The sequence below is a fragment of the Diabrotica virgifera genome, chromosome 4 (genome assembly GCF_917563875.1).
Source record: "Diabrotica virgifera virgifera chromosome 4, PGI_DIABVI_V3a".
NCBI lineage: Eukaryota > Metazoa > Arthropoda > Insecta > Coleoptera > Chrysomelidae > Diabrotica > Diabrotica virgifera.
Window position 1 is genome coordinate 10,149,402 of NC_065446.1, and position 72,089 is coordinate 10,221,490.

Genomic DNA, 72,089 nt, shown 5'->3' on the forward strand with positions numbered 1-72,089 from the left:
TTAAATAGTAGGAAAGTCCTCAAGTCTGTGTAAGTATCCTTTGCTTATTTGGTTATGTAGTTTAGTCTTCTTTAAACCCTCCTACCCCTCCCAACGAATCTACGACCTGCCACCGCACAAAAAATGAGCTGCCGTTCGCATGAAGGTTTGCGTGTCTGTTCCTTCTGCTAGCCCCATTTCGACTCCCCAGTATCTCTATAGATAGTCTTTCCTTGATCCCATTAGAGCAGACAGGTAAAACGCTTCAATATACTACACATATAAAGGTTCAAAATTAGATACGAGGCCATCTCAGCTTTTGTTCCTTTTACAAAAATGGCGGGCATTCAAAATGGCGACTATACAAGTGTGACTAATAGCACGATAACTTTTGATCGAGACGTCAGATTTCAACCAGATTTGGTATATAGGTTCTTTTTTTGATGAATAATATCGAGGTCTTGAAATGGAAGAATCGGTTTACCAGAATTTGTGTTTTTACTGTTTTTTATGTAAAAATATGTTGTTTTTTTTTCAATCCTTTCACCCTGTATATATAAATTTTTCAAAACGGTAATACCGCCATTGAAAAAAGTGTAAATAGTTATTTTCCTAACAAGTGCAGAAAGTCATTATTTTCCGCACGCGACTGCAGTTTGCAGAACGACGCGAAGCGGGAGTTCGGCAAGCAGTCGAGTGCGGAAAAGAGACTTTCTGCAAGAGTTAGGAACATTATCTTTTCTAAGAGTCTTTAAAAAATTACCAAATCTTAATCAATTAATTTAATTAATATGAAAATACATACACAAATTAATTCTTTGACAAGGTTGTCAAAACCAAACTTTCAATATAATTAGTTAGCATGACGACGATCTTGGTTTCCATGACGATGATTCAAAACGACTGTTATTGTCTACCGATTTGACTTTCGAATATTATGTCAAAATAATTTTATTTCATCGAATTGTCGCGTTAATTTCATTAAAACAGGAACACAATAAGATATATTTGAAATAAATTAGTAAATAATATCTAAATATTAGTTTATTGCATGTATTATAATTACTTTAAGGCCATATTAACATATCTAAATTAACACGCATGCGGAAAAGTAAAAACCGCGTGCGGAAAAGTAACACTCGTGCGGAAAAGTAACACGCGTGCGGGAAAGTGAAACTTTCTAAACTAAAATGCGTGCGCGAAAGTAGACATTTTTGCACGCTCGTAGAAAAAATATTTTTTAGGAAATATTTTGAACTTTTCAGTTGTGTTAATTACCATTTAATAAACGCATAACGTATGTTCACATGTACCTATGGGCGACAGATTCATTTTGAATGCCCGCCATTTTTGTAAAAGACTAAATCTGGGATGGCCTCATATTCAAATTTGAATCTTTGTATGTGTAGTATGTGTGGTCCAAATTATATGCTTCTACCATTAAATGCAGCATTATTTTTCCATCAATTTCGTAGTGGGTATTTAGATGTTGTCATACATTTTTGTTATTTTCTGCTGATATTATCATATTGTATTTCTTGGCTGTTGTATTGAAGATGTGTGTAAATATTTGGAGTTTGTCTTCTGTCTCGGTGATCAATGCGGCGTCGTCTGTATAACATAATATTTGGATTTCTTTTTTTCCAATTCTGCAACCATGACCTTTGCGTACTGCTTCTATTATTTCGTCCATTATTATATTCAAGAGCAGTGGGCTTAAGGAGTCACCTTGTCTGACTCCGCTTTGTACTAGTATAAACTGTGTTAGTTTTCCATTTATCTTTGCCTGTATTCGAATATGGAAGTAGATGTTTCCGATGGTTTGTATAATATTGATTGGTATGCTACTTCTATACAGTAGGTGTAAGACGTCTTCGACTTGGATGCGATCGAAAGCCTTTGTCAGGTCTATAAAACATAGATATTTTTGCTGGTTTATTGTACTCTATGGTCTTTTCTGTGATTTGTCTTAGTACAAATACGGCGTCTACGCAGGATTTTCCGGATCTGAATCCTTGTTGCTCATCTGATAAAGTTGTTAGTTTATTGATTTTGTTGGTTAGGACTTTTGTGGTTAGCTTAAGTACGGTGTTCAGTAGATTTATACCTCTATAATTGATATACACTGCCTGGGGGTTATGAGCGCGAAGACTGGATGGATTGAGAATCTCAGAAGCCGCGTTCACGCTCACAGTCGGTCCCAAGCTCGGATAAAAGAGGAGCGTTCATGGGCCAGGTTAGCGTCCTACCCATCGTAAAATAAAACAAGGCTCAAAGAACCGATATAATGCCTCGGAACCCGACGGAACCTAAGATACATTATAGTGTTCTCTATAAAGTGAATAATTATTTAGTATCCGTCGAAAACATCTACTAAATGCGCGTATAGTTACCTCAAGTAGCACCGAACGGGTTTATTAAGTCTTTTAATGATGCGTTAAAACCGTAGAATAAAACTAAAATTAAAACCCTCTGGTTTTTAAGTAAACCTTAAGGTTGCAATAAAACCGCTTTCAGCATAAAAGGGCCCACTCTGCAAGAGGTCAATAAAACCAAAAATAAAAGCTTTTTTAAAACTTTGTTTTCTTAAGCAACTGGTTTTAAAGCTGCTGTGAAGGTGCTTTTAAAACCATGTTAAAAGACACTTTAAGTGCAGGCAGTTTTATAGCAAACTTAAAAAGGTTTCTTAAATGGAGACTTTTAAAGACAATTTACCATATTAAATGATTCTTTAAACCCATATACTCCATATAGGCCAACAAATTTTTACATGTTTTATTATAGGTAGATACGTATTTGTAACCATAAAATAATAAAAAGTACTTGGTTATTTCGGACTGTCAAGGTAGAAAAACACTTGCGCATCCAACTTTATTGATAATGGGTCTAAATAATGGGATACTGGGATAATGACAAAAATAGGTCTAAATATCTCACGCGCCCTAAAATTTCTGACTTTTGGCGATTAAAAAATAATAATAAAACAATTTAAATCCGAAAAATATTAATTTGAAAGAAAAATAATTTTTCTACAATTTTAATGTTTTAATGTTAAAATAAATCGAATTTGTGTCTTTACCACGCTTATTTATAATTTTTATATAAGCCTTATGCATCTTCAGAAAGCAATAGGGCCGAAATCCAAATAAAACTATTTTTTCTATCGACAGAGAATTGTTAATATCAAGAGCATATTTATATATCCTACATAAAAGCAAGGTTGCCTTGGAATTAAAACCGTTTAGTTTTAATGCTGCTGTCAATAATGCCACTCGGTTTTAATGTGAATCTAATTTAAAATCGAGGCGTCGTAGTGCTGTGTGTGTTGTGTTTTTCTTTTAAAATGACCAGTTCGTTTATATTTTAAGTACTTGCGACTTATTTCTTCCATACTAACTGTACGTCCATTTCTTACAACACACTTCACCATTGTTTCGCTGGCCGACCATTTTGGACATGAAAGAAGAGAGGATGAATTTAGTTTTATTGTTTCTAACAAGAAGCATAGTTTAGTCTTTACGATAACCAAGTTGGTTCAGTTAAGAGCGTTTGGTTTTAATATAGCCTACTAATTTCTTTTAAGAAAGCAACTTTAAAGAAAACTAAAAAAATAGTTTTAAGACATACCTATGTTTTACTGACATAATAGTCTTGATATCAAGTAGTTTTAATAATAGGTTTTATTAGCCATATTAGGAGAATCTTTAAAACTGCAATAAAACTAAAAGGTGACAAACTAAAATCTAATAAAACCAACAGTCCCGAAGTTCTTCATAAAACTGATTAGATTTAGAGTGAACTGAGAATAAACCATTTTAAAACTACAACAAGACAAATTATCTATTAAGCTTATTTGATATTCTTAATAGATACTTTATAACTAGTGAAAAATTCTTAACAGTTTTAAAGTTCTGGCAGTATATCTACAAGGTAACTTTAAAACCATTATCTTCTTATTTACCACAATAAAACCTTTATAAACCTTAAATAAAACTAAAATGTTTTTATTGTGCTACTTGGGACTACCTTATATTCTTGGAAAATTGACCGTACTATCCAGCTCGTATCGCTAACAAAAACAAATTTAATTTAAATTTAGAACGACCGTCAGAGCCCATTTGGAAGTGTTTTAGGTGTCAGTCATTAGGACATTTCAGAGTTTCTCACCTAAATCAGGTGTCATGTTTTATTGCGGAGGAAGTTTCGCTCGCTCGGGGTTTAAATTCGGATTTTGTACATATTCAATTTGGATAAGAGTTTGTGATGCCAATATAGAGTACGGCGAATGAATCTTTAATAGATGCATATAAAATGATGTAAATTGTGACCTTCATTTCAATAAACTCTGGTTTAAAAAGAAAGGTTAATTTTTTTATTTAATTAACGTCAATAATACCCTTAAAGGTAAATATACACTGTACACTCGAAACAGAAACCATAGAAATCAAAAGAGGAGTTAGACAGGGTTGCTTGTTGTCTCCATTGTCCATTGTTATTCAATATGTACAGAGCGAAGCTATTTTTAAGGAGGCAATATCAGAGGAAGAACAGGGTATATCAATAAACGGAAAAATCTTGAACATAAGATTCGCAGACGACAACGCTATTTTTGCAGACAGTCTAGAAGCACTGCAACGATTAGTAAATAGATTACATCAAGTCATATTCTCTATGATATATTACTCAACCTAGGTTGGCATTTAAAAAAAGTTTGTTTTTTCTGTTTTCAGCAATACCAAAAATGTACCATAGGAAGGGAAGGAAAGGTATATTGGTGATAAAAATGAAAAATACTATACTAAATTTACATTCAAGATGCAGTAGAAATAAACAAACCAAGACACGTTGATAATGCTACTAGGAGCACTCCCGAATCATAATTGACAATGTATTGTTGTGGATCAATCTATCAGTCAAAGATAGAATAAAAATTTTAATTTTTTTTAATATAACGCGGGCACATAAATTTGATCCAGCCTGTACATTGATTTGTAACTATTTATTATAAGTAGTTTTTAAGAAGTGATTTATCGTTAGTAAGTTTTTTCCCTGAAAAATAAAACATTAGGAAAGAAAGTGATATGAATAGACCATAATTGTTCAGGGTATTTGGAGATTATAACGGTGTTTTGTTATGCATGCCACAGTAATTAGTTCTTAGGAAATTGAGGTAAAGAAAGTTTGGAATTTTAAATATGTTTGTTTAATGATAGGAATATTTAGATAATTATAATTTCCGAAAAGTCGTAAGTTTGGGTAGGAATATTTTTGAGAGAATGCCTGTTTGTTTTCAAATAGAAAAAAGAAAGTGGGGAGATAAATGTTTCTGATTGGCTAAGCACTTTGGAATGGGGAAAGTTTTGTTTTGAATGTTGAGATAGTTTTGGAAAGAGGAACTCATTATGTGATTGGCATCGCTGAAGAGCAGTCAACGTTTTCGTGGATAGTTAGATAGCAAGTACCAGTGGGTATTTTGATAGTGGAGAATAGAGCTGAAAAGTGGAACGAGAGACAGATCAAATTGAGACGAAATACCTCTTTGATTCTGTATTATTGTGAGAAGGAGAGGAGAGAATTTTTGGAGTTTGTGTTTTGTTAGAGAATTGGTGCTGGTATGATGATAGATTTGAAGCTTGAGAACGGAGAGGGCTTTGATGGGTAGCCTAACATAGTCAACGAGCTGTTTTGGGTCAAGAGGAGACATCAGAGTGAGTGAAGCAAGAGGTCAGTCAATTTATGTGAAAGATATTTTTATGTTCGGAAACAAAAATTTTGAGTTCAAGCATATGAATTAAGATTCCAATATTTCAAAAAGTAAATAGGAAGTATAGGTAATTTGCGAATACCTAAATTTGTTTGTTTAGCTTGTTTTGTCAAAGTCATCGGGAACAAACCGATAAATTGTTTTTTTAACTAGACTAAATTTAAATTGGAAAGAAATCCTTTGTAAAAGGTATAAATTTTTTTTATTAAAAATCCCTTAAAAGGGCTACATCACAACAAAACGATTTCGATTTTTATAAAAAATCATCATCAGTGTTCAATAAACTGGATGCTAGCTGAGCCACAAAAGAAAAATATCTGGGTAAAAACCCTTTACATAAAATATAGATGCCTTAAAAGTGCATACTTCAATAAAAAGACCTGTGATGGTCACATCGCAAACTGGATAATGCCCTAAGGTAAGGTATACAGGTTTCCCAACACGTGGGATCCAAATTGAGTTGATCACATTTCAATGACTTAATGGCAACTCCATGTCCAATTAACTCCAATGGCAGTTGCCATTAAGTCATTGAAATGTGATCAACTCAATTTGGATCCCACGTGTTGGGAAACCTGTATACCTTACCTTAGGGCATTATCCAGTTTGCCATGTGACCATCACAGGCCTTTTTATTGAAGTATGCACTTTTAAGGCATCTATATTTTATGTAAAGGGTTTTTACCCAGATATTTTTCTTTTGTGGCTCAGCTAGCATCCAGTTTATCGAACACTGATGATGATTTTTTATAAAAAATCGAAAACGTTTTGTTGTGATGTAGCCCTTTTAAGGGATTTTTAATAAAAAAAATTTTATACCTTTTACAAAGGATTTCTTTCCAATTTTGTGATTGATGGTATACAGCCAACTACAGGAAAACTTTTTCTTTTCCTTGTGGATTTTGTAAATTTAAGTGGTAAAAATTTCATTCGGACAGCTGTGTCCATAGGTCTTAAATTTGATCGATTTTTAGAGTATTGATTTTGATAATAAAATTCTGTATGCTTATTTTATATTTCTCTTTAATTCCTTTTCCTAATATTTTTTCCCGATTAGAACCAACTAAGAGATACTGAAACCACGAGAGAAGATAAGTAGAACATAAGATAATTTAGATATTTTTTTGTATTATAAAAAGGCACCCTGAGATTTTTTATTAATTTTTTGTATGATTTGCGACAATTGGATAAGTGATTAAATAATTAATTGGAGTAATCAAATAAAGATTAATTGATATTAAAGTAATAAAAAGTAGATCATAACAGTATATACTTTGAAAATCATGATTTGGGATTTACAATGTAATATACATTGTATATTATGGTTCGAGAGTGCTCCTAGTAGCATTTAACGTGTATTGGTTTGTTTATTTCTACTGCATCTTGATTTTAAATTTAGTATAATACTATAGGAATTTGACAACTAAGCAAGACACAAGTTTTGCTTTATTACGTTACTTATTATTTGAAGTAAATGTTTAGAAGAGTTAATTTAACAAAAAATAAATAATAATGATAGTAAATGTCAAATTGACATACAAACTTATATTAGGTAAGTTGGTGACACCGTAAGGTATATTGGTGATAGTGGTTAGGAAATTTATAGTCCAAGTAATGAAACTTAAAATAGGACAAAACCTCGCAATTTTTACAGAATGGATCGATTTGCTTGAAAATTTGAGAATAAGTAGTGGATAGTCCAACGATCAAAATCCATATGATGCTAAAAGGCACTTTTACCATGGGGGTGGTTGTCACCCCATCTCAGGGGTGGAAATTTTTTATTATATTTTGACCGCAAAAGTTAGTAAAAACGTTCATTCTAAGCAAAAAACGTTCTATACATTTTTTTGATAAAATTAGTAGTTTTCGATTTATTCGCTATCGAAAGTGTTAGTTTTATATTGAAAAAATCAATGTTGTTAATAAGTTTTCGGCTAATAACTCCAAAAGTTTTCGTTGTATCAAAACAACTTTACTTAACAAAAATGTACCTTTTGAAACAATAAACAAAACTGTTTCTTTTAATTTTTTAAGACCAATAGTAATCGAGCTATACATAATTAAATGTTAGCTCTTCTTCGTCAAATGCTAAATACTGTAGTTTCAAAGTCAAAAGACGGGAAAACTATGCATTTTTCCAGGATAACTTGTTTAAACTAATTTAAAGCGTTTTAAAATATCTATCTCCAGAAATAAAAACAAAGTCTTTAGCTCAAAAATTAAGTGACGTATATTGAAAAGAATGTTAGTCCCAACTTTTTTCAGAGAAAAAGTGATCCGAAGCAACCTCCTAATCACCACCCTAATTAAAATTAGTCATTAACCTTATTTGGCCTTCTTTATTTTTATATTATTAATGGGATCTAGAAGTTTGACCGGCTTAGAATGATCAGTTTTTAAAAAAATGGAGTTATAAGTGAATAACGAATTTTTGTAGTTTGGAAAAAAATAGCATTTTCTTCAGAATAGAAAGATTAGCATCAGAGATACGAAAAAATATTTAAATATGAAATTGTAGCTGATTTAATTCTGAATAAACTGGTTTTCAAAAAAATTTTAACAGCAAAAATTGAGTGAGCTATTGATAATTACAACTTTTAATAACATGCAAAAACCACCTTTACCAACCCTTTCAAAGTCACCTCTTTTTGCGACTGAGGATTTTAAAAATAATTAATATCAATAAGCTTATAGACCTTACAAAATCCTACAAAATTCTTTTTTGCCAAACTTTCTAAGATAAAAAATAGAAAAGTTACGGTTAAAAAATCGATATATTTTTTTGAAAAAAAAAAAAGGAGAAATCCAATTGGAAACATAATAATGTAAGTTAGCGGTGTTTTTAGTCATTGGCCTTATTTATTCTTCTTTATTTATGTAATATTAATAGATTCTAGAAGTTTGACTGGATTAGAAAGATTAGTTTTTAAAGAACTGGAGTTAAAAGCAAATAACGAATTTTTGTAATTTGGTAAAAATGTCGATTTCTTCAGAATAGAAAGGTTAGTTAGCATCAGAGATACGAAAAAATGTTATGAAATTGTAGGTTATTTAATTCTCAAGAAATTGGTTTGAGAAAATTTTTTCTACAGCAAAAATTATGTGAATCGTAAATTAGTACACAGTAGAACGTCGATAATCCGGACGTCAAAAATCCGGACCGTCAATAATCCGGATTTGTATCTAGCAAAAATATCTGAGTCTTTTAAAATAAATTAAGAACTTAGCTGCGAAAAACGAACCTCTACCGCAGTTCAAATATATTTTACACATTTTTTTAAAAATAGTGTCTGATGTTTTACCTGTACACATGCTACTATTATAAATTAATTACAATACAGTGTTTAAACATAAAAACATGTTTTGATTAATTTCACCTCTAGACACTTTACTGTACAAGAGAAAACATAAAATTTTAAAACGTTTGTTGTACTTTAATGTCTATACTGGCCTTTTTTGAGGTAATCTGGATAATCCGGATAATTTGATAATCTGGATGGGGTCCGGTCCCAATTAATCCGGGTCCAATTAATATTAATCCCAATATTATCGAAAAACACTTATTTTTCGATATAAAATGAACACTTTCGATAGCGAATAAATCGAAAAATATTCGTTTTATCAAAAAATTGTATAGAACATTTTTTTCCTTAGAATGAATGTTTTTATCAACTTTTGCGGTCAAAATATAATAAAAAATGTCCACCTCCGAGATGAGGTGACAACCACCCCCATGGTAAAAGCGCCTTTTAGCATCATATAGATTTTGATCCTTTGACTATTCACTACTTGTTCTCAAATTTTCAAGCAAATCGATCCATTCTGTAAAAATTGCGAGGTGAAAAGCTTCAGTTCCTGGACTATTAGTGATACAACCGCAATTTAAGGAATTTAACTTACATTGGTTAAATCATGAATTCAATGCAGCCTTTTTATTGATAATTAGTTTATTGAATGGTTTTATAAAGTTTTATAAAGAAACCAGCAATTATTCCAATAAAGATGTAACGAAATATGTAACCGTCTCTCACATTCAATTAGAAATGACTCCACTGTCGCATAATGGTCAAAACAGTCTGTTTACTAAACGCAGATGCGCGCATTGCTAAATCGTATTATATGTTTGTCCTTCTTTCGGTGCGTTCATATCGGGGACCATCGCATCGTATCCTAGCCTAGAGCATAGTATCGTACTCTTCATTTTCGTGAACGCTCGCATTTAAAATAATGCATTTATTTTACCTGGCGATCGATAATTTGGTACGACCAATACTAGGGAGCGAGGGTCGGCGCCTCGTTGTGAGCGCTCACTTACACTCGTAACAACGTACTAGCGCTGTATTATGAATGTGCTTGCATAGAAAACTGTGTGGTAAGCTAATAAAAAATTATCACCAAATTACTTGTATGTCCAATATACCTTTCCTTACCCTATTACTGATGTAATGCCCCTCATAATTTTGGCATTATTCAAATTACTTATAAACACTGCAGACTGCAGTTATTAAATACAAGACTAATTTAAAACTTGACATTTTATTGTATACAAAATGGTTTTTGACATTTTTTCAGTGTCTATTAAGTACTGGTTTTAGTTTTAGATTATCTATCTATCAGTGGCGTGCCACGAATAGTGAAAAATAAAAATGAATTATATGAATTATATTATATGTTTATTATGGCATCCCTGCCATTTCGTTCGTTGCAATACGTAATTGCACGCCGGGGTTTGTCCTGGTTGGGTCAGAGAGAGCAGCATATGTTCCTCCTGATGAGAGACTAATAAGTTCCGAAACCGGTAGAGGTGCTTGCTGCACTCTCTGATTGAACTAGAATGTAATGCGGCTGTAGTTTCGTGTTGCAAAGAAATTGAAAATGGTTATTTATTTTTGATTTACATGTTTACTCTGATTGGAGTACGGAGGGAACCATTCTCGTTGGAATTTTACCTAGCTGAGCAGATGGGACGTGAATTATAAATTGTAGAATTCCCTCATATTCTTTAGTCTCTTTAGTAACCAGAGAAGGTTCCCATTGTTTTCAATCTGGTGCATGGGATGTAGAGTAATATTTTTAATGTTATTTTATGTACTATTGATTGAGAACTTAGTATTTTGCTAGCAGTTGCCGCTAATGCATCCCTGCCATTTCGTTCATTGCAATCCGTAACTGCACGCCGGAATTTGTCCTGGTTGGGTCAGAGAGAGCAGCTTATGTGCCTCCTGATGAGAGACTAATAAGTTTCGAAGCCGGTAGAGATGCTTGCTGCACTCTCTGATTGAACTAAAATGTAATGCGGCTGTAGTTTCTTGTTGCAACGAAATTGAAAATGGTTATGGGTCATTCCATTTCAAATCACTCAATTTTGGAGCAAAAAAAATTTTGGACCTCCGATTTGTCTGAAAATTGGTATATAGCTTCTGCGGGACGTAAAAATAAGATATTTAAGGTCAAAAAATCTTCTTCTTCTTTTTTTCTCAAAATGTTATTTTATGCGATTTTACAGTGATTTGATGTTTATTTATACAAATTTACATTTTCTATCGTAAAGTATCAATGGAAAACATAATATTTTAATGAAAGGGACTCAAAAATGTCATTACATGGCATTATAACAAGTTACTTTGATTCAAAACAAGCTTTTGATCAAATTTTATAGTGTAGAAAACGTTAAAATACTTTTTACATTTTTCTCCATTCCCAAAATACATCATAATCGATTTGGCTGAAAATTTTCCCACAGATAGACAATACATAGTACTTTAAGTGGTGAGAAGGATTGGAATTATATTACAATACCAAAAAAGTTACATGCAATATTATAGTCAAAAATATAGGCGTCTACTGTAAGTAAAATTAACTCGAAAATATTGACCTCACGACAAAAATTGTTAAAAATAAATTGTAATAATTGTAAATACGATTTATTTGGAACAATTTCAGTTCCTACCATTTTTGTCGAAAAGTTAAAGGTTCTCCTTTAAAATCAAGATGGCGGCTAACGTAACAGAGGAATTCATTCGTGATTTTAAATTTAGGCTACTATTGACTCCCCTAAAGATCAAAAAAATAAAATTTTGGGCAGCTCGGCATTCAATGTCAAATGCTATCCCGACTGGACTAATATATACTTTTGAGTCTGATATTACTGCATGTAACTTTTTTGGTATTGTAATATAATTCAAATCCTTCTAACCACTTAAAGTCCTATCTTTTGGCTATCTGTGGGCAAATTTTCAGCCAAATCGATGATGATGTGTTTTGGGAATGGAGGAAAATGTTAAAAACGGTATTTTATCGTTTTTTACACTATAAAATTTGATCAAAAACTTGTTTTGATTCAAAATAACTTGTTATAATGCCATACAATGACATTTTTGAGTCCTTTCTATTAAAATATTATGTTTTTCATTGATACTTTACGACAGAAAATGCAAATTTGTTTAAATAAACACCAAATCACTGTAAAATCGCATAAAATAACATTTTGAGAAAAAAAGAAAAAGATTTTTTGACCTTAAATATCTTATTTTTACGTCCCGCAGAAGCTATATACCAATTTTCAGACAAATCGGAGATCCAAAATTTTTTTGCCTGAGTGATTTGACATGGAATGTACCTTATTAATTTTTGATAAAAATGAATTAATAAAATTGCAATGTAATAGAGTTTTTCATAAGTAATATGGTACTTTTTTGGTATTGCTGAAAAGAGGAAAAAAGTAAGCTTTTCTATGATAAATCACTTGACCTAGGTTGTTATTTTAAAAAAATCAAGATGGCGGTGATACGCTAAACGCTGACGTCATATAAATTTGAAATGTTCTCTAGAAAATGCAGAACATCATCTCATTCATGATCCTAGAATTTCATAAATATATATTCATCGGTTTCACAAAAATTACCGCGTTTCCATAATTTTTCGCTACACTGTATATCATTATCTGATTCTGCTCTAGTTTATGATTTTTTACTCTGAATTCTTACTAATTTCCCATTTATCCTCCATGATAACACAGAAGCAGTCATGTCATTTGCGGTGTTATATTTCATTTGTGTTTTTTAGTCTTATATTTACTGCACACTTATGCAATCTAAATCTATTATTTAATCTTATTTTTATCAATTTTGTTCAATATATCCATTAAAACATAAAATACGCCCAACCATTCGTTTCCAAAGAAATATAACGAAGGCTGGTTTTTTATATTGTTCAAAGATAAACTCTGTCTGTCACAGAGTATATTTTTATTTGGAGCGCAACTCATACGAACAAGAGTATGGTCTTCATCGATCTGATGAATGAACTAGATGTGCTTCTTGTCAAAATAGGGTAAAATCCGCTTTTTACCAAGAGATATATAGACCGGTCTAGTCGAAATACGATGGTTTTCTATGATGGTCATAGAATTTAAACGTCTTCGAAAATTGAGTTGAAGGTTTTTAGTAGTTTTTGTATTTTAAGGTTTTTATGAATTTCATACAACCCAGTGCGATATTTATATTAGGCCCGTTTTAATATTCACGATATTTATTAATACGTATGTTTAAATATTTTCAATCACACTTAGAATTTTCTTAGTGTAGGCAGTAATCATTCAAGGGAAGAAAAGGCACTTTACTCCCATGTTATACATATTATTTATGTAACTAACTAACACAATTTATTAGAAAATTAAAACTAACAAGTAGGTACAGCAGAACTGTCAACTGTCAAATATAAGTCAAATTATTAATGTAAACATTGTTAAATCAAAATAACAATTTACCGTTTTTTTTTCATTCTGCAAAATACAGGGTGTTCTATAAATAAACGTTAAAATGTATAGATATGTACGTAATAGATAATAGAATATTGTATAGGGCGTCAATAATTTATTTCATCAATGACATACCATGACGTCACTTTTACTTTTCCTCCCTAGGGAGGAAAAGTACGACTTTGCTCCCTACAATCAGGTCTCGACATTTTCGATAGCGGTAGGTAGAAAAATATAATTTCATTACAATACTAAAATGCAGGGTGTTCCATTTAAGAAAACTCAGAAAATACGCATTCCGAGTTTCGACCAACCCTGTATACTAAAATTCAACATTTAGCTATACTAGTAATGTTTAACAATCAGACTATATTAAAAATGGTTTGAACATAAATAGAGTTTTTGATGTCAAACTACTACAATTCTACAGGGTGTGAAAGTTGCTACGAAATTAAGGTGAAACAGTAGCGATCAACAGGTAGCGAAAACGCGTTCCAATATTGCGGCTGTAATTTTGAATATTTTTTCGAGATATTTGGCACAAGTATTAGTAATATAATAAAGAATGGCGGTACAGAGCCCAATTTGAAAAATATATTAATATGTGGAAATTACTCTGTAATTAAATACAACATTAAAAAAACGAGCCTGTACCGCCATTAAGAAGAACAAAAAATACACTTTCTTCAAATAAACTTTTTTATCCGATGCTTAGATTTTGTGTCATTTTGGAACTACTAGTGAAATAAAAAAAATTACTGTTTCCTCTTAATAAAAAAAAACGTAATTATCTTTTAAACTACCCTATATAATATTACAAAACATATTTTAAGAAAGAAGATATCGAGAAGAATCCAAAAATGTAAAAATATACCTATTTAAAAAAAACGAAGTTATAAGCAACTTCCGGTATAACCGGAAGTAACAAATTAATAAAAATATTTTCATTAAATAGATCACTCTTCAAAACCCCTTCGATCCAATTTTCATGATGCTGTTGCCTTTAGTTCTCGGGATATTTCTAATAGACCGTTTATCTGCCTCACCCCATATAATTTAACACCCACGTTGTCCTACAAATTGAATGGTCCGTTATTTCGGTTCTACAATTAAATACATATTTCAAATTGATGAAATTAAAAGTCAATACAAAGAGCTGAGTTACAGTGGTACAAGAGCACATGCGCACAGCGTTGTTTCCAGTGTGTTGGCGACGAATATTCGCGATTGAAACGATAAAGGGCCCCCGTAAGGGCTACTGGCGCCTGTGTGCAAAAAAAATTTTGGCGCCCCTTTAGGCATTTTGGATAATGTTTTTTATGTATTTTTTGACGGTAGGTAGGTAGGTAGGTGCTTGAAATAAAGCAAAAAAGTGAACTTTAGAAGTCATATTCATAGTCCACTCACCCACGGTCAAATATTGAAAAACCTCTGAATTTTAAAGAACCGCTTGGATTGACTTGAAGTTTGGCATATACTCACATGTCAAAGAAAAAAGTGGTATTGTGTCGATATGTGATTTGCCCTGGATATGAGTTTCACCACTTCTCGGAGATGAAAAAACATACGTTAAAAAAATCCGGAATAGGATAAAATATCTAATTTTAAGCCACTATTTTGTTCTATCGAGTTTTTTACCTTTTTGAGTTATTTGCTAGTCAATATGTTCATTTTTTAATAAAAAAACAAGCTTTTAGACAGTATGTCACAAGTAACTCAAAAAGTAAATATTTTATCGAAAAAATATTCTTGACAAAAATATAACTTATAGAAAAGTGAAAAAACGGTGCATATATGAAGTTTCTAGACCCAGCAGAAGCAGAGTTCTAGCTAATGAAAAGTAGGTTCTTATTCGTCAAATTCCAAATTGATTATTTCAACGTGAAATAACTAAAAAAAACAAAGTCCCTGAAACCCTTTCTCTATCGGCTGCTGCGCGAAATAATTTTTCTACTGTGGTTCCACACCATTGTCTAATATTACGCAAACATGAAAGTTTCTTTCGACCAATCCATCTCTTTTCCCCCACCTTTCTTTTCATTAAAGGCGAAGTAGATGGTATTTAGGTCCTCTAATTATATGGTTACTCTGCTACGCAGACGACGCAATATTGATAGCCAAGATGAAGAGAGTCTGCAAAGATTAGTCCACAGATTTAACATAAGAGCAAAAGAAATCAATATGACAATTTCATCTCAGAAAACCAAAACAATAGTAATCAGTATAGAATCAATTAGATGTAAAATAGAAATTGATGGTATCAGTATTGAACAAGTACCTAATCTAAATAAAATACCTTGAAATGACATTGGGAGACCTGGACAAAGAAGTGAGAAATCAAGTACAAAAAGCAAATAGACTGGCAAGATGCCTTAATAACACTATATGGAGAAACCGACAAATTAACACTGAGATGAAGTTAAGAATTTATAAAGCCAGTGTAAGACCAATAATGACTTATGCATCAGAAACAAGACCCGATACAGCCACAACACAAAGACTACTGGAAACGACAGAGATGAGCGTACTGAGAAGAATTACAGGAAATGCACTGAGAGATCGAAAGAGGAGAGAAGATATCAGAAGACAATGTAACGTACAGTGTATAAACGAATGGACACTAAATAGAAAAACACATTGAAAAATGCCACAAAGAAAAAATGATTTCTGAACGATAATAATTGTTGGCAAAAATTTTAAATACGCATTTTCTAAACAAAAAAATATATAACAAATATACTTACAATCATAAAATTCATAAAAAAATAAAAAAATAAACACTTGCATCGGGAATCGAACCCGTGAATTTCGGGGCGCTTTGATTCGTAATCGAAGCCTAGACTCACTCGTCCAATTCCACATTATTTGTCATGTGGAAAAATAGGGTAACTGAACGTTTTACTGTTGGACAGTTGTTTTGAATATAATTAAATTATGTAGTTTAAATTTTGTGGAAGAAAATATAAAAATGTAACAAAACAGTAAGAAAACAATATATTAGATGAAGATTGGTAGAACTTTTGTTGGTAATCAAATTAAGTATGTCAATCAAAGCATTACATACCTACTAGATAAATAAATCTACGCCAAAAAATCATAATTTAAAAATAAAAATCGGACCTACTTTGGGATTTCTCTCTAAAATCCCCATTCTTGAGAAAATAAATGTACAGTAGAGCGTCGATTATCCGAACGTCGATCAACCGAACGACCGCTTATTCGAACTATCGACTCCCGCGTCCCGCACTCGAATACCGAGCAAGCGTTAGTAATTGACGCTTAAAATATCTTCACTTTTCTTCAATATTGTATCCAAAAATAATTATGTTGTTGCAAAGACTGCACTTTTTTGTTTAGTTGCTAGTTGTCATTATCAAGATATAAATAAATATGTAGGTATATAAATATGGCTTTTATTCACTTGTTGATAAATATGTATGACTATAAATATGTATCAATATATTGTAGTTCGATTATCCGAACAAATCGGTTTTCCGAACACCTATGTCCCCCAATTAGTTCGGATAATCGACGCTCTACTGTATTTCAACCTAATCCAAATGTATAATTACAATATGATTATAATACTAAATGAAACTACTTACCACATTAGAAGGAGTTTTCCTTGTCCAACATAGTCCAAAAGTCCAAAAATATAGGTATACGAAAACTATTTAAAAAGGCAGTATAACTATTAACTAACTTTTGTTTGTTATTTCTTTTCACACAAATTTTAAAACGCAACAACCATAAATAATCTAACTACAGCTGTGCCACAGCCGCCATATTGAATAATTTTTGACATGTCATTTGAACATCCAATCAGAGCAAAGTTATAATGCGCATGCGCCGGGATCATAGGTTTTAACATATAAAAATTCACCCTCATATCGCCGGTAAAGAAGTATAACTTCAAAAAGAATGGAACAACCACATAACCAGAATGCGGGAGACACGTGTGGTCAATATAGCAAGAGATAAATCACCAATCGGTAGAAGTCTCGGCCGACCACGCAAAAGATATACATACTTCCATAGAGATATCAATCCGCCAATTAACAAGCAGAATTGCTTATAAAGAGGAAGAAGAAGAAGAAGAATTATATGGCCGAAGTCCAATTTTTTTGCAATTTTAGACCCAGTGTTTTGGCGCCCCTAAAGGATGACGCCCGTGTGCATTGCACACTTTGCACACATGGTAGCGGGGGCCATGAAACGGAATATAGAGGGCAGGTCGAATGCAGGAAAATGGCCGATATAAATGGCATAAACAAACATTCATTTGAGTAACAGAACAATACCGATTTGATTTAAAATATTTTAATGTACTCATAATGCTGAAATTTACTAAAAATTTCTTAATAGTGACCAAATTCTATTCAAATCAACGATTTTCTGGTTTGTTGATACCACTTATAGTGGATAAAATTTATTCCACCAGAGGTCAGATACTTTGTTTTTCATCGCGAATAGACGCATAGGCCTTTTCATCACATTTTTTTTGAGCATGACAATTCTTGTCGGACTTCTTGTAGGGTCTTGTAGGACATTCTTTTATTTGGATGAAAAATACGTGACTTTTTTGTCCTACGGTTACCAATAAAAAAAATTGGTCTTGTGGTATTAACAACTTTTGAACGTAGGACCAGGACAACGTACCACACAATTTGTAGGACAATGTGGGTGTAAATTATTTAAATATTAACTAACCAACAAAAAAAAATCAGGTGGTTATTTTTCATGATCTCGTTAATGATACGTGTTGGAAAGGGGGACACTGTGATAAAACCTTGCATTTTGCAGTTAGTAATAAATTTTGGTCTAAAAATCAATAAAAACAGTAAAGTTGGTCTAAAAATCAATAAAATCAATAAAGCTAAGACAAAAATAATGGTGGTCGACAGATTCGACACTATTCAACTGAGTAACATGTTACAAGAATACCAGATAGTAAACACCTTTGTCTATCTCGGGTCTAGTATAACTAAAGATGGTAACTGTGAAGCAGAAGTTCGGAGAAGTATTGGTATGGCAAAAAATGCGATGAGTCGCCTAAATAAAGTTTGGAAAGACAGATCTATCTCTCAAAATATCAAGATGAGACTGGTGAATGCCTTTGTACTCTCAATATTTCTATACGGCGCAGAGACTTGGACTCTTCGCGCATGCGAGCGCCAAAAAATTGATGCTTTTGAGATGTGGTGCTGGAGAAAATGCTGCGCATACCTTGAACAGCTCATAGGACAAACGTTTCCATTCTAAACCAACTCAAGATTAAAAAAAGGCTGTCCACTATATGGTCACGTGGTTCGCAAAAGTGACGACAGGTTGGAGAGATTAATTGTTTCTGGAAACGTTCCGGGGAGAAGATCAAGAGGACGATCACCAACTAGATGGTCCTGCGAAGCTCTTAGAGCAGCTGAAGATAGAGAACAATGGAGAAACATTGTTAGGAATATTGAAAGAAATCACGATCCTCACAATGGGGAATCGACAAGAGGGAGAATTAATTTTTAAGAATCGTCAAATCAACGTATATTTTATCAATGTTGTCCTTGTTAGCTACCACAAACGGAAATAGACCAGGGCGCATCTGTAAAAATATTAGTACATTTGGACGTTGAGAGGTGACTCAAATTTTTTTGCAGAAATTGCTTGAAAATAGCTCAAATAATAATATTTGAGTTATCCTCCATCTCAAAAAGGTCCGGAACATTGTTTAAATAATCAAAATGTCAAAAAATAAAGGAGAAATTCGATTTTTTTCTTCGTTTCTTGATTATAACTTTAAAAGTATTCATTTTCTAGAAAAGTTGTACTAACATAAAAGTTGCGTAATTAAATTTCCTACAATACAAAATTGGTTAAAAATTCAAAAAATAGTCACCCTTGTAGCAAAATAGCAATAATTGCGAAAAAACATATATAAACAAGTATTCGCATTTTACGTTTTTCAACCATTTATGCTACACTTAGAACCTTCATATTTCATTCAGAAAAACTTTATGATACAGTAAAACCATACTCTAAATTTCATTAAGATCGGTTCAATAGATTTTACAAAATAAATTTTGCAATCCAGCTTTCTCAAAAAAAAAATCGTTTTTTCAAAATGTTACAGGACTGAAAATAAAGCAGATAGCAAGTTGAAACTTTTTTTGCGTATAGAAGTGTAATGTACCTTTTATCTGCAGTTTGCAGAATTAAAATCGATTAACTACTACGGCGTCAGGAATTTTTTTTAAATAAACATTAATTTTTGGTGCAACGCGCAGGACAGCGGATAGTTTGCTTTGATTGGGCATTCCAGTGACCTTTGATAAAGATTGATACATTTTAATTTTTATTACATTTCGATATAAATAAATAAATTTGTTTATTGCAAAATAAAAACACATACTCTATCCTTTAAAATAACACTTTTTTAGCAAAAAGTTTCTTTGTTCATATATTTTAACTTAGAGAATAAAAGTTTATTATTTTTAAACATATGCAATTGTTTAAATAATATTTCACAAACAATAATAAAATTAGTTTGATTGTTGTGGAATTAAAATATTAAAATACAACAAAATATAGAATAAGAAAATAATATATTACATAAAGATTGGAACAAATTTTGGTGGAAATCAACTAGTCTTAATCAAACACCGCTGTCCTGCGCGTAGCACCAAAAATTAATGTTTATTTAAAAAATTTCTTGACGCCGTGATAATTACTCGATTTTAATTTTGCAAATTGCAAATGAAAGGTACAGTACACTTCTATAAGCAAAAGAAAATTCAACTTGTTATCTGCTTTAGTTTCAGTCCTGCAACATTTAAAAAAATGAATTTTTTTTGCGAAACCTAGATTGCAAAATTTATTTTGCAGAATCTATCAAACCGATCTTAATTAAATTTACAGTGTTGTTTTACTATATCATAAAGTTTTTCTAAGTAAAATATGAAGGTCCTATGTGTAGCATAAATGGTTGAAAAACGTAAAATGCGAATACTTGTTTTAGTATGGTTTTTTTCGCAATTATTGCTATTTTGCAACAAGGGTGACTATTTTTTAAATATTTATACAATTTTATGTTGCAGGAAATTTAATTAAGCAACTTTTATATCAGTATAACTTTTCTCAGAATGAATAGTTTTAAAGTTATAATCAAAAAACCAATAAAAAAATCGAATTTATCTTTCATATTTTGACATTTTGATTATTTAGACAATGTTCCGGACCATTTTGAGTGGGAGGATAACTCAAATATTTTTATTTGAGTTATTTTCAAGCAATTTCTGCAAAAAAATTGAGTCACCTCTCAACGTCCATCTCAAAACAGATGCGCCTGGACTAAAATTGTTGTAAGGAAAAAAGTTGGGCCTCTAGTCAAAATGAAGCTACTAACGAAAAATTAGCTTGTTAGTAGTAAATGGTGAAAATGAACCTGAGATCCCGGACTATAATTATTTTGTGACAATTTAGAATTTTTTAGTGTTTTATGTTGTATTTAGGTAATGCGTAAAACATCAAGAATCGAACTGAATCCTGTCATCATTTACGTTCTTTCACATTAATCGCACAAACAGACCTATATAAGCTATAAAAAGATTGGATCATTTTTGTTACGGAAACTGATTGCAACTGTAGTAAGGATTACAAATTGGTACAAGAAAAATGAATTCTAAAGTTATTAGTCTTGCTTGAAGCAATTTAACGATATTGTACGTTTTTGTTTTAATCCCATTACATTGATAAATGGTACAGAAATAAAGATATGAGTTTATCATATTAGGGGAGTCAAGATAGAATGAAAACATGCACTGTTTCGGAATAATTCAAACAAGCTTATATTTTTCTAAAACTTTTTTTGTTAATTTGTATACATGTTAAAGTAAAAAGTTCTACTCACAGATTTTGCCGCTAACTGCTTATTCATTGTTTTGTATAAATAATTTTAAGAATATCGTTGAATTCAGAAAGTTCTTATACAGAAGCTATACAGTATAATATCTGCGTAGATAGGAACCATATGGAAAACTTTTCAATATCAATTTTACGAAAAAAAGTTATTCTTAAAATGTACTGCATAGTCTAAAATGTAAAACTCAACCATCAGATACGTATGTCTTAAATTTTATCAATTTTATACGAGGTATGTCAAAAATATGAATTTCGTTAAAGAGTAAAGTACCTTCATATTCCAGAATATTAAAAATTGTTATTATTAAAAGTAATTTTAAATTAAAAACTGTGTTTAAAAATAAATTTTTTTTTTTCAATTTTTCTTAAATTACGCGATACCCATCATCATTTTATTACAAGTATGATAACTATTTTATTATTACCAGAGAACGGCAGTTCTCGTCAGTGGGGCAAAACCCCAACAACAATACGATTTTCTAAATCTGACTGAATTGAAAATTGGACCAAATCCCATCTTAAAGTTTAGGAAAAGACTCACCCATCGATATGTCAACTCTCCATTTTGATCCAAGGGTGTGGATTTTACGGCCCTTCCATTTAGGTTCTGATTTTCGTTCTCGTCCCCAAAACTCCCAAAAATTTCAAAAATTTCAAAGTCCAACCTTTACGGCTTTTCGTTCAGAAAAATCAGTTAAGCCGTTCAGAAGTTATAGAGCTCCAAAAGTATAATTACTCCAGGAACTGAAACTTTTCACTTCGCAATTTTTAGAGAATGGACCGATTTGCTTGAAAATTTGAGAATAAGTAGTGGATAGTCCAAGGATCAAAATCTATATGATGCCGAAATACGCTTTTACCATGGGGTGGTTGCCACCCCATCTCGGGGTGGAAATTTTTTATTATATTTTGACCGCACATGTTGGTAAAAACATTAATTGTAAGCAAAAAATGTTTTATACTTTTTTTTTGATAAAATTAGTAGTTTTCGATTAATTGGTTATCGAAAGTGTTAGTTTTATATCGAAAAAGTCAATGTTATTAATCAGTTTTCTGCTAATAACTCAAAAAGTTTTTGTTTTATTAAAACAACTTTACTTAACGAAAATATAACCTTTAAAAAAGAAACAAAGTGTTTTTTTAATTTTCTTTAAGACCAATAGTAATCGAGCTGTACTATAATATGTTAGCTTTTCTTCATCAAATACTAAATATTATAGTTTCAAAGTGAAAAGACGGAAAAACTATGCATTTTTAGAGGATAACTTATAGAAACTAATTTTAAATGTTTAAAAATATCTATCTTCAAAAATAAGAAATAAAGTCTGTAGCTTAAAAATTAAGTGACTTATAATGAAAAGAATGTCAGTCCCTATTTTTTCAGTCGAAAAGTTATCCGAAACAACCCCCTAATTACCACCCTAATTAAAATTAGTCATCGACCTTATTCAGTATTTTCTATTTATGTATTTTCAGTAGATTACAGAAGTTTGACCGGCTTAAAACAATTAGTTTTTTAAAAACTGGAGTTAAAAGCGAATAACGAATTTTTGTAGTTTGGTAAAACATGCCTTTTTCTTCAGAATAGAAAGATATGCATCAGAGATGCGAAAAAATGTTTAGATATGAAAAAGTAGCTTGTTTAATTCTTAAGAACTTGGTTTACGAAAATTTTTACTACGACAAAAATTGAGTGAGCTACAGACAATTAGAATTTGTAATAACATGCAAAAACCGCCTTTAAAAACCCTTTCAAAGTCACCTCTTTTTGCGACTAAGGATTATAAAAGAATTTAATATTAATAGTCTTATAGGTCTTGAAAAACTTACAAAAAATTTTTTAACAAACTTTCTAATATAAAAAATAAAAAAATTGAAATAGGTCCAGATGCGGTCGTTGCATATGCGGTCAAGGTAATTTTCGTTGCAAAAGCGGTCAATTCAAAATATTTTGGCAGGTAACGTTGCACTTGCGATCAGACATTTTACTTAAAAGCTAGAAATGTAAGAAGGTCGTAATTTAGTAACCACCCGAGTTATTAGCAAGCCCGGTCGACCCTATTGAAATATTTTAATCCTTTTAATATTTTTATCTATATTTCGAAAAATAGGTAATGAAAACAGTAATGACTAAACCACAATAATCCCCTCATTACGGATTTTTGGAAAGTTTGTATTTGCCTAATTATAAAGGTTGGGGGAGAATTACCAAAATCTAAATATAAAAACAAATGCATATTATTTGTATATTGTTAGTTTGAGAGATTGTTTAGTGCAGTACGTAACAACTTTTAATAATGGAAAATTTTGAAGTGATTGAAAACACCCAGGGAAAACCTTCTGCTTTTTACGCTAGATATCAGTATCGAAAATATAGGAAGAATAAGGAAGATTGTAACTTGGGTATGTGTAAAAGAACGTCACCACAGCTGTAAAGGGAGGATGAAGACAAAACTGACGGAATTACTCGAAGTCAACCAACACACATGTGTCCCCGATGTAGCTCTCTTAGAAGTAAAAAAAGGCTACGTACATTTCAAAAAAGAGAGCTCGAGAAGAAGACACTCCAATCCCAGACATTTACAGGGAAGGGTTCCAAAAACTATTTACAAATGGACTCGATTTTGTGAGTGAAATTCCTTTGTATGCCTCACGTTGTCACACTTTGTCGTTCAAGACATTTACAAACTGGTGTCGGACCAGAACCAGCGTCGTCTATTGAAATACATATCCCACTGGAAATTTTGACATTAGAAGATGGTCAGAGTTTTTTGTGTTTTGACGACACTGAAGAAGGAGAAAGAATTTTATGTTTTTCGACTTCGAAAGCAAAGGAAACGTTAGCAACAAAAACAGATTTTTTTGTCGACGGTACATCTAAAAGCTCCTCCAAACAGTTTACACAAATATATACCATGCATGTTGATATGGGCAGCACTGACGACGAAACAAGAATTGTTCCTGTGTTGTATGCGCTTCTACCAAACAAAAAAATGAAAACGTATAGAAGGCTGTTTACAATATGTACTGACAAAAAAACTAGGCGGATGGAAACCAACAACAGTGACGCTTGATTTTGAAGATGCTGTTATTCAAGCTCTCAAAACTGTTTTCCCAGATGTTAGACTGCATGGATGCAACTACCATTTTAATCAGTCGCTTTGGAGGAACATTCAGTCGATCGGACTGACAACACAATACATTAACGACGATAACGTTAGACTTCATTTAAGAATGTGTTCTGCATTGGCATACTTACCTTTGGAGCAAATAGAAGATGGGTGGCTAATTATTCAATCTGATTCTACGGAAGATGAAAATTTTACAAAATTTTATGATTACCTCGTTAACGAATGGCTAGAAAATCCAGTGATTAGCATGAATATGTGGAACTGCCATGGCCTCCGACACCGAACAGATAATGCCGTGGAATGATGGAACAACCGGTTAAACAGAATGTTAAAGAAACCTCATCCAAACATATACATTCTCATAAAAAATTTAAGAAAAGAAGAAGAATATTTCGATTTCATATTAAATAGAATGGACTTAAACCTAGAAAATAAGAAACGAAAGAAAATGTATATTTATTCAACTGGAAAATAGGATAAAGAGTGCAACAGAACTATTGCAGCGGTATTGTGATATAAAATCATTTTTGGTGTCCGTGGCAAATATTAAAAAATTTCACTAAATAAAAACATTAAAATAAAAAAAAATGACAAAAAAGCAAAGATAAAACAACAGAAAAAATAGATAACTAAAAAAAGATAAAAAAAAACAAAACAAAAATTAAACGTGCCTATGATTCATCATAGCCAGTTCTAAGCCTGGATAAAATGTGAAGGATTTTTTAAAATGTTTGTACTTAACTAATACACATTGAATATAAAAAGACATGAAAGCATCTTGGCGAAGTTTTTAAATTTATAATACTTTTTAACATTTGACACAAACAGTAAGGTAACCAATTTATATAGAATTAATCAACAATTCTCTAATATTTTATTTAGGTGACACTAAGGTTTATTAAATCAACTATCTTCATTTTTTTTAATTAGTGCACATAATCTCACTAAATTCTCAAAAGAAGTAAGTTTTTTTATATCAAAACACTTTTTGCCGTAATAAAATTATTAGTAAGCATTTTCTCCTCTTATCAACGTCTATGGTAAATATTATTTAAATCTTAAAAAAATTTGGTTATAGAATTATTCATGTGATCGGCGGGCGTAATTTCGGCCGGTAATCCCTTGGCCTACCTGCATAAATCAGGGGGTACCATTTATGACAGGGGTAATTTCGGCCGAGGGGTTGATGTTTACGATGAGATTAAAATATTGGTAATTAGGTACGCTTAATAGTTTCTGTAAAATATTAATTGTGTATTTATTTGGAAATACCTAATCCTACGCCGCTGTAAAATTCACAAATAACAGGTATAAAATTATTATAGCTAGTCAGTTTGTATTGTATTTGTAGTATTGTTTTTCTTGAAGCTACTAGTCGATAGAAAGCATAAAATATATTATTTGTATACGATGGCATCTGTTTCAGTAATTAAGAGTTCACGCGGTTGTGACTTACTAGTTGTAGAAAAGTTTCAGTTTTGTAAACAGGACGTATTAAAAAGTGGTGAAGTACGTTGGAGGTGTATAAAGAAAAATTTAAGATGTTTAGCCAAACTGTACACTGTTGGTGCGGAATACACAGTTACTAGAAGTGAATTAATCCACAACCACGAGTCCGATGAAACTACGTTGGAGAGAAAAATAGTGACGACTTCATGCAAGCGCAAAGCTGTGGAAGACATATCGGAGAAACCTTCAAAAATTATTAAAAGCGTTCTTTCAAATCATTTGCCAGAGAATTTGTCATCGATAGATGTCAGTCTAATAAGAAGAAATTTGTACAACAGCCGCCGTAAGCTCTTACCAGCCCTGCCTAAGGATATTCACGATGTACATTCTGTACTCGATAGTTATGGACCGAAAACCACAGCAGGTGAAAATTTTTTGTTTATTAACAGCACAGCTGATAATATCATTGTTTTTTCTTGCCATACAAATATAATAAGTTTATGTAAAATGAAAGATTTTTACATGGATGGCACATTTTCTTATTGTACAAAATATTTTTATCAGTTATTTACCATCCATGGATATTTAAATATTCCAGCAAAAATTAAAGACAAACAAGTAAAACACAAACTAAAATTTATCGAAAACATGGTAAATATGCTTCGATCTGACAATATTTCTAGAATTAATTTCGTTAAATCTGTATCACATCTAAACGTTTTTTAAGTTTACTTAAGTTATAGAAATAAGTTGATGTAATAATTTTATTGAAATAAAGAAATATTTTAATATAAAGCATTCTGTTATTTTATTTGATTTGCGGCCGAAAATACCTATGAGATAAGGAAGCAACTTAAAACCTCCGGCCGAATTTACCTACCGGCTTTTAGTACCTGCCCTTTTTCCGGCCGAAATTGCATCCGCCCCATGTGATAGTGGTAGAAAAAGGTAAAAATATTATTTGTTTATTAGCCAATGACCGCACATGCAACGATAAAATCAACATATTTTTGTATGACCGCAAATGCAACGATAATAGCCGTGATCGCAAATGCTACGACCGCATCTGCAACGACACCAAAAAAATTAGGGTTAAAAAACCAATAAATTTTTTTGAAAAAAAAATGGAATATTTCAATTGGAAGCATAATAATGCATTTGTTTTTAAAGATTTATTTGCTTAAAAATGGAGTCTCTTGGGTTTCGCCTAAATTGTATACACTTCAAAAATACTTTTCTTTTCCCAGCTACTCAGTTGTCATAAGGGTGTACAAAACATATTAGTCTTTACAATTAATTAATTATTAGAAAGGATAAATATAGCACATTAGCATGTTAGTATTATAAAGGCACATTTTTATTTATTATGTATTAAAAGATGATCAATATAGTTCAGAGAAATAAGGAAAAAAAATATCTTGTTGGTGGCACAACCCCTTCAGGCCGAAACCAAATTTTTTGAATAGTATGGACATTACAATAATAACCTATGTATATGTTTCCTGCAGCCGATTTTGATGATATACATAGTTATAAACAAATGAAAATCAAAAAACGGTAAATTTTCGTTTGTCCGTCTATTACCAAAAAGTTAAGCATTTTAAACAAATTTGAGAGTAAGAAACTCATAAATCGTATAAAAAACTTCAATATGGCGTTCGCTGAATATGTCTATCCTTTTTGGCTGCTTAGAAAATTGCACAATAAATCATAAATTTTGAGTTTTTATAAATATTCATAACTTATGTAAAAATTAACTAAGAACCTTCTTATTACACGGAATGCTGAGACTTCTGGTGCTTAAATCATACCCTAAATTTCAAAATAATTGGTCACATAGTTTAAAAGTTATTTAATTTGCTTATCCCAAATTAATTTTTTTGCAACACTATAAGTCAGAAAATAATGAAGTTACAGTAATACTTTGGATAGTTTATGAAAGAAGAAGATTTACACAATTAATTTAATAAAAAAATGACAAAAATAAGTCTAAATATTGCAAAATTATTTTGCAAAAACATGGGAATTAAAAAAAGAGGGGGGGCTAACTTAGTACCTAATTGTCCTAGGACAATTGTTTTTCTTTTTAAATGTGTATAAAAATTCAGTCTTTCTAAATATGAAAAAATATTTTTTCTGCGGGTAACGGTTAAAAAGATATTCTAATTGTTTATAAGTAAGCAAAAAATCGACAAAATGTTTTTACAAAATAATTTTACACTGTTTAAAATTACTTTTTGTCATTTTCTTTAATTAAGTTAATAGTATAAATATTCTTCTTTTATAAACTGTCCGAAGTATTACTGTAACCTCATAATTTTTTGACTTATAGTGTTGCAAAAAAAATTAATTTGGTATAAACAAATTAAATAACATAAAATAAAACAAAAATGTAAACCATTTTTATTCCGTTCCAATGCGAGGCCAAAAATGTTTTACTTTTTACTTAGTTTAGAGAGCTCAACCAGCACTCTTATCGACGATTTCACCTCTTGTTAGAGGCTCTTTAGAGAATGCATAGGTTGCTTTCTCTAATCCAGTAAATTTTTCGACACATATTAGTCCCACACTGCAACTGACGTGAATGGATTAGGTGACTAGCTAGCGTATCTGGCAATTGAAAGATAAAGTTTTTCAATCCTAACAGCAACATTAATAATATTGAAAAATATTAAAAATATTACTAAAAGATTTTTAAATTGAAAATTTATTGGTACATTTCCCTGGTGACACATCCAAGGCTTCTACAATTTACAAGCCAAATGGATGCTGCAGTGAAGACAAAAGGGAAGGAATTCTACACTATGCAATTCACAACCCCCGTCTGCAGCTTGGTAAAGTTCCAACGGAAAATGTATAAATGCTTCACTTTTTAGTAATAGGCGAAAAAAAGGAAAATTTACCGTTTTTTGATTTTCATTTGTTTATAACTATGCATATCATCAAAATCGGATGCAGGAAACATAATATAGGCTATTATTATAGATGTCCATACTACTCAAAAAATTTGGTTTCGGCCTGGAGGGGGATGTGTCACGAGAAAAATCTTATTTCTCTGGACTAATACTAAAAAAATAATAATATCTCCACCACTGTGCTTCATCCATAACTTCCCACTTTAATCCCATTGCTAACCGTTATGAACGCATTTAGACACTTCTTGGAAAAATTATGATCCTCGCAAAAACGAGTTTTCTATTCAGCATAACATTGTTTTTCCAGTATTGCCAATTCTGGTGTTTACAAGGAATACGAAAGTTCATCGCGTAAAGGGGTCTAATGTGTTCGCTGTTCAATAGATGATTCATTGGAAACGACCTTTAAATGTCAGTGGTCTAAACATAAATCCAAGAAATTTATTATGAAAATTACACTGTGATATTATTCTTGCACCTAGCAGTAGGTCATTTATTGTAATAATGTTTTCAGGAAAACGATAAGATATGTAAATAGCATTCAACGAACATAAATGAGGGATTCGACCCCAGTGGTGGCTGGTCAGAGGAGGCAAGGGAGGCTTAGCCTCCCCATAAATTTTTTATACACGTTACATTGTTTTGTTTATTTTGAATCGCGAAAAACAACAAGCACTCTTACTATTATACAAAGTGTAAATTCCGCACTTCATAAAATAATTTCCGTTATAAAGTCACTGTACACTGTGGCGACATGCAGCGTGACACACAATGGGATCAACAGTGACGAATTTGAGGTATACTTACTGGAGTCAGACAGGGATGCGTGCTTTCTCAGTTTCTTTTAAACATAGCTATAGACTATGTTCTCTCCAAACTAAACTTCGACACAAAAGGGATACAATGGACGTTAACCGCACGCCTAAGTGATCTAGAATACGCCGACGATATCTGCCTGTAGGACAAATGTTTCAGGATGTGGCCGACCAATGGGAAACACTTTCCACTGAGGCCAATAAAATAGGTTTGAAAATAAAAATCAGTAAAACCAAATCATTGAGAATAAATGCAAGGAACAACACGCTATTTAATATCGACAACATGCAGATTGAAAATGTGGAAAACTTTACGTATCTTGGAAGTGTCATAACATAAAACGGAGGTACGGAAGACGATATTCCTATGAGGATACACAAGCATTCAGCATGCTTAACCCTGTTTGGACGTCTGGGGAATATACTACAAGGACAAAGATCCGAATATTCCAGTCAAATGTTATGTCTGTTCTACTCTATGGGTGTGAAACATGGAAAGTGACAAAAACCCTTACAGACAAATTGCAGGTCTTCGTTAACAAATGTCTACAAAGAATTGTCCGTATTCTTCGTAGTCTTCTCCGTGTCTATATCTGGCCAAACATCATCAGAAATGAAGATCTGCTACACCTGATCCAACAAAATAGGGTAGAAAATGAAATAAAGTCCAGAAAGTGTGGCTGGATCGGTCACACACTCCGAAAAAATAGTTCCAGTATTGCAAAAACTGCCCTAGAGTGGAATCCCCAAGGAAAAACAAAAAGAGGTCTCCCAGTGTGCTATTAAGGAGCTCGCCGTAGCGAACTGAGCTGGTTCTCTGGTCGATTGTCGCACACAGATTTTGGGAACTTCTTCTTCATGTTATTTGTCGAAGGACCAGCTGAAAATCCAGCACCTGCAAGGAATAATCTTTGCTAGGGATAAGGAGAGGATGATAGGTAATTAAAACACAATGTTTATAAAGTAACAAAAAATAGGTATATTGAAGAGTTGAATTAATTGAAGAATAAATGAGAGATAGCAGATTGATATTATAAGTTTAAATTACGAGTAAATGAGATAGTTTATCAAGCATGTAGTTTTTGATAGAACAGCGAACCGTTTACACGTAATGGCAACACCGCGAACTTGACGAGAGGTAAATGAATAATATGTACTTAGGATTTAGGATTATCTTTGTACTTACAGTTGATACAGCTGATATTGTTTTACTATTTGGCACTATCACTTACTGCCTAGTTGATAAGGCCACAGACATTAACTATATTGTTATACTTGAGGTAAAAATAGACAAAAACTACATTATTTGGAGCTTCTTCAATGCGGTGTGCATTCGACGATGGTTAAAAACAGACTCGTAGTTGGTAGTTGGGCAACTTTTAGTTTTCGTTGTTTGGCGGGAAAATATAGTTGGCGGGTATATGGATAAAAAACTAGTTTTGAAGAGACAGGTACAAGGTTCTAATATGTTGAAATATTGAAAATATTTGTTCACTGTAGAAATTTATGGGAAATGTATACACCCAGCACAAACTTGGAGAAGATTCATCATTGACACGATAAGAAGTCAAGGAAAGTCTTGGAATGAGGTGAAAGGCCCTAGCGCAAAAAAGAACCCGATGGCGCGTTTTCACTGAAGCTCTAACTATATCATGTAGAGCAGAGGTTCTCAATCTGTGGTACATGTACCACTGGTGGTACATATCATTATTGCCGGTGGTACACAAAAAACAGAAAAAATTAAAATAGTAGTACTTGGTAAGTATTGATAATACAATTTAAAAATATAGGTGGTACCAAAAATAATAAAAATAACTGTAGGTGCTACATCACTCAAAAAGGTTGAGAACCGCTGATGTAGAGTGTATTATGAATAATACAGGGTGAACTTTTGAAATTTTAAAGTTTGGAAACCACTTATGGAATAAAATTGTTTGTGTCCTTATTTTATAAAATTATAAAAAATACTGGAACATGTCAACTTTTAAATTCAAATGGGTGCTTTACAAACGAAAATTTAAATATACAAGGCGATTCACGCAAGTACAGCATAGTCCAAGATGTTTCGTTTAAATGGATCACCATGTATATTTTTATGTTCTTAGAAGCTACTTCACAACCTCACCACAAAAAAGTGTATTATATAAATTATGAATAATACAAGGTGAAATTTTGAAGTGATTTATAAATCTCGTCAAGACATTAAGTGCAAAACCCAATATATTTATACTTAGTTTAGAAAATGTATGTCTTTATTTAGCTAGTTTAAAAAATAATACCATTATTTTTACAGAATAATAAATTAATAAATTCAAAATTTTATGTAGGTATTTAATATCTTGACAAATATTACACATAATTTTAACATATCACCTTGTAGTATTCATAATAGCCCCTACATAATACACTTTTATGATATGAGGTTGTTTAGCAGATTCTAAAAACATAAAAAAATATACAGATCTTGGACTATGCTAGACTTTCCTGAATCACCCCGTATATTTTAGTTTATGTTTAAACAGTGCATATTTGAATCTAAAAGTTGATCTATCCTAGCGTTTTTTTTTTTAATTTTCTAAAATAAGGACACAAACAATATTATTCCATAAGTGGTTTCCATACGCTATAATTTCAAAATTCACCCTGTATTATTCATACATCTTACATGATATGGTTCGTTGAAATCAGATTGTTAAGCGGCTTTTAAAGATATAACAATATGTAAGGCGATCCATTAAAAATAAAGCTTATGGACTATGCTAGGCTTGCGTAAATCACCCTGTACATTTAAGTCCATGTTTAAAAATTGCACATTTTTAATTCGACGATTAATCGACGGGTCTCAGCGTTTAAAAAAAATAAAACATGGGCAGAAAGAATTTTATTCCATAAGTGCTTTCCACCCTATATATTTATTAAGTAGATTGTACATGGCAATAAATATATGAATAAAAAGTTATATTGGTGAAACCTGTCAGCAATTTCTAAATTACAAGTAAATTTAATGAAAAATTTGTCTTGGTAAAAGGTATGTTTATTTAAAGATCCCCTAAAAGGGCTACAAATATTAAAACAAAACGTTTTCGCTCTCTAACAAGAGCATGATCAGTGTTACAAGAACATACTGAGCCACTCAAAAATAGTACGGTTAAAACCTTTTAAAAATAGACTAAATGTCTTGTATAAATGTATACATAATAAAATCAAAAGGATGGATATAATTTCTATGAATATGGCCTTAGGGCAACATATGACTCCCACACGTGGTACGTGGGTGGCAAGGTATTAATTAATTAGGTCATCACGTTGAAAGAGGTGAAAGACAACTGTTGTCTTTAAATTAATACCTATAGACCGGTCTAGTTAGACTCAAAAATAGGAGTGAGGCTACAATAATTACCATCAAGCTGAAAATTGGCAGGATTGTTCAAAATACCATCATAAATGAAATCTAAAAAGTCCTCGTAAATCCGACCCCTGCTAAAAAATTTACGCGGGGTCAAGGGTCACCAAATATGGTTTTTAGCGATTTTCAGCGAAACGGTAAGTTTTATCGTAAAATTAGCTCTAACAAAAAATGTAGATTAGATAATTATCTATAAAAAATATCTTAATAGTTTTTTTCCTAAGAGGCACTGTTTTTGAGATACAACGATTCAAAGAGTTGAAAGACTTCTAATCGTCATAATATATTATGTATTAGTACACCAGGTATATACATCGCTGAAGCTGTAATACAAGTAAACATAATATTCTACGGTCAACTTAACTTAAATTACACATAATAATATAAGATTATAAATATGATAATGTTTCTACTATACAGCTTGCAGTCTACGAGGGATGCAATCCATAAGCTGTATTATATTACAGTGCCAACAAAAAAATCTTTACAAAGTGAATGTAACGCGAAAATAATAAGAATTATTTGAATTTTACGGCTTAATCCCAACAAAAATACACAACAAAATACAACAAATGACAAAGTATTAACTTATAATAATTCTTTTTATTTATGCGCCTTAGTTCAATTTGCAAAGATGGGTTTTGTCGGAATAAACACGTTCGTCAGCTAATCTAATCACCCTACCTATTCTCTTCTCAGAAGGGTTTGAACATAACAAGGAAAGACAACTTTCTAGGCAAAATGATTATTGCTAAGTACTAATAAATACTAATAAATGTTTTCAGAAGGTAAATATTAATATTAACAACATAAAAGCGACATACATCATTGATGGAGGATATCTATTACATCGCATTGTGTGGGATAGCGAAGAAACATTCAACGTTATCTTAGATAAATACGTTCAGTATGTACGGCGTCATTTTGGTCCCAGAGTTACTGTCGTATTTGATGGCTATAATGATTTTACGAGAAATATTAAAGCTGCAGAACAACGTCGTAGAACTTCAGCAACATCTTTATCTTCTAATATTTTATTTGATCAATCTAGGACAGTATCTACCACTCAACAGAAATTTCTTGCAAATACTCACAACAAATCTCGGTTCATTTCAATGCTGAAAGATAAGTTTATTGCTGAAAATATATGGGTAAAACAAGCTAATAATGATGCTGACGTAATGATAATTGAAACAGCCATAGAGCAATTCAATTTAACAAATACAACTATTGTTGTAGGTGAAGATGTAGACTTGCTCGTATTACTCACTGGTAGAACTCCAATCGAAAAAACTATCTTTTTTTTTAAACCTGGAAAAGCTCAACACCAATCGGAAATATATTGATCGAAAAGTTTATCTACTTTTGCAAAATGTCAAAATCATATACTATTTTTACACGCAATAACTGGCTGTGATACGACATCTGCATTTTTCAGGAGGGGTAAAACGACTGTTTTTAAAATGTTTGAAAAACAAGATTTACTTGAATGTGCTGAAGTTTAAAAAAAAACTAATTCAACTCCACAAGAAGTTATTTCCAACGGAATTAGCTTTCTTCTCTCTATGTATGGAGCGCCTAAGAAAACTACGTGCTTAGATAAATTTCGATATGCATGTTTTTTAAAAGTACTCGAAACAAAAAACAAGTGCAGTTATCTTGTCTTCCTCCAAGCTCAGCGGCTGCTCATCAACATCTTTTTCGGGTATATTATGAAGTTCAAGTGTGGCTTGGTTATCAGCTAGATCCAAAAGACTGGGGATGGAAATTAGTCGACAGTTCATTAGAACCAATTCAAACTTTACTCCCCCCTGCGCCGGAAAAACTCCTGAACACAATTTTTTGCAACTGTAAAAAGGGATGTAGCGCTAAATGTGGTTGCAAAAAAGTTGGACTGTTTTGTTCGGTAGCATGCACTAATTGTCAAAACCGGTCGTGCTCCAATGTTGAATCACCAACAATTGAGAATTCATTTGATTCTATCGAGGAGCCATGCGATATGTCATTATTGGGACAATTTACTTGCACCCAGGATGAACAACAAGAAGAAGAAGAAGAACTAGAAGATGAAGAAGAGGAAGAAGAATAATGAGAAGTAGAACAAGGGAAGCAGAAGTATTAGAAAATTATGAACCAGTTTGATAAATTTCCCTTTTTTTTTATACCGCTGTATATAAAGTTTAATCATTTTTAACCCTTGCAAATATCAATTATTAAATAACTTTAAATTAAACAGAATCATAACAGATCCGTGGAATAGGCCTACTGGGGAAGCCACGTTAAAAAACGCGCCGTTAAAGTACACTACCTCAAAGGTGGTGTGGAAACGTGTGCGCATATTAAGACAATTACCACTTTAGAATCGTTATATCTCAAAAGCGGTGGCTCCCAGAAAAAAAAGTAATAAGGCATTTTTTATAGATAATTATCTAATCTACATTTTTTGTTAGCACTAATTTTACTATAAAACTTACCGTTTCGCTGAAAACCGCTAAAAACCATATTTGGTGACCTTTGACCCCGAGTAAAATTTTTAGGAGGGGTCGGATTTATGAGGACTTTTTAAATTTCATTTATGGTGGTATTTTTAACAATCCTGCAAATTTTCAGCTTGATGGTAATTTTTGTAGCCTCGGATGCGTAAGTTGACCGGAGTACTAGCAACCCACGTACCACGTGTGGGAGTCTATGTTGCACTGATGATGCACTCGTTACAGAACGAAAACGTTTTGTTTTATTATTTGTAGCCCTTTTAGGGGCTTTTTAAATAAATATACCTTTTAAATTAAAATTAGTATCTAAAGATATGTGAAGTATGTATTCCATACTTTTGTATTACACTGTATTAGATTCGAGGCACTTTAAATGTAGGTATCTCGAAAACTGGGACTGCTCAATCCACACACTTGAAAGTTTTACATCGAATAAATAGAGAACATGAGCTGATTAATATAGTAATTAAAAGATAGAACAGTGCATATCTTGCACTTCTTTCAAAAAAGTGTGATATCGAAGTTAGACGCGGACCAGGAAGCATACAGTGCATTGCAGAAAGAGATGGTTTAAGAACATACAAGATTGGACAAGCCTGAGCTGAGACAAGTTGCTGAGGTAAACCCAATACAACAGAAAATTTACCAAAATTGTTGCCGATATTCGACAGAAGAAGGTACTCGAGCAAGAGATAAGAACTATTTTGAAGAAATTGCAGATGCTGTAAAAAATTTTAAACATTAAACGATACAAATAAAACATTACTTTATCCAATACTTATCCAAGTTTTGGTATTTTTTAGAAGTTAATCCTTGCTATGATTTTGCCACGTACGCCTTTGGTTGGCACCCGCTGGTATGAATATTACATTGCGAGTGTATGGATGAGAAAAAGCGGTCAGCGTAATTGCTTTTTGGGAAGCAGCTTAATGTCAGGTTTTGCTCCCGTATTAACGTAGTCTATGCAGTGGTGCATCAATTTATTAAATTATGAAAGGGTTTTATAGAAAGGTAGTTTGGTTTATCATAATAGATGACTCTAATAGTTTCTCGTTAGTAAATCATCTCGGTAGTATCAATAGTATTAGAGATGGGCAACTACTTTTAGTAATGATAAAAAATGCCCTTTTGAAATTAAATGTTACAATAATAAGGAAAAAATTGACGAAGAAAATCAAAAGAAAAATTATATAAAAAAATACAAGGAAAAACAAGATAGTACCTTAGGAGAAACTCGACAAGTTGAGTTAACTGAGAGTTAGAGTAAGGTAACAGAATAAGAGTGAATTCATAATAATATACTGCGAGGCATAAGTTAGGGATAAAAAATTATACCGATGTGAAGTTATCCATAGATTCCATCCATAGATTTTTTTTTCAAAATATCGCAAAAATACTGGGACAATAGTACTACCAAGCAAGTATATTATTAAATTAAAGGAAACCAATAGTAAAACTTATACTTAATATAAAATTTTATATTAAAACCAATTTTCCACACTTTGCAGTTCATATTCTCAAAAAGCGAAGAAATACACTTTTTATTTTGGATTTTAATTTTCTTTATGAAATAATGCTTATTAATAAACAACATATCCAAAAATTGAGGAGGAGTGTTTTCACTTAACAGAAAAAATAAATTTTAAAGATTGTATGTGTGCGATTCTTATGGTGGAAACATGTCTTAGTTAATCACCGCAAAAACGGAGAATACACTTTTTATTTTGGATTTTAATTTTTTTTAAGAAAGTATGCTTATTAATAAACAACATATCCAAAAATTGAGGAGGAGTGTTTTCACTTAAGAAAAAAAATAATTTTTAAAGATTGTACGTTTGTGATTCTTATGGACGAGACATGTCGTAGTTAATCACCTCAAAAACGGAGAATACACTTTTTATTTTGGATTTTAATTTTTTTTAAGAAAGTATGCTTATTAATAAACAACATATCCAAAAATTGAGGAGGAGTGTTTTCACTTAACAGAAAAAATAAATTTTAAAGATTCTATGTGTGCGATTCTTATGGAGGAAACATGTCTTTGTTAAGCACCGCAAAAACGGAGAATACACTTTTTATTTTGGATTTTAATTTTTTTTAAGAAAGTATGCTTATTAATAAACAACATATCCAAAAATTGAGGAGGAGTGTTTTCACTTAAGAAAAAAAATAATTTTTGAAGATTGTACGTTTGTGATTCTTATGGACGAGACATGTCGTAGTTAATCACCTCAAAAACGGAGAATACACTTTTTATTTTGGATTTTAATTTTTTTTAAGAAAGTATGCTTATTAATAAACAACATATCCAAAAATTGAGGAGGAGTGTTTTCACTTAACAGAAAAAATAAATTTTAAAGATTGTATGTGTGCGATTCTTATGGAGGAAACATGTCTTAGTTAATCACCGCAAAAACGGAGAATACACTTTTTATTTTGGATTTTAATCGCGTGATCAAAGAATCAGCTACGTGCTTCTTGAAAAGTAACACCCGAAGAGTCCTTACTTCCCAGAAGTTGTATAGGTCAGTTATCGGCATTGTATACAAGGGCGTGCATTGGTATTTCGAATAAATATTGTTTTTGGTATTGTGTTAATTGTATTTATATGTTTAAGACTTATGTAAGTATATTAATACTGATATTAGTCAAAAAAGTATTGTAGACAGAATCACGCAGTATAAAGATTAGGGGAGTCAATGTAGATCGAAAACTTTGTTTCGGAAAAAAAAGGAAGCTTATATTTTTCAAAAACCGTTTTTGTTGATTTACAAATATATTATACCTCCTTTTTACATAGGAGGAGTAATTCAAATTTACCGCCGTATTGCTTTTTTGTAATTGGTCCAACCACGGGCAAGTTTTAAATTACTGAAACCCAACATCGTTTTATTATAATTAGATAACAATTTAATTTTTCAAAAATTACATTTTTTGAGACGTCGACGTGTCATTTGATTTAAATATTTGAGATTTTTTTAATGACGCATCGTATATTATGATATTTGAAAAGTAACTTGAGCAAATTTGAGAGTTTTATAACTAAAATTCTATTAGTAACACATTGTTAAATACTTTTTAAACAGAATTCATGTAAGTTCCACTTTCCGCCCACACTGTACTTATGAACATAATTTTTTCTTTGTATTATAACTTTAAGATAGCTTTATTGCTCTTCTTTCATTTCCAATTTGCAAAATTTGATTTGATCAATTAGTTAAAAAATTATATTAAATTAGGTCAACCGTGCGCTGCGCCGAACGATGCCATACAGTGTACCAATGTTTGTCAGAAGGGTGACTTGAGCGGCATATACAGTGTTTAGGTTGGAATAAATTAATTTTCTCGAGATTGGCCGATTTTGGAGAGAAATACCGAAACAAGTCAAGTTTTATTTTTAAATTATGATTTACTGGTATATATATCATAATAGTGAAGTCATCCATCTGGGCGTGATAACGTAATCGATGATTTTTTTAACTGAGAGTAGGGAGACTATCCAAAAAGCCATCTACCAATTTCTCTACTGTCTATAACGTATAAACTACTTGAAATACTTATGTTTAACAGAATATGCTCAACAATCCTCAAAGCTATCCCAATTGAACAAGCAGGTTTTAGACCAAATCGAGGTTGCACAGACCAGGTGTTATCTCTCTGTACCTATATAGAAGCCAGTTTTTAAAGAAAACTAAAAAAATTCTGCTCTGTTATAAATTTGTCAGCAGCTTTCGACACAGTCTGGTGAGAAGGAATGATGTATAAACTCGTACGTACTTTTCCTTGCAAATTCAACGCTAAACTAGTAGAAAATATGCTCACCGACAGAGTATTTCAAGTAACTATGATATCCGAGATAAGTACCACCAGAAAACTCAAAAATGGTCACCACAAGGCTCGGTACTCGCACCATTTTTTAGCTTTTACATCGCAGACATGTCGACAACAACATCAACAAAGTTCGGCTATGCTAATGACTGGGCTTTATTAACACAAACAAAATCGCAAGAAGAAGCTGAAGAAACTCGCAGCGAAATGTCGACCAGCACGAGTAAATGGGATAACACTGACGACTGTATTATTGTTCTCTCACTCTGACCAACTGTTTGCCACAAATTCTGACTGTTTGCTGAAGTTTTACTGTTTGTAGGCAAAGACCTAAAATATTTCATGAGTTCACATGATATTCACGTGATCACTCTTTCTTTTGGCTAGACAAGGTATAAAAGTATTCTATCAGAGATTTTATAGGTTTTCGAACAATTATTGTTATTAGCAGAAACATGTTAAATCCCTTAATCCTATGGGTTGGAAAGTTACAAAAGTACTGTTCAAAAACTAATCTCTTAAAATAAAGGGTGATTAATAACAAACTACCTGGGCGGTTAAAGCTAGGTGTAGGAATATATTTAATCAGCTACAATATGAATAGAATGCCCCTCTAAAAGTAGGATTAGACTATGGCATTTGTCATTTATTTAAATTCATTTCAAAAATGCAGAAAACTAAAATTTGAATAAGTAATAAATAACCAAGATTTTCTTTAAGCTGATCAATACTTTCAAAAGAAATCGGTTTTGTCATTTCTCAAAAATGGTATTATACCGGCAGATTGCATACAAGCTTAGGTAAATTCTTTTATGAGTAATAATAATTATTCAATAAGAGTTTAACAGCTAATGGTACAATGGTTGGGTAAATCATAATTCACAAGAATACTAGTCAAATAAAAATAAAGGGAGTGTTTCCCACACTAAAAATATTATTAATCATCACATTAATATCCAAAAAACCAATAAATAAGTTTTATAAGCTTAAATAGTTTAAAAAAAATTTTAAAAAAAGTTTTATAAAACAATTAAAAAAGTTACTTAGTAATGAGTTAACTCCATTACGACGTCTGTGAAAATTTCAATAAAATCCGTTGAAATCAGAGGTGTTGCACTTTTTATTCAAAGTACTTAGTATATATGCCAACATGCAAATTTTTTAACTATAAACGCTCTTCAATTTTTGAATATCTAATAAATAAACAAAATAAAACAATCTTTCTCAATTTTTGGATATGTTATTTATTAATGGTTTAATTTCTTTCATAAGAAAAATTAAAATCAAAAATAAAAAGTGTATTCTCCGTTTTTGAGGTGATTAACTACATGTGCCTCGTCTATAAGAATCACACACGTACAAACTTTAAAAATTATTTTTTTTCTTAAGTGAAAACACTCCTCCTCAATTTTTGGATATGTTGTTTATTAATAAGCATACTTTCTTAAAAAAAATTAAAATCCAAAATAAAAAGTGTATTCTCCGTTTTTGCGGTGTTTAACAAAGACATGTTTCCTCCATAAGAATCGCACACATAGAATCTTTAAAATTTATTTTTTCTGTTAAGTGAAAACACTCCTCCTCAATTTTTGGATATGTTGTTTATTAATAAGCATACTTTCTTAAAAAAATTAAAATCCAAAATAAAAAGTGTATTCTCCGTTTTTGAGGTGATTAACTACGACATGTCTCGTCCATAAGAATCACAAACGTACAATCTTTAAAAATTATTTTTTTTCTTAAGTGAAAACACTTCTCCTCAATTTTTGGATATGTTGTTTATTAATAAGCATACTTTCTTAAAAAAAATTAAAATACAAAATAAAAAGTGTATTCTCCGTTTTTGCGGTGTTTAACAAAAACATGTTTCCTCCATAAGAATCGCACACATAGAATCTTTAAAATTTATTTTTTCTGTTAAGTGAAAACACTCCTCCTCAATTTTTGGAAATGTTGTTTATTAATAAGCATACTTTCTTAAAAAAAATTAAAATCCAAAATAAAAAGTGTATTCTCCGTTTTTGAGGTGATTAACTACGACATGTCTCGTCCATAAGAATCACAAACGTACAATCTTTAAAAATTATTTTTTTTCTTAAGTGAAAACACTCCTCCTCAATTTTTGGATATGTTGTTTATTACTAAGCATACTTTCTTAAAAAAAATTAAAATCCAAAATAAAAAGTGTATTCTCCGTTTTTGCGGTGTTTAACAAAGACATGTTTCCTCCATAAGAATCGCACACATAGAATCTTTAAAATTTATTTTTTCTGTTAAGTGAAAACACTCCTCCTCAATTTTTGGATATGTTGTTTATTAATAAGCATACTTTCTTAAAAAAAATTAAAATCCAAAATAAAAAGTGTATTCTCCGTTTTTGAGGTGATTAACTACGACATGTCTCGTCCATAAGAATCACAAACGTACAATCTTTAAAAATTATTTTTTTTCTTAAGTGAAAACACTCCTCCTCAATTTTTGGATATGTTGTTTATTAATAAGCATACTTTCTTAAAAAAAATTAAAATTCAAAATAAATAGTGTATTTCTCCGTTTTTGAGGTGATTAACTACGACATGTGTCTCGTCTATAAGAAACACACGTACAATGTTTAAAAATTATTTTTTTCTTAAGTGAAAACACTCCTCCTCAATTTTTGGATATGTTGTTTACTAATAAGCATACTTTCTTAAAAAAAATTAAAATCCAAAATAAAAAGTGTATTCTCCGTTTTTGAGGTGATTAACTACGACATGTCTCGTCCATAAGAATCACAAACGTACAATCTTTAAAAATTATTTTTTTTTCTTAAGTGAAAACACTCCTCCTCAATTTTTGGATATGTTGTTTATTAATAAGCATACTTTCTTAAAAAAAATTAAAATCCAAAATAAAAAGTGTATTCTCCGTTTTTGCGGTGTTTAACAAAGACATGTTTCCTCCATAAGAATCGCACACATAGAATCTTTAAAATTTATTTTTTCTGTTAAGTGAAAACACTCCTCCTCAATTTTTGGATATGTTGTTTATTAATAAGCATACTTTCTTAAAAAAAAATTAAAATCCAAAATAAAAAGTGTATTCTCCGTTTTTGAGGTGATTAACTACGACATGTCTCGTCCATAAGAATCACAAACGTACAATCTTTAAAAATTATTTTTTTTCTTAAGTGAAAACACTCCTCCTCAATTTTTGGATATGTTGTTTATTAATAAGCATACTTTCTTAAAAAAAATTAAAATTCAAAATAAATAGTGTATTTCTCCGTTTTTGAGGTGATTAACTACGACATGTGTCTCGTCTATAAGAAACACACGTACAATCTTTAAAAATTATTTTTTTCTTAAGTGAAAACACTCCTCCTCAATTTTTGGATATGTTGTTTACTAATAAGCATACTTTCTTAAAAAAAATTAAAATCCAAAATAAAAAGTGTATTCTCCGTTTTTGAGGTGATTAACTACGACATGTCTCGTCCATAAGAATCACAAACGTACAATCTTTAAAAATTATTTTTTTTTCTTAAGTGAAAACATTCCTCCTCAATTTTTGGATATGTTGTTTATTAATAAGCATACTTTCTTAAAAAAAATTAAAATCCAAAATAAAAAGTGTATTCTCTGTTTTTGCGGTGTTTAACAAAGACATGTTTCCTCCATAAGAATCGCACACATAGAATCTTTAAAATTTATTTTTTCTGTTAAGTGAAAACACCCCTCCTCAATTTTTGGATATGTTGTTTATTAATAAGCATACTTTCTTAAAAAAAATTAAAATCCAAAATAAAAAATGTATTCTCCGTTTTTGAGGTGATTAACTACGACATGTCTCGTCCATAAGAATCACAAACGTACAATCTTTAAAAATTATTTTTTTTCTTAAGTGAAAACACTCCTCCTCAATTTTTGGATATGTTGTTTATTAATAAGCATACTTTCTTAAAAAAAATTAAAATTCAAAATAAAAAGTGTATTTCTCCGTTTTTGAGGTGATTAACTACGACATGTGTCTCGTCTATAAGAATCACACACGTACAATCTTTAAAAATTATTTTTTTCTTAAGTGAAAACACTCCTCCTCAATTTTTGGATATGTTGTTTATTAATAAGCATACTTTCTTAAAAAAAATTAAAATCCAAAATAAAAAGTGTATTCTCCGTTTTTGCGGTGATTAACTAAGACATGTTTCCTCCATAAGAATCGCACACATACAATCTTTAAAATTTATTTTTTCTGTTAAGTGAAAACACTCCTCCTCAATTTTTGGATATGTTGTTTATTAATAAGCATTATTTCATAAAGAAAATTAAAATCCAAAATAAAAAGTGTATTTCTTCGCTTTTTGAGAATATGAACTGCAAAGTGTGGAAAATTGGTTTTAATATAAAATTTTATATTAAGTATAAGTTTTACTATTGGTTTCCTTTAATTTAATAATATACTTGCTTGGTAGTACTATTGTCCCAGTATTTTTGCGATATTTTGAAAAAAAAATCTATGGATGGAATCTATGGATAACTTCACATCGGTAAAAATTATGCTCATTTTCATAGTTGATTTTTTTTTGTGAACAGATTAATGGATTCAAACAGATTAAACGGAAACAAAAGTTTAAGACACCCTATAGAGAAGGTACAAAGGTACATCGATATAATGTTGTAGTCTCATATTTTTGAACATTTTATTTTTTTAATTTCTCTGATAACTTTAATAATGAAATTAGACGGTTTTTTTTTCTCTTAAATATGTGTTTTAATTGACGACATGCGATACATGAGGAGGACATGTCTTATCATACCACCAAGATGAAATTATTTCCTATATATAGTGCGAAAGGAACAGAGTGTTCAAAGAAAAAAATATGTGTAATGTAACTCTCGCTATTTAAAGAGCCTCCATGTAGGCACGAAATCCGTACTTGCTCTCGAGGAAATTCCACCCCAAAACATCACAGAGCCTCCGTTAAACAATCTTGTCTCTCTTATGTTGCGCTATGCATACCGCTTACCAGGTCGACAAATAACTCTTATAGGTGTGGATAAGAACTGTGTACGTTATGTTCCTTTCTGTTTCCAACCATTTTCTTTGTTTCTAAAGATAGCAGGGACATTCAAAAAACAAAATATTCACAAAACATAAGACTACAATACGATTCCGATGTACATATACTCACATTTGTACCTCGTCGAACCTACAGGGTGTCACAAACTTAACATAAGAAAACATTTCTTTTCTTTCATCCGGTATACATAAGTACAAAATTAGAAGTTTGAGTAAACCTTTACATAACTGTGTAAATATTAAAGAAAAACCTAAAATTATAAAAAAAAATTGCGGAATCCATTAATGTACACGAATAAATCAACTATAAAAATAAGCCTACATTCGTAACTTATGCCTCGCAGTATATAATCTGTGAATATATGTCTAAGAAGAACATAACGAAATACTAAAAAGTAGAAATGTATCATTAAGACTAAAGATCATGGACTATGCTAGATTTGCGTGAATCACTTTCTATATTTAAATTTATAAATTTATGTTTATAAGGCGTCCATTTGAATTTAAAAGTTGACGTATCCTAGCGTTCTTTATAATTTTCTAAAATAAGGCCACACTGAAGATCAAATATTTTAATTTTCCTAGAAAACATACATAGTACAGGGCGCAGGTTTTGAGATGGACGTTGAGAGGTGACTCAAATTTTTTTGCAGAAATTACTTGAAAATAACTCAAATAATAATATTTGAGTTATCCTCCCACTCAAAATGGTCCGGAACATTGTTTAAATAATCAAAATGTCAAAATATGAAGGAAAAATTCGATTTTTTTATTGGTTTTTTGATTATAACTTTAAAACTATTCATTTTTGAGAAAAGTTGTACTGACATAAAAGTTGCGTAATTAAATTTCCTACAATATAGAATTGGTTAAAAATTTAAAAAATAGTCACCCTTGTTGCAAAATAGCAATAATTGCGAAAAAAACCATACTAAAACAAGTTTTCGCATTTTACGTTTTTCAACCATTTATGTTACACTTAGGACCTTCATATTTTACCCAGAAAAATTTTATGATATAGTAAAGCAACACTGTAAATTTCATTAAGATCGGTTTAATAGATTTTGCAAAATAAATTTTGCAATCCAGCTTTCGCAAAAAAAATTCATTTTTTTAATGTTGCAGGACTGAAAATAAAGCAGATAGCAAGTTGAATTTTTTTTTATTATAGAAGTGTATTGTACCTTTCATTTGCAATTTTCAAAACTAAAATCGATTAATTACCACGGCGTCAGGAAATTTTTGAAATAAACATTAATTTTTGGTGCTACGCGCAGGACACCGGTATTCGATGCACACATGTTGATTTCCACCAAAATTTTTACCAATCTTTATCTAATATATTATTTTCTTACTCTATATTTTGTTGTATTTTAATATTTTCATTCCACCAAAATTAAACTAATTTTATTATTGTTTGTGAAATATTGTTTAAACAATTGCATATTATGTTTAAAAATAATAAACTTTTATTCTCTAAGTTAAAATATATGAACAAAGAAAGTTTTTGCTAAAAAAAGTGTTATTTCAAAGAATCGGTATGCGTTTTTATTTTGCAATAAACAAATTTATTTATTTATATCGAAATGTAATAGTAAATTAAAATGTATCAATAATTATCAAAGGTCATTAGAATGCCCAATCAGAGCAAACTATCCGCTGTCCTGCGCGTAGCACCAATAATTAATGTTTATTTAAAAAAAATCCTGACGCCGTGGTAGTTAATCGATTTTAATTTTGTAAATTGCAAATGAAAGGTACAGTATACTTCTATAAGCAAAAAAAAATCAACTTGCTATCTGCTTTATTTTCAGTCCTGTAATATTTTCAAAAAATGAATTTTTTTGCGAAAGCTGGATTGCAAAATTTATTTTGCAAAATCTATTGAACCGATCTTAATAAAATTTACAATATTGTTTTAATGTATCATAAAGTCTTTTTGGGTGAAATATGAAGGTCCTAAGTGTAGCATAAATGGTTGAAAAACGTAAAATGCGAATACTTGTTTTTGTATGTTTTTTTTTTCGCAATTATTGCTATTTTGCAACAAGGGTGACTATTTTTTAAATTTTTAACAAATTCTGAATTATATAAAATTTAATTACGCAACTTATATGTCAGTACAACTTTTCTCGGAAATGAATACTTTTAAAATTATAATCAAAAAACGGAGAAAAAAGTCGAATTTTTCCTTCATTTTTTGACATTTTGATTATTTAAACAATGTTCCGGACCTTTTTGAGAGGGAGGATAACTCAAATATTATTATTTGAGTTTTTTCAAGCAAATTCTGCAAAAAAATTTGAGTCACCTCTTAACGTCCAAATGTACTATGGTTTGTTTTTTAACCAAGAGGAGTGATTCAAATTTATCGCGTTGTATTGCTTGTTTGTAATTGGTCCAACCGCAGGCAAGTTTACTCCACTGTTATAAAATTTTGACACTAATGACATTTATCAAATTTTGACACTAGTGACATTTCATAGGTTAATTAAGTTATACCAGCGATTTTTGTCTTTTCTGTGTTATTCCTTTAAGTTTTAGATTGTTAGTCTGCTTTTATATTAAAAGCAGTTGTTCTTGGAACTCTCTAGCGACGGATTAATTTAATATAATATTTATGGATTACCGTTGAAGGCCGACTAGATCAACCAAAAAAGAATATATATTTGGTTATTATTCTAGTGACTTTCTCGGGTGTGAATCTGTCTTTTTAGTTTACTCCTCCTGGTTAAAAAATAAACTATAATATTTTTACAGATGCGCCCTGGTCTAACATGTGTGAAAGCGTTTTTTTTTATAAAATGTTCAAAAAATATAAGTTTTTACAAACAAGTTATTACTACCAAAATTGAAACTAATAAAAATCGAATAAATTCCCTACTTGAACAGCATTTTAATATTAATTCGAAGTGATAATTGAATATACGGTTCATTCCACGAATATACGACTCGTACTAAACTGTACGAAAGTACGAAAGAAAATAATCTCTAATAATTAATAAATTATTAGAGATTATCTAATAATTATTTCAATAAACAGCAATGTAATTTTCAATTTACTTTCATTCTTCTTATTTTACATAGCAAAATATTCGTTGTCGAGATAATCCAAAAGGGTAGTACATTCGTGGAATTGGGTACTGTGAAGATTACTTAGGGTAATGATCTCAGGTTGTAGGGTTGATTATAAGAAAATCACGATAATCGAACAAAAGGTGTATTTTCGTCTATACGTTACAAGATCTCAATGCTAACTAACTAAAATAAAAACAGCAAACTGAGAAAGGTCTTTTGTATCTTTCTCAGGTAAATACATCCGTTTCCATCGATGCATTGTGCTACCTAAAAACCGTTGGTTCCCGGAAAGTCTTATCCTATGGTACGCGTCTTACCGACGCGTTCCCTACATAGACGGCGTAGAAGGGATCGTTTTGTTACAGTCTCCCCCCCTGGCATCGATATCGTTAGAGGAGAGGCCAGCAGAAGATGTAGTTTTCTTCCTGGGACGTCCTCGTCTTCGTTTTGGCACTACAGGGGTTGGAACTTCAGAGTCATTGAGCTTCGCAGGTGTAAGCGCCGATACGTGGAACACACCGAGGGCAGTAGGGGTGTCCACTCCACAAAGCTCATAACTTACAGGCGATACCACTCGCTTGATCCTATAGGGTCCATCTCTCTTCGGGTAGAATTTAGCCGTCTGTCCTTTCGACCTATTACTAGGAGCAGTTGTATTGGCCCACACTAAATCTCCCTCTTTGAATGGACTGGGTTCCTTCAGGCGTCGATCAGCATATTTCTTTTGCCCATCTTGGGCGTTGTCATGCTTAATCTTCGATTCATGCCATGTTTCAGTCATGCGTTTTAAGTATGGAGATATTTGAGGTATAAAATTCTCAGTTTCTACAACTTGGCGAATATCTCGATTAACTTGGTCTAGAGTTCGCAGCTCACGTCCAAAAGTTAAGTAAGCAGCGGTTTGTCCTGTAGACTCGCTCCATACTGAGTTCATGGCAAATCTAACCATTGGCAACTTCTCAGGCCAAATGTTATGCTCCGTTCCTACAAGCATAGCAAGTCTCGGCTTCAAATCTCTATTCTTGCGCTCTACCATATTAGCAGAAGGGTGATAGAGTGGAGTAAAGGTCTCTTTGATTTGCAACACATAGCAAACTTGTTGCATCACGTCAGACACGAATTGCACACCATTATCACTGATAATCCTTCTCGGTAGGCCAAATCGTAAGAATACCTCGTCAATAAGCTTCATAGCGCATTCTTGTGCAGTTGCTTGAGTTAAGGCAAATAACTCCACCCACTTAGTACAGGAGTCTTCAACTATGAGAATCCAACGTTCACCTTTCGATCCTTCAGGTAACGGTCCAAATAAGTCGATGGCAAGTGTCTCGAAGCGTTGCGCATACACAGGGGTTTGTAATAGTCCACCTGGTTTCTGATTAGAGGCCTTATATCTTTGACAATCTTGGCATTTATCAATGTATTCAGCAATAAAACGACGCATGCCTGGAAAAAAGAATTTTTGAGCAATTCTTCTCAACGTACGTTCGATACCATAATGACCAGCCGTCGGTGCATCATGATATTCTCTCATAATGGCTTCACGCTCGTGTGTGGGTACTACTAACTGAGCCTCTTCTTCGTCTTCTTCCGATGAATAACGGTAGAGTACTCCTTGTGTAAGCAAGTATCCACGATCTGTCCATTTTACATATTCATTCGAATTTGGGTCTTCGAATGATTGAATTATTTTGGCGACATCTGGGTCTTTCAATTGTTCCACCCTAGTCTCATATGCCGATCGATGAGGCAAGTCAATTTGCACTTCACATATCTCGCAAGACAGTACATCATTGTGTTCACATGGCGGTCTGGAAAGTGTATCGGCTACCATGTTACGTTTACCTGGCAGATAATCGATGGTTAAGTTATAACCTTGGACCAATAGTGACCATCTTGCCAACCTTCCTGTGGGAGCTTTCAGGCTTAGCAGCCACCTTAAGGGTTGGTGATCAGTCTGCAGCGTTATCTTCGTACCTTCAATATAACCTCTGAACTTTTCTAAGGCCCATACAACAGCTAAAGCTTCTCTTTCCGAAGTAGAATAGTTGCGCTCGGCAGCGGTAAGAAGTCTGCTAGCGTATTCCACGGGATGCTCGTCATCGATATCTCCTTGTAGCAACACTGCTCCTAACGCGTAACCACTGGCATCAGTACGAATGATATACGGTTGGTTTTCATCTGCTTGCCGTAAAATTGGAGCGGTAATCAGTAACTTCTTAAGTGTTTCGAATGAGTTCTGTTCCAGTTCCGTCCACTTCCATGGCTTATTTTTCCTGGTTAAGTCACTCAAGGGTCTGGATATGTCCGCAAAATTATTTATAAACCGGCGGAACCAACTAGCCGTCTGAAGGAAAGATTGCACTTCCTTAACGTTTCTCGGCGGTAACCGTTCCGATATAGCAGCGGTTTTATCCGGATCGACCGAAATTCCTTGCTGAGTGATCAAATGTCCCAAGTATTTTACTTTTTCGCGAGCAAACACGCACTTTTTCCGATTTGCCCGAAGGTTAAATTGGTCTAGTCTATCGAACACTAACTTTAGATCGTTTAAATGTTCATCAAAAGAGCTGGATAGTACGATGATATCGTCTAAATAACCTAAAACCACTACGTTACTAAGACCACGACGAAAACGGTCCATGAGTCTTTGAAAAGTCATTGGGGCTCCCTTGAAACCAAAAGGCATCCGTAAGTATCGGAAAGTCCCGAACGGTGACACAAACGCAGTCTTATCACGGTCCGCTTCCGCGACGTTGACTTGATGATACCCCGATCGTAAGTCTATCGTAGACATGTAAAATGTTCGTTTCGCGGCGTGTAGTAAATCGTCCATACGCGGTAACGGATACGAGTCACTAGTAGTTACGGCGTTTAAACGTTGATAGTCAACGCAAAGTCTCGTACCGCCATCCTTTTTCGGTACTAATACTACCGGCGCGGCCCACGCACTTTCGCATTCTTCGATGATGCCCTCCTCCAGGAGTTTATCTAGCTCGGTTTTCAATACCTCTCTCTTTGCAGGTGACATCCGATATGGTGGCAGTGCGATGGGTGCATTATTTCCTGTGTTAATGCGATGCTCAGCGTAGGCTGTAGGCTCTCCCCCCATTCTGAAAGTATCCTTCCTACCTTCTAAAAATTCATCCAGTCGATTGCGTTCATAATCCGCTAGCATCGTTCCTTCATCTGGTCTCAAGTTTTCACAAAAATGAATTTCAATACATTCTGTACCTGTATCTTCAAAAAGCAACTGCTGTCGTGTGCTGTCATTTGCAAAATACCATTCTTTATTGTGAAAATCTAGAGCGATTTGTGCATTTATCAAAAAATCGATACCTAGCAGAGTTTTATTAGGTGCATCAGGAAAAATTATAAACTTTGTAGGCACCGTTTTACCTCTTATGTGTACATCGACTAAAGTTGTCAACACTAGTTCTGTTCTCCCAACACCATCAGCGAATTTTACAGAAATTTGCTCGGGCTTAAAACTTTGTCCTTTGTTTTCTAAAAGGTTGTACAACGTTGTACCAGCTATACTTTGTTTAGCACCTGTATCTATTAACCCTTGGCCCTCATGACCTAATATATTAATACGTAGAACAGGTCTGGGTTGAGGTGAAATAAACGTGTCTAAGGAAGAGAAATCTAGCGAAGATGTTACTGTATGACTACAAACTGGGCAGTTGGCTCTGATAAAACCCGGTTTCCCGCATCCGTAACATGATAACGGGTTGTTTACACTATTTCGCGACGAGTTCGAAGTGGATGCTCCGACGGTAGCACTAATCGTACGCGAAGAACTCGCGGTTTCTTTCGGAATTGTCGGTGTGTCTTTAGATTGTTTATCACGTAACTTTCGACACTCGTCCTTAGAATGACCCGGAACGCGACAAAATCCACATCGCGGACGTTTTTCGTAAGTTTGTCGATTGTTTGGAGTTTTGTTATCGTCAGAACAAGGTTTCTCAAACACATCTTCGACCTTTCGTGCCGCCGTAAGCAGCGCGGTAAAAGTGGAAACGGAATCCCTCGAAATCTTCTCTCGAATCCCCTTGTTTAATAGTCCGTACACCATATCCAACTGGATCTCTTCTGTAAGGCTGCCTGGGTCTAGTTGTGCCAGAACCGCCCTACAACGACAAACAAAGACATCTACTGTTGTTTTTTCGTTTTGCTCCTCGGCAAATAACTCGCGGTACACGCGATAAGCAGGTTTTTTAGGACCGAACGTAACTCTAAGCAGACTAAGAAGTTCCTCCCATGTCTTAATAGTGTCTTTGACGCCTTGATACCATTTTGCCGCGAAATTATCGAAAAGCATACCGATTCCCCGAAAAGCATTCTCGTCCGACACTAATGCGCAATCTTTATAAATTTCGACAGCGCTGATGAAAGCATTAACGTCGGTGTCTTTGTGTCCATCAAAACGCGAATGGCATTTCGATAGGTTGCCACTTTGAACCGACGCCGGCGAAACGGGAGCACTCTGTACCGCTAATTTCGATAACAGCTCTTTAAATTGTTCGTTTGTCAATACTACGTTTTGAGCCATGTCGTTAATGTTTGTTGCCACCGATCTATTTGAAATAGAGTCCGACTTAGAAATAATTTTTATGGTACTCGAATGTTCAATGTTTTGCGTGGAACGCAAATTGTAAAAATGATTGGTCATGCAAAATTGGAATGTACTTGCCAGTAAATAGCTCTCCTGTGTCCACGCTTGGATAAGGGATACCTCCAACAGCTTTCTGCATACCACCTGTACAATTCATGGAACAGCTCTAGCACTAATTCACTTCCGAGTTTCACAAAACACAAGGTTTTTACACGTAACCGAAAGCAATCAATCGTTTAATACATAATAAAAATACACAGAAGTGTCTGAATAACTAAAACGAATCACTTTGTTATTTATTAACAAACAAAAGTCCACTTGATTATTTATTTAACCAGCGAAGCACTTAATATTATTTTAACTGGAGTTAGCGAGGTTATAACAGTGAAAATAGTCCGATTAAGTTATCGAAACTCACTTTTCACGCGAAAGAGTGTCCAAAAAATGCTGAAGCACGCTTTTTCATTCAAACTACCGAAATATACGATTTATCGCGAAATCCCCAAGCCACGAGTTGGGCGACAATGTGAAGATTACTTAGGGTAATGATCTCAGGTTGTAGGGTTGATTATAAGAAAATCACGATAATCGAACAAAAGGTGTATTTTCGTCTATACGTTACAAGATCTCAATGCTAACTAACTAAAATAAAAACAGCAAACTGAGAAAGGTCTTTTGTATCTTTCTCAGGTAAATACATCCGTTTCCATCGATGCATTGTGCTACCTAAAAACCGTTGGTTCCCGGAAAGTCTTATCCTATGGTACGCGTCTTACCGACGCGTTCCCTACATAGACGGCGTAGAAGGGATCGTTTTGTTACAGTACATACTTTTATTTCGGTGAGTACTCAAAAGACGAGTTTTAAAGCTTGAATAAGGGGAAAGGATGCATTTTATAAAATATACCTATTAAATATTTGACATGGTACTAAGGAATATATATCAACTGAGCTCCAGAAGAAGTTAATAGCATGAAAATTAAGCAATTTTGACCGGTTTAGAATGCATAATTTTGAAAACGAATATGATTTAAAAAAATTAGAATTCTATTTTATTCATTAGTTATTAAAAAAACAATAACATATTTTTGAAAAAAGTTTTGAAGCATACATTTTGAAAAATTGTTTGGGGCATAAATTTGGAGCATCAACTTCTGCTGAGCTCATTGGATAGATAGATAGATTTCTGACTACTTTGTCAAGTGTTTACTATATAATACTGAATACTTAGGTTTGAGTACTAACCGAAAAAAAATATTCATTCAATTACGTAAAACAACTCACTTTGAATTAATATGAAAGGTTTTTCAAGAAAGGAATTTGTTATATTTTTTATTAGCTTCAATTCTTGATATTATTAACATTTTTGTAAAAACTTTCCAAACGAATTTTGATTAGAATTTGTTCCTCTATCGATTGTTGGGGTTATTTTAAATAAAATAATTTTCGAGAAGGGGTGGAATCCACCCCAGAGTAAAAGCGCCCGTTGCCACCATGTCACTTTTGTTTCTTAAGGTATCCTTAACCACTCACCAATTTGCATGAAAATCGATGGAAGTTCACCAAAATCAGAGGTAATAGTTTATTTTTACCTTCATTATCGTATCACTGCAAATGATGTAAAATAGTACTGAGATTGAATCAACCACCATTTTAATCTATTATTACCAAGAAACCATTGTTAGAAAAATTGTCGATCACGATCTATCTCAGTTGCATATCCAAGTAAAATGCACAGTGCAGACACTTTGCGAAGTTGCCCTTGACTCTTTCTGACCTAAGTTGAACCAACGGAATTAGATATCACTTGAGACAGAAGTTTAATCGTTTAAATAAAACATTGCAGCTTGTTTACCTATATATAATATTTGTCATATATGTATGTCTTATATATACGGCTATCATAAGTATATACAGGGTGAGTTAGGAGGAATGTGCCAAACTTTAAGACTGTATAATATAAGTAAAAATAATCAAAAATAACTCATATTATGTTGTTATTCGATTTTCATTTGCTTCCGAGATACGGGATGTTAAAATTTTTCTTACAAACTGACGACTTATTTATTGCTCTAAAACCGGTTGAGTTGTGCAAATGAAATTTGGTGGGTTTTAGACATAGTTATTGCGCATGTTTTGACGAACAATTAAGAATTTTATATTCACCATTGGCGTGCGTACGGGTAATAGTCTAAAATTTTTAAAAGATAAAAATGGTAAATTCTTGAATTCCTCGTTTAATTTGTGATAAAAATCTATCTTCCCATTTTTTCATGCGACGCTTAGTTTTCATGCAAAAAATAAAACATCTTAACGCTTACAAAGTTTTCGCCGAAGATATATTTGAATGTGTAGAAACTTATTTCGAATACTTTGGAAGCGTTAAGATATTTTATTTTTTTGCATGAAAACGAAGCGTCGTATGAAAAAATGGGAAGATAGATTTTTTATCACACATTGAACAGGGAATTCAAAAATAATTTTTAATTTGAAATATCTCATTCGCGTACTATTTTTATTTCTTTAAAAAATTTCAGACCCTTACCCGTACGCGCGCCAATGGTGAATATAAAATTCTTAATTGTGTGTCAAAACATGCGTAATAACCACGTCTTAAAACCCACCAAATTTCATTTGCAAACCTCAAACGGTTTTAGAGCAATAAATAAATCGTCAGTTTTTAAGAAAAATTTTAACATCCCGTATTTCGGAAACAAATGAAAATCGGATAACAACATATGAGTTATTTTTGATTATTTTTACGTGTATTATACAGTCTTAAAGTTTGGCACATTTCCCCCCACTCACCCTGTATATATAATATTTGTGGAATTGTAGAACATCGTAAGGTATTAAGTCTTACCTATTTATTCTAGTATGTTTTTTTTTATTTTTTTTTTATTTAGTTTAATGCCTCGACAACTAATGGCCATTGGCATGGTGCAATGGATTTTTCCAATCAGGTACCTAACACAATAAAAGTAAAAGTAGAAGATGAACTAACTGACGCAATTGAAGCCGGCAATGGGATAAGACAGGGAGATCCCTCGAGTCCTTTATTGTTCAACCTGATTATGGATGAAATAATAAAAAAGTAAGAATTGAAAAAGGATGCCGAATGGGAGAAAACAACTTAAAATAATTTTCTATGCAGACGATGCAATACTAATCTCTCAAAGTGAAAATGATTCACAACGTATGCTGCACCAATTTAACATAACCGCCAGAAAATTGAACATGTTAATTTCCCCAAAAAAAGACAAAATGCATGGTTATAACAGCAAATCCAATAAGATGTAAATTGGAGCTGGACGGTCAGATAATAGAACAAGTGATGGAGTTTAAATATCTAGGCATCACACTAGATAGCTACAAAAAGCTCGAAACAGAAGTGGAAGATCAAGTTAATCGAGCAAACAGAGTCGCAGGTTACCTGAATGACACAATATGGAGAAATAAAAATATCGGAAAAGAAATGAAAGGCAGAATTTACAAAACAGTCAGCAGACCAATAATGATATAAGCGGCAGAAACACGACCCGACACAGAGAGCACAAAAATATTGCTCGAAACAGCCGAGATGAAAACCCTTCGAAAAATCGATGGTAAGACTCTATGGGACAGAGCTCGAAGTACAGATATACGACGGAGATGCAAGGTGGACAACATTAATAACTGGGTAAGAAACAGAAGAATAGAATGGAATGACCACATAAGGCCACACTTCTGCACTATGCAAAAGTACGGACCAAACATAACACTTAACCATTCTTTGTCTTAGGTCTAAACTGAGATGATTATTGATAAGAAATGACTTCATTTTCATAAAAGTAGTTTTAGTCATTTAGTCATTGCTATTCTACGTTTTAGTTCTATGTCTGGATCTAGTTGGTCCGTTATCCCAGTTCCTAAATATGTCATTTTGTGAACTTTCTCAACTTGGACTCCGTTTAATTGAAGCTTTGCATCGGGATGTGGGTCACGACTAAACACTAAAAATTTGGTTTTGTTTGAGTTTACTTTAATGCCCATTTCCTTTCCTACCTCGTGAATACGATTAAACAGAATTTGGAGACCTTCAATATTATCTGACAGAGTTACTGTATCGTCTGCATATCTAATCACATTAAGTAGTTCCCCGTTGATTTTTATTCCATATGGCTGTCTCTCAAGTGCCTTTTTAAATAACTGGTCCAAGTAAACATTGAACAATGTTGGCGACAAAATGTAACCTTGTCTGACTCCTCGTTGTATGAAGATTTCATCGGTGTAGTTATCTCCAATTTTTACGACAGCAGTTTGATTCCAGTACAAATTTTTAATGACACGAATATCCTTGTCATCTATTCCGATATTTTTTTAGTATTTGCATTAATTTTACATGCTGTACTTTATCGAATGCCTTTTCGAAGTCCACGAAACATGCAAATACATATTTTTTTTGGTCACGGCATTTTTGTAATAGGATGTTAAGCGCAAAAAGTGCCTCCCTGGTTCTCATAGCATTTCTAAAAACAAATTGGGTATCTTCGAGATCTTCTTCGCATTTGCGTCTGCGTCTAATTCTGTTGTGAAGTATTCCTAGCAAAATCTTAAGAGTGTGGCTCATTAGGCTAATTAATCGATATTCTGAGCATTTTATCGCATTGTGTTTTTCCGGTATTGCGACAAAGATGGATTTGAGCCAATCTGTGGGAATCGCTCCGGTGTTATATATTGAACTAAAAAGTCTTAATACTACTTTTATGTTATCATCCTCTATTAGTTTCAGTAACTCAGTTGGTGTATCATCTGGACCACAAGCTTTTCTAATTTTAGCATTATTTATAGCGTGTTTCATAATTTCTACCTCGCATTTCATAATTTCTGGGCCGCCAGTACAGTTTTGTTAGAATTCGGCAATAAAATTCCTGTCATCTTCAAACAACTCTGATATAATATACCGCTGCCATTCTTTTCTTATTTCGTGCTCATTTACAATAATTTTGTTATTATTGCCAACGAGTACAGAGGGAACTGGTTTTTTAAATATGTTATTTATTTCTTTTAGTTTTTTGTGCACATTTCGTCGCAACTTTCTCTCATCCATTTTTTTTGGCTAATTTGATATCCTTTTTAATTCTTCTCTGCAGGTGTCAATATTTTGTTTCATTAGATTTTATCAGTCGACGTTGTTCTATCAATTTCAATATGTCGTCTGTCATCCATTTATTTTTCTTGATTAAGTTTTTTCTATAATCATTGTTTGAGGAGATTTCGTTAACTTGGTTTTTAAATTCACTCCATAGTTCTTCTGGATCTTCTAGTTGTTCTGAGTTCTATGTATAATAATCACGACAAGGTATGATGCACTGAAAGAATGCTTTGATATTGTTAGTCCGCTATAATTCCCATGCGTCACGATTCATTTTCAAACAAATTAAGTAAAAATATAAAATGAAACGTACGCCGATGTGTGTAGTATATAGTATACAGTATATAGTATACAGTATACAGTATATAGTATACAGTATACAGTATATAGTATATAGTATACAGTATATAGTATACAGTATACAATTACACATCGAAGTTCATTTCACTTTATGTTTTGACTTAATTTGTTTGAAAATGAATCGTGACGCATGGGAAAAGTTATAGCGGACGAACAGTATAACATTCGTCAATATTACGGAATCTGCTTTTTATTTTATAGTTTGTTATTGATCATACAATAAGAATAATTGATTGAAATTGAAGTTTTTCTCATACTTTTTATTTTACTTAAAATAAACTTAGTGTCCGGTTCTTTTTCTTTTATAAAACCTAACGTATTTCGCTAAATTTTCGACGTGTTTATAAACATTTTTATAAAAATAGGAACCCATATGAATTTTATTGGACTAACACCACACGTCGCAGTAACGAAATAAATACCGGTCTCTTTGACCCTTTTATCGCTTCCTTTCCCCCTTTGATTTACACCCTTAGCTTCGGGCTTTTGTGTATTTTTGCGTTTTGTGGCTTCGTTTTCGGACATTGCTTCCAATTTACTATCGTCATTTTTTTCCGCGCAGATTCCTGCTGCTACATTCTAGCTCGTGTGCGATTACGAATGTTTTCAAACACTCGAGGTACCATTTAAACGTTTATATAGCAACGTAAGTAGACTTTAGATAGAAAACATACTAACCTGTTTTTAATTAATAAAACGATTTGCTATATTAGGAAACGATTACTGATTTTTTATAATTAGATGAGACCGGAAACAAATACAAATTGAAATTACGTTATTAATATACGCTAATTATACAGAGTGAGTTTTATATATTTTATATAACTCCGCCTGCAGTTTTGTTTGGTGGATTGAGTAGCTCGACAGAACTGTTGCCGGTCCCAAGCCCGGATAAAGGAGGAGGGGGTCTACAGCCAGGTTAGCACCCCACTGATAGATAAAGCTCAAAAAAACAGGATTATGCCTCGGAACAGGAAGGATTTCATTACGACGACCAACGCGAGAAACAGGACAACGTATTTATGGAAAACAAGAAATATACTTCGCATCAGTACTTGGAATGTGAAATCTCTAAACACAAGAAAGCAGGAAATCACAAAAGAGCTTGTAGAAAAAAAAAATATATATATATATATATACATATGTGTACTACAAGAGACGAAGAAAAAGGGAAAGGGTCAAATTATGCTGGATGACTATCTGATGATTTACAGTGGTGTTGCAAAAGAAACGAGAGCCAAAGAAGGAGTCGCACTGCTAGTTCACACAAAATTTTTACACCAAGTACAAGAATGCCGATATATATCCGAAAGAATAGTTACTGTATAGGTCAAACTCAGTGGCGCCGCGTGACTTTTTCTAAAGTGTTACCAAAACCAGATGCAAAAAATCTTATTTAAAAAAATGAAGATATAGCTAAATGTATATACATATAGCTTCAATAATATCATTTTGTATATCACTTGAAACTCTCGAAAAAACAGTTGATGTTTCTAGATGTTGGCAAAATTTTTGATCTTTTTTGGCAATTAATGTTAACAATTCCCTGTAATTGCCTCGAATGTCAGAGCCGTCGCCCTCAAAATGGCCACGAAACGCTAATTCTTGTTCGGCCAAAAAACATACGGTACATATCTATTATAAGTGAGCTAAGGATATACGAGTACCTATCTATTTTTTTAAGAAACTCATTATGTTTAGCAATATTTGCTTTAAATGCTTGGTTAAGAGAACTTTTGATTTTTGTTTTGCCAAACTGAATCAAATTGGGTATACATCTTACATGTAGGTAACGGAGAAATTTCATGTCTCTTTTTTAAAACTCTAAAACTATTTAAATCGTGAACCTGGTCCACCCATTTTTCTGTAAAAACCAGAAGACATGGCCAACAATACAGTCTATTTTTCTTGCAACCACATAACCAAGGATTTTCACTGTATCAACTAAATTTAAAATATCGGGCTAATTTTTTAAATTCCTTTTTTAAATTGTTTAAAATAGGTCTTTCATTTTCAATAATCTCATTTTATTTTTCAATCAGAATTACTTTTCAAGTAGTTGATCGATTACGCAGCGACACTCATCCATGGTGAACTGCACGCACACTTTATTATAGGTACTGTTAGCAAATTTAAATCTGGTAACAGCCCTACTGATATACACAGCGCGTTTACGCCCATCGCTCCTTGAAAATTTTCACACTAGCCGGTCCCGAGCCGCCCGATCCACAGCGAGATCACCATTCATTGTCACCACAAATGAGACTGGTAACAGAATATAATAAAGTGCAACTGAGTCACATAAACTCGCCAATATTTTCGTGTGTCTGGCTATTTACTGAATTAGGTACTATTAACACATAATATAATAATATGTTTCTATTGGTAAAAATAAAATAAAATAATAAATGGAATTATTCATCGTCATAAAATACATATTTATTTGCAAGATTTTTAACTGTTACCAATGGTAACAGTGGTTACATGGACGCTTCGCCAGTGGTCAAACTGGATGTCAAACTGCTGAATGTGATAGCGATTATGCACCTGAAAACAACAGAGATGCCACCATAAGAGAAAACTTCTATGAACACCTTCAGACTGTAATAAAGGAGATCCCAAATGATGAATATATAATCATTATGGGTGATTTTAATGCCCGTGTTGGCAATGACAGAGTTCCGGGAATAAAACAGCGATTTGATGAAAGTATCAGAAATGTAAACGGAGACCTTCTGACGGACCCCTGCAACATAAATGAAATACGTATTAACAATACATTTTTCCTCCACAAAGAACAATACAAATACACTTTTGAAAACACTAGAGAACAAGGATCTATGATAGACTATATTATTCTGTCGAATATAGAGTTACACCCGTCTCTAATCTTAGATGTAAGCGCATTAACATCAGCAGAAATAGGAAGCGATTGGAAGCGATCATAAATTGGTATTGATCAGAATGAAAACACATATACTTGATAACATAACAAAACAGCAGAATACATCACCAAGGTTAAAGTCGAAAGCTTACAGGACGACTCCACAAGATACCTATTCCAAAAAAGAATAACGGAATGAATAACAGAAACATGTATATCACAGAAAGTGACGGAGTCGAAGAAAGCTGGGCAAAAATTAAGTCTAATATCTTAGCCTCAGCCAAGGAAGTTCTTGGTGAAAGAAACATTAATAAAAATAAATCGCTTCCAAGGCTAAGAACTCTATGGTTTGTACAGAAGTGAAGGAAAAATGCAAAGAGAAGAAAAAAGCTTACCTAAAATACATGTCAACTAAGACACAAGAGGCATACGATAATTATAAGACAATAAGAAACGAAACAGATTCAGTCGTAAGAAGAATAAAAAATGATCACTGGGAACATTTTTCGAAAGAAATGGAACATGATTTTTATGGTCTCCAAAAGGAAATATAGCGCTTTATAAGAGGTCAAAGAACGGGAGGAGGGTGAACGAAAGACGAAAACTACCAGATCTGTTCACAAATATGAAGTAGGAATTGTCATGTTCTGGGGAGACATAATGATAGGCAACATGCAGGTTTTGTTGATTTGGTTCGAGAACCTATAGTTAGGTTCAGCAGAGGAAAAATGGGAGAAAATTTAATTTGTACGCATGATAATGCACCTTAATACACCGTCAGAGTGACTACAGATTTTCTTGAAGCAGACGATACCACTCGTCTGGAGTGGCCTGCTTGCTCCCCCGACCTTAACCCTATAGAGCTTGCCGGGATAATCCACAAAGTACTGCACGCCCAGTACAAGCTACTCTTAGGGCCAATTTCTCATGTCGAGTTCAACTCCAGTTTAACCTGAGCTTCTAGTAAACGTCAGTTTAAAGTCAAAATCGTCTTTCTCAATTCGCACGTTCAACCGATGGCAGTTTAAACTTAAACGATGCTTGAACGGTGGAATTCGGCCGTTCAAAGATTTCAGAACTCAGTTCAGATGATTTCATGGACTACGCATGCGTTGTATTACCACGAAAGGCTGTCATAATATAAATATATCCTATTTTATTATATTAAGCCTAACGATAAACGATAACATTATTTTTGTTTTTATAATATTTATTTAAAATTATTAAAATGACTATTTGACTATAAATACTTAAATTTAACTTTATTCAAAAACAGCATAAAAAAGGTAGTTCAAAATGGCGACAGTTTTTTACCTTTTGCCATCTATTGGCATTTCTCGAAAGCTGTAGAACGAGCGCTGACATGAACTTGCAATGAGAAATGCATTCCAAACAAAACCGAAGATCACCCGTGAGCCGTGTTCAACTGAACCATAGATTACCGCAGGTATGAGAAATCGACCCTTAAAGAATGGACTATCTACCACAACAAAATGTTGCCAATCTGATAGGAGCATGATCACGCAAACTGAAGCTTGCACAAGGTTCAGGGGTGGTTTACAAACACTGACTTCTAAAAAAACATAAATAAATAAAAACAATTTAAACATTATTTGTTTTCCATTGAAATTTTTCTTGAATTGACTTTAAAACAGTTCAATTTGTTATTTCCAGACTTATTGTTTGCTTTAATTTGTATGTATTGGGGATTAAATTGCTTTAAAATAAATATTGTTTGACTTGGTATGTTGGAATTTTTAAATTCACTTGAAATAATAAGAAATATCAGATAATTCCATATAAGTTTAGTTGTGTGTATTTTTACGGGTTTCCAAAAGAAATGTTATATTAAAAATGATTACATACCATTCTGCCAAAAATTAGTTATAAATCACCTTACCTGAAAAAGATATAGCGGATTAATCAAAATTAAAAATACATAATATAGCAATTTAGTTTGTATTTAGTGTAATCCAGTGTGGAATTCGTCTAGGATAAACGGTTCGAAAGAAAGTGAATGGGACTGCATATTGTAGAGTCCTTTTAGCTTTCTTTATTCGTCGTCTCTTGTCTTATAAATTGTATAAGTCAGATATTGAGGATTTACCAGAAAGAAGTTCCAACAAGAAAATTTTGTAGATTTAAATAATTATTTACTATTTTAATTTTTATTTTAATGGTGAATTTTGATTCTGGAACTTTTCGCTTTTATTTAAGAGATATCGCTGCAGCGTCGCAAAAGTGGATTTAAAACTATTTTTGAAATTCCACATAAATATACAGTTTGGTTTCGTTTTGCTTCAGAGGTGTGCAAGCAGCTCAACTGAGGACGTCGTAAGACAGAAAAAGCTGTCTGGAGATTGTGCATTGCCTCTGAATCGAAGGGAAACATAAACTGTATTTTTCAATAATTAATTCAAGTTGCTTTTAACTTTTGTTGATCAACTAAAATTTTTCAACTAAACTGGACTCGTGCGAACGCGTTTTAAGTTATAAAATATAAAACCCTGTATAATTACTTCCCCCCGATATCGACAATTCAAGCTTGCTTTCATTTTTCCGACGATAGACGCTTTTTTAAGGATTCGCTTTTACTACAGGGTTTCTTTAATTTAACACCCTCTGGAAGTGGATATCTATATGTCTCGGATTTTTTATTTGTTTGCAAATTTACCTACAAAATTCACTTTAGAAAATACTTTATATATACTCTGGTCTAATTAGCAAAATTCATGGAAAAGTTATTTACCAGCAATTTTATTGCTGGAATCGAATTATAAGATCCTATATATTAATAACATAGCTATGCAAAGTCCGCAGATAGTGTGCTAATTTTTTTATAAACAAAATGGCACCGACAAATCGTATTTTTTTCAATTATCGCTCTATAACTCCGAAGATTTTAACTTTACAACGAAAACACCCAAATAAAGATTCACCGCAATTAAATTCTGCATAGAGATATGTTTCTCACGATTTGCTCCGACGAAAATTTTCCTCGGAAAATGCGGGTTTTCCTAACAAAAACTCTAATTTTCAAATAAAGTTTTAGGTGGGTAATTATTAATCAATAATTAAATAACTTAGTGACATCAAAGCTTTCTTGGTATAGATTGTAATTCCAGAAGCCAGTGAAAATAAAACGCATATTTTAGCAACAATTCAATTGTTATTTAAAAATTTACGATCGCAATAATAACCAAAATAATCATGATGCATTGATCAAACTTATAAAGATTATAAAGATGAGATGCTTATTTAATATTTTATCGACAAAATGTAAATTTCCCTTTTTTTGCATAATCTTTTAATTTTGAAAAAAATAGTTATAATACGCTGGTATTATTAGTCAAGTACAAAGAAAGGTTATTTACCAGCAATTTTATTGCTGGAATCGAATTCTAAGATCCTATATATTATTAATATAGGTATGCAAAGTCCGAAGATAGTGTGCTACTTTTTTTATAAACAAAATGGCGCCGACAAATCTTATTTTTTTCAATTATTGCTCTATAACTCCGAAGATTTTAACTTTACACCAAAAACACTTAAATAAAAATTCACCCCAATTTAATTCTACATAGAAGCATGTTTTTTTCGATTTGCTCCGATGAAAATTTTCCTCGGAAAATGTGGGTTCTCCCAACAAAATCTCGAATTTTCAAATAAATTTTTTGGGCCAGTAATTATTTATTAATAATTATATAGCTTGGTGAAATAAAAGCTTTCTTGGTACAGTTTATAAATTTAGAAGCCGGTGAAAACGAAACGAATATTTTAGCAACAATTCAATTTTTAATTAACAATTTACAGTCACAATAACCACCAAAATAATCATGAGACATTGATCAAACTTGGAAAGATTATAAAGGTGTGATGTCTATTTAATATTTTGTCGACAAAATATAAATTTTTCATTTTTTGCATAATCTTTAAATGTGAAAAAAGATTGTTATAAAAAATTAACATTTCTCAGAAATTGTTTATTATATTCTAATTTTATAAAATACTTAAAATGCGTATTTCATAGGTCTTGAAAATGAATTATTTAAAAAAAATTTCCAACCATTTGCAAAAAAGTTATGAAACAGCAAAGTAAATATACGATATCTCCGTTGTTTATAAGTTGTTTTAATTATTTCAAAGCTTAAAAGTGAGTCTATGGTACAATCTAATTACTCACAAAGAATGTCAAAAATTAGTGCAACTGCAACGGTTATATTTTAATCAAAGATTAAAAATACTTTTTTTTTGTAATTTTTAGCGCAAAAGTAGGCCTGACACAGAGTCGGAGCTAAAATGTTCACTCGAAGCGACTGACACGCAGCATACATTATTTATAAAAGTGTACGTCTCGCGCGGCCGGTCGTCGCTCCGAGTGAAAATTTTAGCTACAGTACTGTATGATTCTACTTTCGCGCGTGTAAATTACAAAAAAATATATTTATAATCTTTAATTAAAATATAACCATTAAACTGATAATTGATATTTTTTGTAAATAATTAGCTTGTACTTTAAAATCACTTCTACGCTTTGAAAGAATTAAAAAAAATTATAAACACCGTAATAATCGTATGTTTATTTTGCTGTTTCATAACTTTTTTGCAAATGGTTGCAAAAATTTTTCTTTTAAACATTTAAAGATTATGCAAAAAAATTAAAAATTTATATTTTGTTGACAAAATATTAAATAGGCATCTCATATTTATAAGATTTCAAAGTTTGATCAGTGTATCATAATTATTTTGGTTATTATTGTGACCGTAAATTATTAATTAACAATTGAATTGTTGCTAAAATATTCATTTAATTTTCATCAGCTTCTGGAACTACAATCTAATCCAAGAAGGCTTTTTAGTCACCAAATTATTTAATTATTGGTAGATAATTACTTATCTAAAACTTTATTTGAAAATTAGAGATTTTGTTGGGAAAACCCGCATTTTCCGAGGAAAATTTTCGTCCGAGAAGATCGGGAAAAACAAGTTTCTATGCAGAATTTAATCACGGTGAATTTTTATTTGAGTGTTTTTGTTGTAAAATTAAAATCTTCGGAGTTATAGAGCAATAATTGAAAAAAACACAATTTTCGGGCGCCATTTTGTTTATAAAAAAAGTAGGACACTATCTGAGGACTTTGCATACCTATATTACTAATATATAGGATCTTATAATTCGATTACAGCAATAAAATTGCTGAAAAATAACTTTTCCCAAAAATGGCCTATTCTCAGATAATCAGCCCAGACTAATAGCTTTTTAGTAAGCTTACTTTCTTCTTCTTCTACGGCACTACAGCCCAAATTGAGCCTTGGCCTCCTTTATTTTTTGCCTCCACCCTTGCCTGTCTGTGGCTGCTCTTCTCCATACACGGACTCCTAAAGGGCTTGTGCGTCGCTGTTTACTGTGTAAACAGTAAACACAGTAAGCTTACTTTAGCTTGTACTGATCTGAGACATTTAGTTCATTTAAAATACAGTATGAGGCGAAATAGACAGTACTGAAATGAATATTGAAATGTTTATGATTATTTATACAGTGCGCTGGAATAAGTGTTACCCCCCTTATTAACTTATTTATTTTTAGCACATAAGAAAAACTCTTGGTCAGGTCGATTTTTAAAATAATCATAGAATATTATAGCATCAATGTTTCGAACTTTACGCGATCCGTCTTCAGGTGACAGGCATAACTGTGATTTTTTTAAATGGGAAAGTACATCATGCGACACCTCATTTAAAAGCTTCTGAAATACTAATTACAAAAATGTATAACACTTTAATCCTATTTGAGAGCGTAGGCGCAAAATTTCGGTCAAATTATTTTTAAACGCATTCATTTTTTTCGAATCCTGAGAAAACTACTTAATAAGTATTTTTGAAAAATTTAAACGCAGAATGAAATATTACATTATTACGGAGGGCTGAAAGTCCCTTAGAATAAACAAGAAGTTTCTTCTGAATAATATATTTTAAACTAAAAATCAGACTAAATTTTCTCTTTTTTTTTTTCACTCCTGTGACTTATTAAAATATACATGATAGAATTTTTCAGGGACTTTCTACCCTCGATAATACTGCAATATTCCATTCTGCGTTTAAATTTTTCAAAAATACTTATTAGTTTTCTCAGGATTCGAAAAAAATTAATGCATTTAAAAATAATTCGGCCCAATTTTGGCACCTACGCTCTCAAAAAGGATTAAAGTATTATCCATTTTTGTAATCAGTATTTCAAAAGTGTTTAAATGAGGTGTCACATGATGTACTTTCCCATTTAAAAAAATCAAAGTTGTGCCTGTCAGCTGAAGAAGGATCGCATAAAGTTCGAAACATTGATGCTATAATATATATACTATGATTATTTTAAAAATCGACCTGTCCGAGCGTTTTGCTTATGTGCTAAAAATAGATAAGTTAATAAGGGGGTAACACTTATTCCAGTGCACTGTATATATCTAGCATGCATGATATAGTCTTACAAACATTATTCACGACGACGCACGTTCCCTATAAAACAGTTGTCCTCTCTGGAAAGTGCCCGAACTACGGGGGAGGAAAATGTGGAAATTTCCCCCTTAACAAGGTCCAAAATTAAATAAAAAAAATTGTTAAAACATAAAAATATATTAGCTGAGATGAAACCGACATCACAGAAAGATAAATTCAACCCAATAAACACGCGAGCTACGAAAATTAAGGGAACTTAGTGCCTATAAGTTATTATTTATGTATTTTCTCTAATCTAAGTTTATCTTTGTTATGTCTTTTGGTTGGTTTTTCATTGGAAGTTCTCCCCCTAAGACAAATTTCCCCTCCCAAGGCAAATTTTAGTCTTATTTCCGAACCAACAAATGACGGACCAAAATTCAAAAACTGACATTTTACACCTTTGCTCATCTACTAAAAGATGAATATGTAATCTAAATAAGATATTTAATTACCCCATTTTTACCTGTAGCGATTTAAACGAAAAAACTGCCATTTTGACCCTTATTTGTCCTATTTATAACTTTTATACCTAAAATTCTCGTCCGAACTGTGACGGGCAACTTTGTATATTATACAAAATATATTACCCAAATATATTACCCAAATAATTTATAAGGTATATATTACTCACAAAGCCCATTTGCAACCTGGCTGGTCAAGTGGCGCGAACATGGTATGTTTTTGCCATATTTCCCTGGAGTATAAGTTTTTACTAGGGAACTGTGACGGGTAATTTTGTATATTATACAAAATATATTACCCAAATATATTACCCAAATAATTTATAAGGTATATATTACCCAAAAAGCCCATTTGCAACCTGGCTGGTCAAGTGGCGCGAACATGGTATGTTTTTGCCATATTTCCCTGGAGTATAAGTTTTTACTAGGGAACTGTGACGGGCAATTTTGTATATTATACAAAATATATTACCTAAATATATTACCCAAATAATTTATAAGGTATATATTACCCAAAAAGCCCATTTGCAACCTGGCTGGTCAAGTGGCGCGAACATGGTATGTTTTTGCCATATTTCCCTGGAGTATAAGTTTTTACTAGGGAACTGTGACGGGCAATTTTGTATATTATACAAAATATATTACCCAAATATATTACCCAAATAATTTATAAGGTATATATTACCCACAAAGCCCATTTGCAACCTGGCTGGTCAAGTGGCGCGAACATGGTATGTTTTTGCCATATTTCCCTGGAGTATAAGTTTTTACTAGGGAACTGTGACGGGTAATTTTGTATATTATACAAAATATATTACCCAAATATATTACCCAAATAATTTATAAGGCATATATTACCCAAAAAGCCCATTTGCAACTTGGCTGGTCAAGTGGCGCGAACATGGTATGTTTTTGCCATATTTCCCTGGAGTATAAGTTTTTACTAGGAAACTGTGGTAATTTTTATTCTACAACATTTTACATGCTGTGTACGAATTTTGATATTCCTCTTTTTCAGATAATGATCACCCTTTATAGTCCCGATGCACCAAACTATTAAATAGTCACTTACATGAACATACAACGTAACAGAGTGTTTGAACTGGATAATGGAAATTTAAGGGTCGTTAGAACAGAAACGTTGGATTTTTAATGTTGAAGGGGGAAGAATTAAATTTGATGGCCTTTTTTGTACGTGCTCCAAAAAAGAAGTGGATACAGGTGATTTAAGCTGAGTTGTAAAATTAGGCAAATTAAAAAACTCTCCTGTAATATTTACGTTGAAGTAGAGAGTTGGAAGTTTAAGTGGAATGCAAAATTTACTTGACATTTGGGACTTTAATATACAGGGTGGGCCAAAGAAAAGAGTCCACCTCGATATTTGGCAGTAGTTATTAGATTTTAAGGATATGCCGAAACAGGTCGATTTTTATTTTTAAATTACAATTTGTTGATGTATATTTCATACTAGTGACGTTATCCATCTGGTCGTGATGACGTAATCGATGATCTTTTTTAAATGGGAATAGAGGTCGGTAGTCGGTGGTAGTTCATTTGAAAGCGTGTTCAATTCTCTATTCAGCAGTATAAACATTAATATCATTATTTATACAGGGTGGCAAAAAAAATAATTTTTGAGTTAAATTACTTGCCGTAAAACAAAGAATGTATATAATAATTTATTTAACTCAAAATACATTCTATTGCTGTCAGAAAATAGAAAAAAATGTTTATTTCGCAAATAAACATTTAGACCTGGATCCGGCGTACCAAAAAAAGTTGATTAATAACAAGCTGAAAAGTTGTTAATAGCTTAACGGTGTCTAGTCGGACAAACTTTAATGTATGGGAACACAGGAACAGGGGAAGTTTTAAGTGAGGAACAGGTTGAAAATTTGGAACGTCAGAGTACGAAAACGTTCCATGTATTTTGTCGGACAGAACTTCCAATTGATTTGTTACCATTTCATTAAACTCTCATGCAAAAATCAGACTGGTGTTTATCACCAACTGGGCATTTTAATGAGTGGAACACGAAGAAAGTCTGATATTTGCATGAGAGTTTAATGAAAAGGTAACAAATTAATTGGACGTTCTGTCTGACAAAATACATGGGACGTTTTCATTATCTGACGTTCCAAATTTTTAAACTGTTCCACAATTAAAAGTTCCCCTGTTCCAGTGTTCCCGTACATCAAAGTTTGTCCGACCAGACACCGTTAAGCTATTAATAAATTTTCAGCTTGCTATTAATCAACTTTTTTTGGTACGCGGGATCCAGGTCTAATTGCTTTTCGCTTAAATTAAATGTTCAAACTGCCAAAAGGTAGGTGGGAGGCTGTTTGTTATTTAATTTAAGTGAAAAGAAATGTTTATTTGTGAAATAATCATTTTTTTTATTTTCTGACAGCAGTACAATGTATTTTGAGTTAAATAAATTACAATATACATTCTTTTTTTTTGCGTCAATTAAAAATAATGATATTAATGTTTATATTACTGAATAGAACACCTTTTCAAATGAGCTACCACACGATCCCTATTTCCATTTAAAAAAATCATCGATTACGTCATCACGCTCAGATGGATGACGTCACGACGTTCTCTGTCCTTATCTCTATATTTACGGAGATCTTGTGGATCTTTTGTGCTTAGGTATTTATGGTATAGTTCCTTTTTTTCTTTTATTATCTCTAAGGTGTCTTCGTGGAATTCCCATTTGTAATTTTTATCTCTTGTATTTACTATTTCTCTTCGCGCTTGCAGACCGCTTGTATCATGCTTTCTCTTATGTGTTCGTATGTACTGTTGATATTCTCATCAAAACGAAATTCCACTAGCTTCTGATCTAATCTTCTTTGGTACAAGTTTCTTATGGAGTCGTAGCAATCGTAAATAGCAAACTACGTTGCTATAATCCCAAAGCCGCGTTTAGCGGTGTAAAAGGGAGACTATTATTGTATTGCTGTAGTGTAGGAAACAGAGACAAATTGGACACAAGTCCGGTTTTATTTTTTTTTCTGGTATATTAAGGGGTGCTTATTATGAGACTAACATTTTTAAAAAAAAATTCGGCCCGGAACCCCCCTTTTCATCCCTTTAAAGGGCTAATTTGTGGTTTTTGCGAAACGTAGCCCTTCCTGTACCTTTTGCAAAAAATTTATTTAATAGTAAAATGAAGAGAGCTATATTTCCTACTATCTATTTCCCGACAGCATATGTCTATCACCCACCGTTTAGCGGGGGTGGCGCCCCAAAATTGACAAATTTTTAAAAAAGATGTTTTTAAAAACAAATTATTTTTCTCTAACTGTAACGAAAATTAAGAAGAAACCCTGCGGAAATTAATCACAAATAAGTGGCTGATTTTTTGGTATAGGTTTCATTTAAGGGCAATTGCAAATTTTTAAATTATGGGGTGTTACATTTTAAAAAACCCCTTTTGATACCATCGGAACCGCCTGTGCTAGAGTAATAAAACTTTCAGCAATTATCCACGTACTGGTGTCATTTACAAATTTTTGTAATGCACCCCCATTTTTTTTCCGGAACCACCCCAAAAAAAAGGAAGAATTAATAAAGAATGTGATTTTCTTGGAATCCTTCACACACCATGCCCTTTATTAAAATGCTTCATATATCATTTTGTGCACGTTTTTATTACCCATGCATGGACACCAAAAGCGATTTCTTGATGCAACTCCTGTAGCCAAAAAAAATAAAGGGAGGTTAAAAAAATTTTTTTTTGCTTTTTGACCCATATGGATATATGCTCCATCAATTGGGTTTTTCATAAATATATATGATTATTGCAACATCCTTGCAGAAACTACCCCTATTCTTGAAAATAAACTGCAGAAACTACCCCTATCCCTTGATGAGCACGTTTTTACAATTTTCTCATTACCTATGCATTTTTTAAAACAAAACGTATACAGAATTAAAAACCACTATTTTCTCTACAAATAAGGACCTATGCATTTTTTTCGTATAAGCAACCGTTACGGCACAGTGGCGCCGTAAACCTCGGAAATGCTTTGGCGGGCTCCAGTTTTTGTTTTTTTTTCGTCACCTATTCATTTTATTGATAACGTACTTAGGGAAAATAAAAGAACATACTGTCTGCTACACATTACGATCCATGCATATTTTATTTTCTTTGCAATCTAAAGCCACAGTGCTGGCCCAAAATCAAATTTTGATTATTTTCTTTATTAATTCTCCTCTGTTTTGGGGTGGTTCCGGGGGAAAATATGGGTTTGCATTATACAAATTTGTAAATAACACCAGTACATGGATAATCACTGAAAGTTTTTTACTCTAGCATAGGCGGTTCAGATGGTATAAAAAGGGGTTTTTGAAGTTATACTTCTTTAGGCGCGATTGAGAGTAAAATTTCATAATACTACGCGCATGCGCACATAGACAGTATGGCGTTTAGTTGCTATCTTTCAAGTTATGTATGAATATATCAGTGCAAGAAAAGGTGTGAAAAGAATATATTAATGTTTTTAGTAAATATATTTATTATAATTTTTGTGTCTTTGGATTT